This window comes from Chenopodium quinoa, unplaced genomic scaffold (assembly GCF_001683475.1).
Source record: "Chenopodium quinoa cultivar QQ74 unplaced genomic scaffold, ASM168347v1, whole genome shotgun sequence".
In the NCBI taxonomy this organism is placed as follows: Eukaryota; Viridiplantae; Streptophyta; class Magnoliopsida; order Caryophyllales; family Amaranthaceae; genus Chenopodium; species Chenopodium quinoa.
In genome coordinates this window covers 4,139,452-4,211,540 of record NW_018745000.1, presented here as the reverse complement: position 1 = coordinate 4,211,540, position 72,089 = coordinate 4,139,452, and the positions used below count along the sequence as shown (strand labels likewise).

General features: G+C 35.4%; 1 protein-coding gene across 2 annotated transcripts; it reads left to right on the top strand.

The window, feature by feature from the left end:
* Window positions 1-27,144: 27,144 nt before the first annotated feature.
* LOC110707508 (alpha-mannosidase I MNS4-like) lies at window positions 27,145-68,764 on the top strand. 2 transcript variants are annotated; one of them, XM_021885521.1, is made up of 18 exons: window positions 27,148-27,937; window positions 28,397-28,542; window positions 30,766-30,885; window positions 31,003-31,095; window positions 31,859-31,945; window positions 38,831-38,921; window positions 39,740-39,795; window positions 40,031-40,103; window positions 43,180-43,289; window positions 49,823-49,873; window positions 61,289-61,377; window positions 61,458-61,539; window positions 61,698-61,811; window positions 62,355-62,434; window positions 65,361-65,496; window positions 66,949-67,019; window positions 67,203-67,458; window positions 68,237-68,764. In XM_021885521.1, exons 2-18 carry the CDS (start codon window positions 28,417-28,419, stop codon window positions 68,453-68,455), a joined length of 1,854 nt encoding a protein of 617 aa, XP_021741213.1. In that variant the 5' UTR covers window positions 27,148-27,937; window positions 28,397-28,416; the 3' UTR covers window positions 68,456-68,764. The 2 variants fall into 2 exon arrangements, with proteins under 2 accessions (XP_021741215.1, XP_021741213.1); XM_021885523.1 differs by lacking the exon at window positions 61,698-61,811 and having other exon boundaries at window positions 27,145-27,937.
* The last annotated feature ends 3,325 nt before the right edge of the window (window positions 68,765-72,089 follow it).

The window sequence follows — 72,089 nt, the reverse complement described above, 5'->3', positions numbered from 1 at the left end:
TCCTCCATCTAGTCCAGTGTATTTTTGCATACACATTAATGCAAAAAGCCCACAATCCAAATTTTTGTTGCTAGTCTTCCAAGAAAAAGGGTGTTCTTTCTTTCGCAAAAAAAGATGAATAGCTCTAATATGTAAATATAAATATATATATTTATATATATAAGCATCTAAAAGTGTAATTTTTAAGAAACAAAATGAAATAGTTACTAGATGAAAAACTTACCAAATACTTATCTATAAAATCCAAGTAAGTTCGATCAATGTCAGTCTTGTTATTTACCCAATCTATACGTGGAGTAATACCAGGAATAAAATTGAAAACCATCAGAGTATAGTGATTTTTGTACCAAATGGGAAAGATTAACTGCAACAATAAAAGAAAAAAAAAAGTTAAATTATTATATGTTATAAACCAATACCTGAATTAAACTTGCTAATTTCTGAGTTTTATATTATAATGTTCGACTTAACGATAAATGACATGAATAATCTAATACTTGATAATTCCTAACTAATAATATCTAATTACTGATTATAATAATATAATTCCTGACTAAATATTGTAATATTTGATAATACCTGACTAAAGAATGATAATTCCTGACTAATAATATCTAATTAATGACTATAATAATATAATTCCTGACTAAATATTGTAATAATATATTATCTTAAACTTGAAAATGTTAAATCCAAAACTTTAACTCTTAGACTATATAGTTCCTGCATAAAATAGTGTAATGCCTGACTAAAGTAGAATAATACCTGACATAAGTAATCTAATATCTGACTATAAAATATTAATATCTGACTTAGATTGTTAAATTCATGACTAAAACTTGTAAAAACCTGATCAATATAACTTAATTCCTAAATAGAATAATCATATTTCTGACTTAAATTGTTAAGCCTGACAAAATACAACAATACCTGAGATGAATCATCTAATATCTGACTAAGCACAGTAATTCCTGACTAATAAAATTTTATTCCTGATTATAATAATCAAATTCATGATTAAATATTGTAATGTTTAATTCCTATCCTATATTATGTTAAACTTAAAAATGTTAATACAACACTCTAACTCTAAGATTGTCTAATTCCTACATTAAATATCTTTATACATGACAAAATTAGATTAATAACTTATTATAAAAGCTAGTACTTGAATGTAAAAATATATTGGCCCTGTTTGGCAATTAGCTATTGGCTGTTTTACTTGGCTGGTTTCACTAGCTGTTTAGATTGGCTTTTGAGTTGGCTGTTTGACTAGATTTGTAGTGTTTGGTAAGTTGGATGTTGGGTGCTAGCTGTTGTTAAATTATATCAACACTAATGAACTAATATAGTACTTTAATATTAATTAAAATAATAAACTATTGGTAATTATAATTGTAAATTAATTATTAATTATTTACAATAAGTTTACAATAATTTAATAAAAATTAGTTATAATTTAAATTAATTAATTATTGGTTATAAATTACTAATAATTGTATATTACTCCATTTTAATACTAATTATTAAAAATTAATTATTGAATGATAATAATTAATTATAAATTATTAAATACTAATTATTATAAAATAATTATTTAATACTAATAATTTATGTTTCAAAAAAATATATTAATCAAAAGTTAATTATGTTAACAAGCCAAAAGCCATAAGCCAAAAGTTGCTCCAACTAGCTTTTGGCTTTTGGCTTAAAAGCCAACTTTTCAGCCAGTTAAAAAAGCCACTAACCAAACATGTTTTTTGGCTGTTTAACCAACTTGAAGAAGCCAAAAGCCAGCTGAAAAGCTGGTTTCCAAACACCCCCATTACCTAATTAAAAACATAAATTTAAAAACTTACCAACTGTGCTTCAGCAATGTTGAGATTTGGAAAACGTTCAACCCATTTATCAATGGAAAATAAACATCATAAGAGTCATGTTTTCTCAATTCCATTTGCAGCTCCATTTTTTTAACTTCTCCTTAAACTTTGCATATTCTTCTGGATTATTTTCCAAAGAATTCAAAATTTTTTCCTATTCTTTGATCTTCTTGACATCTTTTTTGTAATTTTCTCTCTTTACTAAATATCTCTGTATAGTGTCCTACAAAACAAAAAAATTGAAACATATATTATGTTATATACATAAAAATTCCAAAGATAATAAGTAAAGAAGAAGAAAGAACTTATAGCAACTCCAGTAAAAAAAAAAAAACAAATCTCTTGTACTGAAATATTTCTCTATCAGCTATTGGGCTCTCTTCAAGATTCAACACTGAAGCCCAAGCATCATGAATAGTACTATTAATCCAGTCAGAGGGGCACAACGAACAAAACTCCTCTTTCACCAAAATAATATCGCTTTGGGAAGGATCTTCAGTGTTAAACCGACGGATAACATCACCAGTATCTTCCACATAAAGCGTCCTGTTACGCGCCTTAACTCCCTCATCTTCTTATGTAGGATCTACATACTCCTCATCATATTTTCTAAAAAAGAGGAATTCACACATATATCATTCATGCTCACTTAAATTTTTCAGATACAGAGGCTTATTTTCCTGCGAACTCCTAAAGACAATCATTTCTTGATTTTGAATTGGAATCTTATTAATAGGGGGATCTACCCAATTTGAATCCAAACGAGATGCTTCCAAATTAGCCTGCAATTCCAACTGCTATTTATCTCTTAGATATCGCAATCTCTCAGCCTTTTTATCAACATATGCATCAGCGGCAATAAATGTAATTTCAGGAGGGACATTTTCACCATTAGGAATTTTGTCCTCATCAATTAACTGAATGTGCGTTTTAGGAGGCTGAGGTCCTACTTCCATAAACTCATCTTGAGAAAAATCAGCAACAGTAGGAGTAGGAGTTTTATATATTACAATAAGGGTAGGATTAGGAGCACTAGGAGATTTTAGAACTTCAGTTGGAACAGATTCATTTGCAACCAATTCCTTTTCAAAGTATTTGTTTCTCAATAAATGTAAAACTGCAGTTGTATCTCTAGGCTAAGCTTCCTACAGAAAAAATAAAATGTATTAAAATAAAAAAACAAGTAACTTAAATACAAACAATAATAACCTATACTAATTAATGAATTCAAAATTCTAATTCCTGATAGGAAGATTCTTATTATTGACAAAAGTAATCTAATAGCTGAATGAATAAATCTTTTTCCTGATTAAGAATGTATTATTTTGAAAAAAAAGAAGTTAATTTCTGTTCAAAAATTTATTATTCCTGACTAAAGTATTCTTACTACATATAAAGGTAATCTAATATCTGTCAGAGACAACTTTATTCATTCAGCTATAACAAAATTTTATCATCTTAACAAAATTTTATCATTTCTTGCACAAACTCATCTAATAACTGACTAAAATATTATTATTCCTGATACAGTATATCTAATTACAAACACAACAACTATATTGCTTTCAGATATATTTTAATTCCTAACAAAAATATTGTAATTGCTGACAAAACTTATATAATATATGACAAAATAAATCTAATTCCTGACCATAATACTTTAACTCGTGAAAAAAATAACAAAAAAAATTACCTGATTCACAACATCAATAAGTGATTGATGTTCTTCTGTAACTTTACTCTGAATTACGTCATCAGATTTAGTAAAAACCTGAAAACATATGTATAACAGAAATAAAAAATATATAAATTATTTATATAAAATATCAAATTTAAATACAATAATTATTTTAATATATTATTCAAATAAAATACAAATATTATACCTTAGATGTGCTGTCATCATCTTCGTCATTTTTTCTTTCTTTTTCATCATTTACCGGAACTTCTTCTTTAGTAACTTCTGCATTTTGCTCCTTTGATGGTTGAGGAGAAGGAGGAGTAGGGGTAATTAAATTAAACTTTGGCATAGAATGAGCTCCCATAGAAAAATTTCTACCTTCTTGCACAATACTAGCCTGATTATCATTCAAACCAGCAGAATAAACTTCATTGAGTCCCCTAGATTTCCTTGGTGTCCTAGGAGGTGATGTTGAAGAACCAAGAACACCCTCCACACCAACTGAACTAACCATATTTTCTCCTGGTGTTGTGCCAGGTTCAGAATTTACAGCAGCAGTTTCAACAACATCTGAAACAGCAACATCAGTTCCTTTGTCAACAGCAGCAGCTTCTGCACCAAGTGAAACATCAGCGACAGGTCCTTGGTGAACAGTCAAGACTTTGTCTACATCTGCATTTTTCTCTGGTATCTGTTCAGGCATACCAGTTTCAGGTATATCAGTTTCTTCTTCTTCATTGAATTCTTTTTCTTTATTTGTATCCTCTAATTTATCACTTTTAGGTATATCTTGACTTAAGACTTTCTCCAAATCAAGATCAGCAATAACATTATTCACCTGTATAAAATAAACATCAGTATCAAACATAAATCTTAAGTTAATTTCATATAAAAAATAAAGATAAAGGTAATTAAACTTACAATTTCATCAGACTTAAGCTTAACATCAAAATTATCCAATTTAGTGGCTAACTTTTTGCTCTTCATAGCAGCTAACACTATTTCATCAATTTTAACTAAGAACTGTGGATTGGAATATATATCATCATCTCCTTGAGATTGAGATTCTTGTTAAGTTTTTATTGCTTCATCCTTCAAATCAGTAGCAAAGTGAATTTGGTTCTCTGATACGATCTTCAAGTCACGACCAAATTTCATCAACTTCTTTTTCACAGCCTAATAAAAAAAAGATAATAAAGAATGAATGAGTTAAATATAATAAGATATCCTACATAAAAGAGACTCAACATTCTAATTCCTGATAAAAATTAAATAATTTCTAAATAAAACAATATTATTCTTGAAACCGATACCTTATTTCCTGACTATAACAAATTAATTCCTAACAAAAATAAACACATTCCTGACAAAAATAATGTTATTCCTGTTAAAAGTAATATAATTTCTGATTTAAACAATGTTATTCCTAATTGAGATATAAGTTATTTCCTGACTAAAATAATTCCATTCGTGAACAAAACTCTCATATTCCTGATCAACATTCTCATATTAACAATGATATCAAATTTCTTACTCTTGATAAAACTAAACTAAAATCTGACTACAATTAATACTGATTCATATTATATTAATCACTGAATTATAGACAAAAAAAGTTAGTACATAATAACAGGTTATACATAATGAACTCTTGAATTAAAAGCTTTAATAAATTAATTAAAAAATGAGATTTTAAACTTACATCAATATCCATTTTATCAATCTCATCATCAGTTGGGCACTCTTTAGGAATTTTGTTCATGACATATCTAGCTTGGTCATCTTCAGCTTTCAACTCAATTAGGGCAGATTGTACACCCTGACCTTCCTTATTTCCACCCGAATCAATTGGGGCAGATTGTACACCCTGACCTTCCATATTTCCACCAGAATCTTCATCATCATCAGTATCTTCAAGTTCAAACTCAATGTTATCCAACTGAAAAGATTTAAGAAGCTCTTGCTCACTTTTGCTAGCATACTATAATGGTAATGTCTGAGGAAACAATTTCACAGTACCATAAATCAATATTTTCAGCAACGACTTTAATCCGCTCATTCAGAGATTCACATGACCAATTCATTACAAATGGCTTCCTATCTAAAGTAGTCCCAAACTCAAACTTTTGCAAAAAAGCAATTATAAAGGCAACTAAACAGCCATTTACTTGTTTTGATTTACTTTTCAATTCTTGTCCTTCCTTCTTCTTCAAAACAAAGGACTGAAACTCTGCTATAGATGTACATAACCAATCCATCACATAACCAGCCCAGTTGTAAGTCTTCAAAAGACTTTATGATATTAAAATTGGGGGACTTATCACCAATTAGAGCCAAAAAAATTAGATACGGCAAACATAACAAAGAGTCTCTTGAATTCATAACCTCCACCCCTATATTTCTCAAACAATGCTTGATAAGTAAGAAAATTGACATATGTCTTCTTCTTCTTACTTTGAGCTGCTCTTTCAGATTCCTTCTTCTTGTTTCAATACCTTTTTTAGATTCATCACCAGTTTTCCTCTTCTTTTTTTTGTTAGTTTCAGATTCATTTTCTTTTTCCAAATCTTCTTCTCCATCCAAACCCAAAAATTTCCTCCAAGCCACTCTGATTTCAAATAGTCATCAGGATTAAAGCCTTTCTTGTTTTTGGAAATCTCTTTCACAGGTATATCAGTAAAAGGAATGCCCAAAACATCAGCAATATCAGAACTGTCAATATGAATGGCATGTTCTTTTTTACCAACAATCAGATTTCTTGCCTTAGGATTATAATGAGTTACTATATAACCATACAACTGGTGACTGATAATATCCTTTAATTTCATATTAAGCAACCCACCAAACCCGATTTCTTTTACATCCTTTTTTTGCCGATCACTTAAATCTTCCATGATTTGACAAAGATGATTAATTGATTAGGACCGGATTTATTACCAAGCTCTAAGTCTTCAATATCATCTTCACTAAGAAAACTGAAAGTTTGAAAAGTAAAAAATCACATTAAAATTGAGAGCTTTTTAAAACATTCTTATTCATGATAATAATTATGTTAATGATAATTACTGATTATAATAAACATATCTTTATTATAAAAATCTTTATGCAAATCCCAAAGTACTGAAAACCACTCTGAGTAAAATGAAAGACTAATAACTGATAAAAGTTATCTAATATCTGACTAAAACATGCTAATTGCTGACGTTTAAATTGTTATTCCTGACTAAAATACACCAAGCCTGAGATATATTTTCTAACCATTCTAATTCCTGACTAATAATATTTAATTCCTGATTATTTTAATCTTATTTCTGACTTGAACTTGCTAATTCCTGAAATTTAGAATGTTATGCCAGACTAAAATACACCAAGAACTTAATTAAATTATCTAATATCTGAAGAAAACAAACTGATTCCTTATTATAATAATCTTATTTCTGGCTTAAAATTGTTAAATACAAAACTGTAACTATTGGCATCATCAATTGAGTATTTTATTTTTTTATGACTGATAAACATAGATCAATTCCTGATATAAGTAAGCTAATATCTGACTAAAACTTGATAATTTCTAACTTTTAGAATTATATGTCTGACTTGAATACACCAATTCCTTAAGTAAACTATCTAATGTCTGACTAAACCATCCTAAATCCTGGCTAATAAAATCAAATTCGTGAAAATAATAATCTTATTCCTCACTTAAAAATATTAAATGCAAAAATCCTAAATATTCACATCATAATATAGCATTATGAATAGTGAAACAACCATATCCATAACAAAGGGCAAAACAAGAAAAGATAATCCTGACAAATATAATCTATTACCAAATTACAATATAATTACCAGATATGTATGTTTATTTCCCCAGAAAAATATTCAATATGAAACAACAAATACAAAATGTTATGTCTTTTTGCAAAATAAATAGAATAGAATTTCACACCTAACAGGTCGACTTCGTTTAGACCCAGGTTTAGGACCACACTTCTTCAATTGTGGTTCTAAATCGACCCTACAAAACAAAATAATAACTTATAAAAATGATTTTTTTAAAAAAAACAGTATAACCTAAAAAATAACTAAAGTATAATAAACCTTTCGGCCATTACAACTGTATTCTCCTTTTTTCGAGCTTGTTTTCTTCGTTTAAGATAAACTTTTAAGGGAGAAGAATCTTTAATCGACGAAATGGTAGAAATTAATTGAGTCTAAAATGACGAATGTTAAGAAGAAGTAAAAATTAAATACATGCAAATATAATTAAAGCTAGAAAATGAAGTAGTTATGCGAATCCCTACCTTATAAAAAGTAGAAACATACTCTTATGAATAGTGTAATGCCAATTATACCCTTCAAAATGTGTATTTACATACATACCCTCATTAATATGTAGATGCTATTTTAATGAATAGTGTTTAGACAACTATACCCTCTAAAATATTTATGTACTTTTATGCTTTCATAAATGTTAGTTGTCTTGAACATTTATACCACCTAAATATAGTTGATTACATATTTTCTCTTATTGTTTTTTTTTAGGAAAAATTTCTCTTATTGTTAATTTAACTAATTTTGTGATTTAAAAGCCAAACCAAAAAAACCTTCAAGATATGGCTAGCTATGACGGGCGCATCGCTCGCGTTAGCTGCCCTAGTTATTCGGAAACGTGAAATTAAGTCGATAGTAATGGAGTGTAACTGATAAAAATAGAGTGAAAATGCAGAAAACGTGGGTGAGAAGAAGGAGGAGGAAGGCGGAACGATGGATGTGTTTGAAAAAAAGGCTATTTAAGGTTCGGGCCGCGCGCGGGCTGAACTTTAATAAACGGGCCGAGCGCGGGCCAATTAATAGAACGGACTCACATGAGTCCGTTCTACATAATATTTTTCGATTTTATTATGTTTCATATAATTTTTATTGATACTATAAGCATGAGGAAATAGTTATTTAAGTGTCTAAATACACGAGGATGAAATTATATTTTGGTGCCTTAGTGCACTTAAGGTGTTTGTAACACCGAGAGATAGGAATTTTGGCGCATTAAGCGTTCAAGGTGTCTTTGACACCGAGGTAGATTAAAAGGATCAACATTAAATATAATGTGGTCACTAAATATTCAAGAATTAAATTGGTATGTTAATTATTTGGGAAATTCTCTACGTCAACTATTATTTTTTCTCAGTGGTAAAGACTAAAACTTTTGATTTTCAATAGTAATCACAAACTAATATTACTTAGCAAATGGTAACATTAATGAAAATAAAACATCATTAAACAATTGACCAAGGTTAATCTTGGTTAAGTAACTATGATTTTACATTAGTACCCTTCACATTATTAAAAAAAAAATCCTAAAATCCAGATAATAATGTCGATAATCGAACTACAACATTCTCCTCTTCGTTTTCTCTCTCCTCGCTGTGATCTCCTCCGTATCCGCCTTCAAAAAATGTATCGGTGCTGTCCTCGGGGTTGCGAAACACAATGAACAAACCAATTCTCACCTCGGAAATCGTCAAAATCATCAAAAGTGAGTCGGGGGTTGTCACCGGAACTAATTACCGGTTATTAATTACCGCCGATATCAATAGTATGAGACTGTTGTTTCACTTCTCTCTCCCCCTTATATCTTTCACTCTCCTCCGCGCTGCCCTAACTACCAAGCCACTAGCGTCACTCACCTGAACCGTTGTCGTAGAGACCACCGCCCGAACTACTTCTTATTCTTCTCCCTTTCCCTCCCACCTCCTCCCTTTCCCATCTAGAAAAGGCCCACCTCTTTGAAAACGCCCACATCCGACAATGGATTGGATTCATCTAGAAGTTTCTCGACCTCGGGAATGTCGAATTTCTTCTTGGACTCAAGTTCTGAGATTGAAGCTTCGAGAAATTTCAGGTGGGTAAAATTGAGAATTTGGGGATTTGATTCTAGGGTCGTCAGGATTTAGAATCAATTGATTTGGAAGTTAGAAAGAGAAAGGAAGAAAATTTGGATGTGGTTGTTTTTCTTTTCTAATTGACGTCTGGATTCATTGTTTGGTGCCATTGATGTTTGAAGGAGGAAAGAGAAAGAAAGAGAATTAGGGGGAAGGGTGAGGGCGGTCATTTTTTAGGGTAATTGTGTCTTTTTGCATTTCAATAGCTAAACTATAGTTAAGGAAGTAGCAAGTTGTCTAACTTAGGTTACTATTTGCTAAGTAATATTAGTTCGTGATTACCATTGAAAATAATAAATTTTAGACTTTATCACTGAGAAAAAATAAAAGTTGGTGCTTACCAGTGAGAATTTCCCTAATTATTTTAATAATTATTATGATTGATTGTGTTATGGTTTGAGAGTCATCACCAAGTTTAATAATATGTAAATAACGTAAAGTAAAAGAGATTACGCACCAAAACTCTTGGAACGTATTTACCTTGAGTATGAACATATAGGGGAGTTATGAGGTTTTATATTTAACCATAACTTATACTGGGAGTACAGGGGTCAGGGGACGTTGTATTTTCCTTTTATTATTATTATGCGCAGTTATTCCGCTACTTACGAGTAGTTCTTTTATATTGGCACGATTAGCTCCCGTATTAGTACCCTTTTATTGGGGCGGGTTCGGAGAAACCCGTTCGATGCGTAATCAATGCTAAATGAATGAATTAGATATTTATTTGAGAGTCATGTTGTACGTTGTATGCTTGTAAATAGGTGCAACAAGGTAAGTTGTGTGATGATAGGTGAAAGCATGTTAGTGTGTTTAGTTACGTTTATGTACTCATCATTGTTGATTGTGTGTTTGTATGTTTGTTTGGCCTTGTCTTTACTTTGACCCTACGATGACCATTTCTAATGGAGAGTAGTGGGGACAAGTAGAGAGAAGCTTTTCATGTGATGAAACATATTCATGATGGGCATGAGTGAAGAGAGAATCATGCTTAGTTTCCATAAATTTATGATGTAAATTATTGTTTTGATTATTTTATTATATTATGTTTGTGAGATTAACGCAAAGGTTTTAAGTTGGTATGGTTTTAATAAGGGCCTACAATGGTTCCAAGTTGTAGGTTGACTTCGTTTTACTTTGGTTTGACTTTACTTTCGTTTGGATGACTTTTAAAGTTGAATTGTTTTGAATATTTTTAAAGATATTCTTCCGTTGTGTGTCTTTGATTGTTGCCTTGGCCGTTTTTGCGGTGGCGGTAATGTCTTAGGTTTTCTTATTTTGAGTTTTAAAAAGAGCCAAAAAAGTATTTTAAAGGAAAGGAATTTGTAGGGTGTTACAACAACTGTAATGCCCCGAATTTTTGAAAAATACTTTCTAAATTATTATATAAATTTATTCAATTATTTGAATTGGGTGCCAAAATCAAATTTAAATTTTGGCGCCAAAATTTAAGCATCTAATTGTTTGAATAATTAATTTTTCCGTATTTCTAAATTATTAATATTTATTAAATTTGTTAAATTATCTTTAATTAGACATTCCGTATTTTATTTAATATTTATGTTGTAAATATTATTTTCTAAATTTTTATTAATTATATTTAACAATTTCAATAGTTTTACAACAAATTTGGCTTTGATATTATCTAAGGTATTTTACTTAATTTATTTTGCAAATGATAAACTTGATTTGTTTACCAAAATTAATGTTCTTTATTAAAATATGATTATCGTATGAATTAAAAAAAAACCTTTTATAAAAATTAGTAGCTCGCTGAAAAACTTGGAAAAAAAAATTATTATTGTTGTTTTGTGATTTTATCTTATTTTTAACTTAGACCCTGTTCTTTTCACCTTAAAAAAATAATATTAAGTAAAAATAATTTCAGTTCACGAAAAATAAGTTTAGTTCAGTAAAATTAATTTCAGTTCAGTAAAAATAATTTATGTTCAGTAAAAATAAGTTCAGTTCATTGAAATTCAGTTTTTTTAAAGAAAAATTATAATAGAAAATCAGTAAAGATAATTTCAGTTCAACAAAAATAATTTCAGTTCAGCAAAAATAATTTAAATTCAGTAAAAATAATTTCCGTTCGGCAAATATAATTTTGTTTCAACCAAAATAATTCAGTTCAGCAAAAATAAGGTGAAGAGAACGAGGCCTTAATCGTTAGACCTTTTTCATTATCTTATTAGTATTCCTATATTCTTCCTTTCAATCATCTAATCAAATGAACTTTTTTCTAATTTTTCTACTCATTTTTTATACCCAACTATTAGCCTATACTTAATTTGATTCAAGTACTGTAACAATCTCCAAAGCTTATCATATTTTCTAGTAATCATATCATACCTTAAGCTCTATCCCTTCCATTGGCGGAACCAGGGGACTGGGGTGGGCCGTAGCCTCCCCTTTGGTTTTAGTTATCTAATAAATGTTAAATTAATTTATGTTAGTCGTAATATAAATGAGTTGGTCTTGGGTGAAAATATAAAAATATTTTTCTAGCTCCAAGTTCAACCTTCTCCCTAACATTTTTTTTTTGGTCTCATTATTTTTTTATATTTCAATATACTCCATACTATTTTTATACGAGGCATATTACTACATATATTACGCTCGGCCCCCCCTTATTAAAAAATTTTGGTTCCACCATTCCCTTCCATACTCTAAATTTTATATAAATAGACCCTTAATCCTCCTAAATTACTCACACCAAAAATCAGATTTTTCTCCTCTCTTATTCGCCCAAACACACGCCATTTTTTTTTCCTTCTTTTCTTCCTTCTCCTTTCCTCCTCGTTGCCCACCGAACAACCAACTCTGTCGCCACCTGCAAATACCACTGCTACTGTAATACCCCTAATTTTTAAAAAAATACTTTCTTAACTATTTGAATTTAGAGCCAAAATAAATTTTAAATTTTGGCGCCAAAACTATTGAAATAATGAAATATTTTCATATTTCTAAGTTAAATTAATATTCTTGGTCGGTCCTTATTTTATTAATTAATGTTGTAAGTCGTTTTGAACTACACTATATTATTATCAGTATTTTATCTTAATAATATTTAACAACCTTAGCTTGATTATCTTATGATTTACAACTAATTTTGATTTTGATATTATCTAAAATATTTTATAGTTAAACTAGATTTAATTATCAAATTTAACTATTTTTTTAATTAATTTTATGATCTTTCTAATTAATCTGTAGCTGGCCGAAGAACTTTGAAAAACTTTTAAAAAAATTATTTTTATTTTGTGATTTCTATCTTATTCTTTACTTGTAACTTAATCATTAAACCCTTTTCATCATCTTATTTTTATTCCTATCTTCCTTCTTCCAATCCTCCAATCAAATGAACTTTGATTTGATTTTTACATACTCATCTTTTATACCTAGCTACTAATCTAGGCTTAATTTGGTTCAAGTACTTTAACAAACACCAAAACTTATCATGTTATCTAGTAATCATATCATACATTAATTTTTTCTTTCTTTCAAAAAAAATATCATACATTAATTTTTATCCCATCCACACTCTAAACACTATAAATAGACCCTTAATCCTCCTCAATTAATCACACAAAAAAATATAGAAATTGCTTCTCTTATTCACCCAAAGATACACACTCTTTTCTTTTCCCCTTCCTTCACTTCTTGCTCTTTCTTTCCTCCTTGCTGCCGCTGAACACTGCCTCTGTCGCCACCTACAAACACCACCGTTGCCACTTTGTTTAACCACCAATTTCCACCCAATTATTGTCGTGGCTTGTTGCCGTAACTTGCTGCCCAGAAGGTGCAGTATCACTTCTTTCTTTCACCCCCTTTTCCTTGCCACAAGCTTACAAAATATAATGATTACCATGAATATTATTACTTATACTATTATATAATGTCATTCTATAAAGGAAGGCTCATGTATTACTTTGAGACTAACGTTGCAACCATAATACTAGTAGCACTATTTTAATATTAACATAATTTGTGGTTTGAAAGTAAACAAGATTAATATTTAGGTAGTTCATGCACAAGTAGATTGGTGTTTATAGTTTTGTGTTAATTTTGTTAACCTTATATTAATTAAGGTTATTTTGATTGTGTAGGAGGAGTCCATCGATCGTGGTCAAGTTTAGTGGTCATACCTTAATTGTTCTCGTGATCAAGGTACGTATAGGTGGCTAGGTCCTTGACACAATTTTTTAATGCATGTGTTTGGTAAATTTTTATATTAATAATTGTTTGAATAAATGTTGCATATGAAAGGTTTAAGTTAATGACTTCCATGATGAGTAAATTTAAAATTTGTAGCTCGTTATGAGCCCGAGTACTTACTATTTTAAGTGTCCCTCTACCCGGGAGTGGTTAAGTAAGATCATGAGCTTTTGTATAATCTGGTCTTTCCTCAAGTATTAACTTGCTTGGGGGGTGTGCACACTTAGGCGAAGAAAAAAAATTAGTTTTGGAAATATATCTTTAAATTGGAATGTTTAAATTGGGAAGTTTCTATTAATGGACATTACTACTTTTGGAAGGTTAAATTTTGAAAATTCTAAAATTGGAAAGTCTAATTTTGGAAAGTGACATTTTAATTGGATTAATTATTTTGAAAGCATGTTTGCCTAATAAAAGTATTTACATACCTTGCACTTATATGTACTTAGCGTTTTTGCTAATTTGTTTTCCTTTTTGTTTTGGTTCGCTTTGTTTATCATTACTAGTAAGCAATCTTGATTTCAGGTATGGATTTGTTCGTAAGCATACTAGAGTTGGGATGAGATCACATAATTAGGAGTTAAATTTTATTTATGACTGGACAAGTTTTTATTAGAGTATTTTGAGACAGTTATTATGGTTATTCATATTACTATTAATAAAAGTTAGTTATTTTCCGCTGCAATTTGAGTAATTAAATAAGCCTTACGTTTTTCACGTGGCGGTAATACGCTCAAGTCTATCTCTACGGTATTTGAGTAATACTCGAATATTTTATGATTTCATATAATATATTTTTTAGAAAAAAAAATGTAGTTTATTTTTATTTATTAAATAACTTCCCTAATCTCATATTTTTATCTAGAGTTCGGAATGTTTTAAAACTCAATTTGTTTGAATAAGACTCTTTTATTAACACATATTAATTAATTAATATTCTTAAACCCTAACCATAATAAATATTTTGTTGCTTCATTATTGTTGTTTTCTGGCTTTTCCCTCTTCTCTTTTGCTTTAATTTGGAACAAGCAATTGGTTAAGCTCCACTAGCAATTGAGCAATGTAATTCTCTTCTTATAACTTCAGGCCTTTGATTATTATCTTAATTCTCCACCAAACCTTTTGTCATGAGAATTAAGTACTGTATGTAAGTCCACGTATCCCATTTAACATGTCGTTTCGCAAGGAGTGCAATTCGTGAGTCGAGAGACATGCAATGTTGTCAAAGTAATTAGGGCTCAAAGCTTGAGTCCTTCTTGTTGATCTCAAATCATATATATAGAGTACATTTCTTCCTAAGATCATATCACAAGATATTCTACATAATTATCTTGAGTTAATTAAGCCTATAATTAAGGAAACAATAATATATGATAAGTATTAAGGATATTCTCCTATTCTTTCCTAATACCCCTCCTCAAGTTGGAGCGGGTGGACTGAAGACGCCCAACTTGGGAATGAGATATTCAAATTGCGATTTGCCCAATGCTTTGGTGAAGATATCAGCCAATTGGACATGAGTAGGAACATAGGAGGGATCAATGAGATCATCTATGATAGCATCCCGAACAAAGTGACAGTTAACTTCAATATGATTTGTTCGTTCGTGAAACACCGGGTTTTTTGCAATGTGCAATGAAGACTGACTATCGCATAATAATTTAATAGCTTTGGGATGATGTACACCTAAGCTCGAAAGAAGACCCTTCAACCACTTTAATTCACAAGTAATGGCATACATGGAATGATACTCTGCATCTGCTGAACTAGTAGCAACAGTTGGTTGCTTTTTGGTCTTCCAAGAAATAGGCGAGTAGCCTAGAAAAACCATCCATCCTGTCAAAGATCTACGTGTTAAGGGGCGTGCAGCCCAGTCTGAATCACACCAACCCTGCAAAGTGAGTTCACTATCAGATCGTAACAAAATCCCTTGACCTGGAGTAACTTTAAGATACCTAACAACTCGCAGAGCTGCTTCCCAATGTTCTTTTCTCGGTTCCTACATGAACAGAGATAAAATATGGACCAAATAGGCTAAGTTCGGCCTAGTGATTGCAAGGTAGATCAACCTGCCGACAATTCTGGGATAAGGTTCAGGATCAGAAAGTACGGGACACTTTCTAAACCAAGCTTGTGGTTTTGTACCATAAGAAAATCGGTGGGCTCGGAACCTAATAATCCTGCCTCTGAAATAATGTCAAGAGTATATTTTCTCTAACACAAATCCAGAAGAACTACGGGCAACTTCTATGCCCAAAAAATATTTCAAAGTGCCAAGATCTTTCACATGAAAACAATCACTGAGATATGCCTTGAATGCCCTTAGAGCAGCGGAATTATTCCCAGAGATAATTAGATCATCAATAGACACAAGCACATTAATTTGTGTGCCAAAATTAGTGTAAGTAAACAAAGAATAATTTGAGTACGACTGGAAGAAACCATATGCCTTCAAAGCAGAAGTAAGTTTGGCAAACCATCATCGAGGAGCCTGTTTTAGACCATATAGGGATTTTCTAAGGCGACATACCTTATTATGGTGCGATGACTCAAAACCCGGAAGGAGTTTCATGTAGACGTCCTCTTCAAGATCACCATGGAGGAAAGCATTGTGGACGTCCATCTGATGAAGCTCCCAGTTTTTAGAAGCTGCAATAGAAAGAAAAGCACGAATAGTGACCATTTTAGCTACAGGAGCAAACGTTTCGGTGTAGTCAATGCCCTCCTTTTGATGATTGCCAAAGACAACCAATCTGGATTCAAACGTTCAATACTTTATATTTGATCTTGTACACCCATTGACTCCCCAAAGGACGCTTGCCAGGTGGAAGATCTTCCATTGTCCATGTGCCATTTTTTTCAAGAGCCTAAATTTCGCTTTCATTGATTTTCTCCAACCTGCATCCTTCATAGCCTCCTTAAAAGACCTTGGCTCTTTGCCAGAAGTAATAGCTGCAATAAAATTTCGGTATTATGGAGAAAAACTGTCACAATTAATATAATGCGCTATAGGATAGGGAGTACCTGAGGGATGATTTGGAGATGGAGTGTTAGGAGATGGAGATGATGGATTGTTAATGAGGACCGTATGAGTCACAAAATCCCGATGTAGAACATTGGGGAATTTTTCACGCCTACCCCTACCCAATTGTTCTTCTTGAGTTGTTTGGGGATGATGTAATGGGGTGGCGCTGCTTGTGTTGTGGTCTGAAGAAGCTAGAGAAGTAGCAGGGGCTGCCGTGGTTGAGCAGGGACAACAGGCTCACGTAGCTGCTGATTCGTGAGCTGCTGCGTGGGAGGAGCGGTAAGCTCCGCGGCCTCTCTGCGATGAGCACTAGTATATCGCGGGGAGCCTGCGAAGTAGTCTGATTCCTTCTGTTCTTTTGGTGAAAGCACTTCAAACTCTTCCCCGTTAATTAATGTAGCCTTATTTTCAGCTTGCACCTCATTACTCAAATTAATGAATTATATTCAGCTTGATTGTCCAAAGTAACATCAACAAAATCAAAATCTACAGGAATATTCATGGGCACAATTTTTTCTGGTACAATGTTGGATGAGGTCGGATCAAGAAATGGAAAAACATACTCGAAAAATTTAACATCTCGCGACACAAAAAATTCTTTCGATTCAAGATCAAATAAATTCCAACCTTTCTTCCCAAAGGGATAACCCACAAACACACACTTACGACTCCGATTGGCAAATTTGTCTCCCTTAGTTTTCTGATCATGGGCAAAACAAAGATACCCAAAGGTATGAATAGTAGTGTAAGATGGAGGAGTGCCAAATAAAATTTCGTAGGGGGTTTTATTTTGCAAAAGAGGAGATGGAGTACGATTAATTAAATGGGCAGCAGCAAAAACACTCTCCCCCCAAAAATAAATCGGCAAATTAGCCTGAAAACGCAAAGCCCTCCCTACATTGAGAATGTGTTTATGTTTCCTCTCTACCCTACCATTTTGTTGCGGAGTTCCTACACACGAGGTTTGAAATAATATGCCAGTTGCAGTGAAAAACTCACGCAAACAATTAAATTCCATGTCATTATCATTTTGAACAACTTTAATTGTTTGAGAGAACTGTCAATCAACCATTGCCACAAAAGACATAAACATACGAAACACATCAGTTTTATCAATAAGCAAATATATCCAAACAGCACGTGAAAAATCATCCACTATTGTCAAGAAATAACGAGCACCACAAGACGATGTATGCCTATAAGAACCCCACAAATCACAATGTATCTTTTCAAAAATTCTAGTAGTTTTATTCTCACTAATAGAAAAACTATCTCTAGGGTGTTTAGCACAAACACAAACTTCACATGCTTTATTTAAACGGCCCTTACAATTTTCAAAGGGAGAGAGATCAGAAGCTTAACAACTTTTTCCGAAGGATGACCCAAACGCTTGTGCCACAGTTCTAACAATTCAGATGACTCAGAAGTAGCCACATGTTGCACGGAAGCCCTTCCTTCGAAGTAAAACAATCCACCTCGCCTAACACTCGTTCCAATCAGCTCCCTCGACTGGTCCTATATAGCACACATATTTGAGTTAAATTGGACAGTATAATTTGTATCATCAATTAATTGTGATACCGAAATTAAATTGCAACGTAAATCAGGAACAAATAGCACATGAGTAAGGACAATTTTCGAAGATAATCGAACCAAGCCTTCCTTTGTGGCATATACAGTTTTACCATTCGGAAGACAGACCGAACAATTAGACATAAAATGAGTATCAAATAGCCACTTGTCACAACACGTAACATGTCTAGATGCACCTGTGTCCACAATCCACAATTCATTGTCGAACTCACCATTCAAGCGGTCATCGGGAACCTTTGCATTACCAATAAATCCTGCAATCGATTTTCATTGGTCTGCTGTGAACGTGTGTGAAGCATTGCCAATACCCTCGACACTAGTTGATGTAGACCCGGCAGTGGTAGCATTTGCTCTAGCCTGCCCACGCCCCTAGCACCTGCCTTGCCACGCTTGGAGGGGTTAGGCCACCACTCTGGGAATCCCTTCAATTCGAAACAACCTGAGACAAGATGACTTGTTTTCTTGCAATGGGAGCAAATCAATCCAGACTTATATGGTTTATCCTCGGAGGCTGCCTGCTTCGGTTTTCCATGGCTTGTTCGGAGAGTGAACCCCACCGCATCAGGTGGCTACTCCTCTAGAACGTGAGTAGAGAGACGAATCCGTTCGTCTTGCGTGACTAATTGATATGCCCTATCAAGAGAAGGCAACGGATCCTAAAAGAGTATATTCGTGCGAGTCTGAGCATAAAAATTAGTACACATCCCCATTAAGAACTCATGTAGACGAGCCGTATCTCGACGCTTCTCATGTTTGGTACCTGTTGTGGCTTTATCAATAAGAGCAGGCAATAATAGGTTCATGGTTGTTCAATTCTTCCCATAGGCTTGTTAATTTGCCAAAGTACGAAGCAACAGACATAGTCTTGGATTGCTCACAACGAGCAATTGAGGATTTTAATTGCTGAATTCGTGGACCGTTAACAACAGCAAAACGCATCTTTAGTGTATCCCATAAACGTTTTGCATCTTTGTATTTCGAAAGAGTGGTCTTCACATTCGGGTCAATGGTGTTCATGAGCAATGAGATTAACATGGCGTGAATGGGTAGTAATGGTTCCATCAAGAAAAACAAATTTTCTATGTGCCTCCAACGCGGTTTGCATATCACCAGCCCATTCATCATAGTTTTCGCCACGAAGTCAGGTTGGAGAATGAAGTCACCAGGTCGTTCATGCGGACCTAGATAATACGGGGAAGTAATGTCAATTAAACTGCCTTAGCGACTGATACCATGTCAAAGTAATTAAGGCTCAAAGCTTGAGTCCTTCTCATTGATCTCAAATCATATATATAGAGTACATTGCTTCCTAAGATCATATCACAAGATATTCCACATAATTATCTTGAGTCAATTAAGCTTATAATTAAGGAAACAATAATATATGATAAGTATTAAAGATATTCTCCTATTCTTTCCTAACAAATGCATAACCCTGCTCTTATATTTCCTTAATTGTTTCCGAAAGGTAATCACACGAAACTTATTTTGGAGTTGTCTGTATTATATTTCTTATTATCTATACTAATCTATACTAATATATTAAAAGGTGTTCCTAAAAACGTCGATGTGCCACGTAATTTCTATTTTCTTGTGCCACGTCATCTTCCCACCATCTCACGATGCCACATCATCACTCACAAGAAACTAACATTAGTCCATATAAAAACATAAGGATAAGGAGGTTCGAACCCTCACCCTCTAATAATAACACATATGACTATTTAACCATCTAAGCTAATATCAACTATGTTGTTTGTATGGAAAAAAATTCATATAACTACAAACCACAAGGTTTAATTAAAAAATAAAAAAAAACTACATTCAAAGAATAACTCAATTATGGTTAATTGCAGTTTTAAAAAGCCTTTTAAAACAATTTTCGACTGTACGTCTACAACAATAGCAACTCGGGGCAACGCCCGGGGTCACTCACTAGTTATGTATGAATTGTATGATTATTATTTGTAATCTTCTACATGTGTTTAATCGATTATTATATGGTATTATATGATTTGATTGATATTGAATATTGTATTATTTTTGTTGTATTTATTGATCTTGTTATTATAATTTCTAGGTGTAGGGAATATTTCAAGCGTTATCCCTAGCTTGAACCCCACTGTAATCATACACTGAAGTACGGTGGCGTCCAAAGGGAAAGAAGATAGAGAAAAAGAGTCGCCAACAAGTTTTAGGAACTTGTAAACCATTCACGAGGTGAAGGTTACACCCCTTAACGATCCAGGAGATCGTCAACTCCAATAGGTCTGGAACCATGAATGGTAGTTCGGGGATGAAGGTACAAATCCAACCTAAAAGAGATTGAACCTGCCCTAATAATAGGCCTCTACTTTATTCTAATCGTATTCATGTGCGCTTTCTGACTAACATGCAATCAATAGGTTTACCCTAAACCTGTTTATCTATGTTGGTTGAATATTAATGCACAAATAAAACTATTATTGGTGATCACTTGAATTATAATCGTATTAACCCTATACAAGATTATTAATTATCTTATTAAGCGTGATTACAAGTACAAATTCCCTTTAAACATGCATAAAAGGTGTGATCAAGCAATAACAATAAATAAATCAAGCAACATAACAATAATAATAATCAAAATAATAATAATTATAAAAATTATAAAAATAATCATGTTAAAGCATAATAATAGCAAGATCCTAGGCATGATACTAACAAGATTAATAACAAACCCTAGCATGTCACTAAACAATAAAGATCAAAGCCTTAGCCCTAACATGATACTAACATGAATATTAGGAAAGAAAATAGGAAGCATCATTGGAATCATAATTGATATAAGCAAATCACCCTAAATATCATACTAAAGAAAGCATCCTAACATGATACTAGGAAGCAATAAAACAAGCAAAGCATGATTTCTATATCATAATATCAATAAAATAATTAAAGCACTTACTTGTATGCCTCATATCTCTTTCTAATAACAAAATACACGCGTTAGTAACTTCAAGGAAAATATAAAATAAAAACAATTAAATTAAGTAATTGAAATAAGGAATTAAAGAAAGTTTAGACTAGATTTGGGACCAAATCCCCAGAAATCAAACATTTCACGTCTAGGACAAAGGCAACTTCGAATTATGCTAGGTGTGTCTAGTGATAATGTATGAGGAATTTTGTTTGTAAAAGGGTTGGCTTAGAATGAGGGAGAGAGAATCAAGAAATTCTTGATGAGAGTTGGTGAGAAGAAAGAATTAGAAAGAACAAGAATTGATGAGAATTTATGGTGGAAATTGATGAGAATTGATGATGGAAATTGATGAGAATTGATGATGGAAATTGATGAGAATTGTTGATTGAAAACAGAATTTTAAGCTATTTATAGAGAAAATCAGTCGGATGGATAAAAAAATGAATCAGAGTTTCAACGAGAATAAAACTCGATTAGCGCCAGGCGCTAATGCTTGTCGTCAGGCACTAATAATCAGTTTCACGCGTTTTTGTTTTTATCATATCTTTTGATCTGGAAGTCCAAATAAGTTATATAATATGTCGTTGAAAAGCTCTTGAAGTCTAATTTACAACCAAATTAGAATCAGATTAAAATCTTTTATAGATAAAAAGATATGGCCGAAATAGTGGAAGGGTGTCAGTTTTGGATAGAGTTTTGTATCCCATTCATATATTTTTCGTGATAGCTCGGATTTAATATTATAATATATCATTGGAAATATAATTTCAAGATCTATCTAACCATATAAAATTTGGATAAATATTATGAGGCACGAAAATAAAATATGAATATATTCCACTTCGTACAAAACAAGGATTCTAAAAATGAGTAGTTTTATTCAATTTCAAACTCTTTGAAACATAATTATCAATCCTAACTCCATTAGTATTTAAGTGAACCTTCTAGAGTACTCTAGAAAACTATAATCAATCCTAATAGCTTTAGGAATGATAATTAATATTAGGCCCTTCTCTAGATCATTGGGCCGCATATAAAAACCAAATCGGGCCCAACAATTTAGTATTTTGGCCATAACTTCCTCATTATTCATTGGAATTGGGCTTATAATATATCGTTGGAAAGGTCTTTTCAATCCCTATTCAACTACACTAATATTGGACCCATATCATAGACCAAACTAAACTAGAATGCACGTTTTTTATAAACAAGGTAAGAAAAGAAATATTTTCAAAAACAGAAAGAAGAGATATTTTAATAAAAACACCCTCATCACCAGACTTTTCACACTTTCTCTTTGTTCGATAATCAAATGACATGAAAGGTATTCATCACTGAGTTTGGTTTTGGGGAGACACATTTGGGTGTCTACACTAGGATTTTTAATGTTGTTGCTTTAGTAAGTATTGTTTTATTGAGGTTTTAGGGTTATTAGTGCAGAGTATTATTTTGGGTTGAGAATTGATTTCATTTGGGTTACTAGTATGATTGCCCTATAAGAGTTGAGATATACTATGATTGAATCAAGTTCGAATTATTATATTATTTGAGAATCCGTGCCGTTGTTGAGATATCATTTATTATCACGTGAATGATTATTTGATCAGACTATGAGATCAAAAGGTTGAGAATTATTATTTTATTCTTTGTTTGAGGATCGACGTTATAGATTTTAGTCCTAGGCATGTTGGTAAGGAGATGATAATCATGAGTTAAGAAAGAGGTGCAATCTTTTATTTATTTAGTTTTCTATGGTCCCCTATTGTGGGAATTGGCCCGTATGTGGTCTGGTTCAAGGTGTTTTCTAGTTATTGAGAGTATTCAAATTTTTATACTTATTGGTTTGTTATTTGAATTACTCATGTCTAAGGCTAGGTATAGAACAAAGAGCATGACAGTACACTTATGGGAGATATGAATTAATTGAGTAAGGGATCGTATTATTATTCGAGGTTGGATGTGACAAAGGATATTTTTCACATTATGGAGTTCTTTATTCTTGAGTAGGGCTGGAAATCCCTGACCCGACCCGAAGTTACTGATGTGTCTATTTTATATAGTATTTTACCCCCGTCCCTTGGTCGTAATTAGTAGTGTTTTTGGCTCTTTAGAGCCACTTTTATTACTAATTGGTGTTTTCTAGTGTTTTCGTAGATTTGGTTGACTTTTGAAGGGATTTATGCTTTTGGAGTATTTTCCCGAGATATTTTGGAGCAATCACGAACATTGGAGAAGCACGACCAGATTCTATAGCCCAAGGCCGGTTAGAGCCATCGAACCAGTGATTAAGGGTTCGGTATAGGTGATACCGGGGCATTTGGATAGAGTATTCAAGACCGGAAGAGGAAACCCATATTGGCCCGAAGAATTGGAGCCCAATTGTAGTCCAAATAGTGGCCCAAGTGAGCCGCCCGGCCAAAGAGGCTGGCGCCCGGAGGCGCGCCCGGCCGGGCGGGAGAAGCTAAGGTTGGCACCCGGCGACGCGCCTGGCCGGGCGCGAGATTGGTATTGAGGAAGCAAAAAGGCGCGCCCGATCGGGCGGTGCCTCGCCCGATCGGGCGCGTGTATTTATTAGGAGACGATTAGCGTCGTTTTAGTTTGTTTTCATTTAGGATTTGTACGGAGTATAAATACTCCTCCGTAATACGATTTTAGGATCACTCTCTCTCTTCCTCTCTTTCCTTTTTACTCTTTCTTTACTCTCTTAATTGTTCTCTTAGATTTTCTTTCTCTTAAACCTTTGTTCTTAATCTACTCTTAATTCCAGATTTATTTTGGTAACGATTTCTCTTCTCTTAATCTTAGTTGTTTATTTTATTCCTTTTAATCATGTCTTGCTTTATTGCTTTGATTAGTTTAGTTTCTACTATGTGTGAGTAGTTTTATTTCTAGGGTTTATGGGGATCCATAAATAATATGAAGGGGTAATTTATTGTTGTTAATTGTCAATGCTAGATTAATTTCCTATTGATTGATTTAATGCTCTGTGACTAGATTAGGCCTGATCTTTTATGCATGAGTTTGAAAATATTGATTCGAGATTCGACAGATGAGAATTGATGTTTATGTCTAGTTTCAATAGGCAGATTAATTTATAAATGGTTAAGTCGAGATTCGAGAGATGAGATTTAATACCGGTAGATTAATTCTGTGATTGTAATACGTAGCGAAAGCCCTTTACGATATGGTTAATTGATGCATTGATGATTGACTATTATTGATTTTTGATATTGCATGATAATTTCTTATTGAATTGTTTTAACGCTTTACAATTATGGCTTGTAAAAGTATAGCAATATTGAATTGATGAATCGAGAAGATGTTAATTTGATATTAAAGGCTATTTTTAATAAGAACTTAGATCTAGTAAATTGCGAGAGCCTGTTAGATCTATGTTGATTAATTAATTGCGAAAGCCTGTTAATGATGTTATTTATGCAATGTCAATGATTGATTATTATGTTTTACCCTGGAGTATTATTTATTGGTGAACCTATGCCCTAGATCCTTATATATATTGTTTTCTCCCTATTCTCAATCTTCGTAGTTTAGTTTATTATTCAAATATAAATATTGGTTACTTCATAATCTAGATTATATTAGTTAATTAGGAATAGAAAGACTTGTTTCCCTGTGGAGTTCGACCCTACTTCCCTATCTAATTTAGTTAGAGGACTTAGGTATTTACTTTTGATTAGGGGATACGACTTTACCCTGTCAGTTAATGAGAGAAACCCGAACCCGACCCGACTCGAACAACCCAAATTCGACCCAATTTGACCAAAGTGTCATATATCGTTATAATATTAAGTTTTAAACTATTTTTGATAGCTTTTAAGCATAACCCGAAATTGACCCGAAATCTTACCCGAACCCGACCCGCTGACCTGAATTGCCACCCCTACTCTTGAGGTGTATATGTGTAATGTAGTTTCGAACTACATTGTTTAAGTGAGTTAATTATATTAATTATTCTATTGTTCTTTGTATTTTGATATGTGATGATTACTCAGTTTTTTTGCTGATGTATGTGTGTGTTGTTTCGTTGTTCTACTTATGTTTGCGGCCATGTCTTTTTCTTATGGTGGCCCTACAACAATCTATTTTGGAATTTGACCTTAATGGTGAGCAGTCAAGATTGTAACAAGTTGATCCAGTGATGATCGTAGCTAAAGGAGCTCAAGTGTTTCGATTAGTTTATTATAACAAGTTTAATTTATAAAGTTGTATAAATAGCTCACCTAGATTTATTGAGTTGTACAGTTGACATTTTGTAAGCCTTAACACTTGACAAGTTGTCGAGTGTGGCGGTAATACCTCTGATTTAGGTGTATGCTTCTGATATTTTTATTTAAATATTGTTTATTTTTCCTTTAATTCTTGTTTATCAATAATTAGTAAATCGGGGGTTACAATTTGTATACGTATAAACATAATATTTACGTAGAGGGAGATTTGGGGGTGTTACAGCTACCACCATCTCTGCCACTACCACTCAACTATTGTCGTGGCCCGCTGCCATGACTCGTTGCCGTAACCTGCTTCCAACACCTTCTTTCTTTCACCCTCCTTAGCTTTTTGCCGCACGTTTATAAAATATGATGATTACCGTGAATATTATTACTCATATTATTATACTAATGCCATTCTTTTAATGAGCTAATGTATTATGTTTGATACTAACGTAATAACACTATTTTGATACTAATATAATTTGTTGTTTTAAAATAAATAATGATAAAGGTTAATATTTACGATTTTTTCACCAAATACCCTGAGTTTTAACTTAATTCACCAAATACCACCAACATTTTCAAATTCACCACATACCATTCAGTTTTATGAAAATGTCATAATATGTCATTAATGACTAATGGATTAAGACTAATCATGCCACGTGACATTATATGATTGGTTCTCTCTTAATTTATTTTAATTTTAAAATAGTTATTTAATTAATTATAAAAAAAAAATCAAATCCCACCAATCACCACATCTTAGCCAGCAAACCACCCCTTGCCACCTCGCCAACGGCTGTACTAAAACCCCAGGCCAACGCCGACCCGATCCTAAACCCTTCAGGCGACCCTTTCCCTTCCCCTAAACCACCTTTCCCCCACCTTAAAACCCACCCCCGCACTCCTCAAAAGACAACCCTCACTCCCCCACTCGTCGGCGCCCAAAACCCCCATCGCCGAACCTAATTTCCCTGCCTGAACCATCGATAAGAATCGCCGAAGTCCTCCCCTAAACCCATGTCGTCGAACCTATTTCCCCGCCTAAACCACCACCAATAAGAGCTGTCGAATTCCTTTCCTAAACCCCTCTCCTTAATTTTTACGGCTATTTCACCAAATGCCACTAAGCACTTTAAAAATTCACCAAATGCCATCGGACTTTTCAGAATTCACCAAATGTCACCCAATTTTTTTAAAAATTCACCGAGTGCCATTAATGTCCAATGACCGTTAACTCTATTAGTCATTAGGGGTTAATCATGACACATGCCATGATATAATTGGTCAATTTATCTTAATTCATAAAAATTAAAAAAAAAAAACAAAAAAAAAACCCCCCAAAAGTTTTCCAAGCCATCCCCACCACCGCCAAACCCTAGCCTCGCCCCTTACCTCGCAGTAAAAGGCCGACCACCACCTTAACCACCAAAAATCGGCCGATCGGCCCTTTAGCGCCCCACCTGACCCACTGCCGACCCCCAAAACCACCCACGCTGCCCACCCCGACCCCAAAAACCACCCACACGTACAGTCGCCCCGACCCCAAAAACCACCGATAAAACACCCCTCCTCCCTTCTCCCACCGTCGAAACGACCGATTTGAGGGTGGGGAAAGGGAGGAGGGGCGATTTTGGCAACAGAGGTAATTAAGGAGAGGGTGCTTGATTTTGGCGATTTTGGTGACGCAAGTAAGGCGACCGATTTTGATGTTGGTGGTTTATGGGGTCGGGGCAGTTTGTGTGGGAGGTTTTGGGGGTCGGCGGTGGGTCAGGTGGGTAGCTAAAGGGCCGATCGGCCGATTTTTGGTGGTTAAGGTGGTGACTAGACGTTTTTCGGTGAGATAGGGGGGGCTAAGTTACGGTTTGGCGGTGGTGGGGGTGGCTGGGAAAAATTTGGGTTTTTTTTTCAATTTTTTTTTGTTTTTAAAATTTTATTTAATTTTTTTTTTTTAATTTTTATGAATTATGATAAATGGTCTAATCATATCATGACATGTGTCATGATTAAACCCTAATGACTAACGTAGTTAACGGCTGTTGGTCATTAATGTCACTCGGTGAGTTTTTAAAAAACTGGGTGGCATTTGGTGAATTCTGAAAAGTCCGATGACATTTGGTGAATTTTTAAATTCCCAGTGGCATTTAGTGAAATAGCCGTAATTTTTATTTAGTAAAAATAATTTAAATTTAATAAGGTGATAAGAAGCCCTAATTGTAGTGTGAGTTTTTTTTTTTTTTTTTTTTTTTTAAAATAAAAATAACCGGATGAATGTAGCTACTACCTGACTACCAACTCCTCATACTCCTCTCTCTCTCAGCGTTCTCCATTGAAGCGCACTCAACGTTTCTCCATTGAAGCACTTTCTGATAGTTGTACCCTCACTGAAGCAGCTTCTAAGGTAATTTCTTGTTCTTTTTCTAATCATCATGTCAATTTCACAATCTAGGATTTGTAGTTGATCTAATTTAATTTAAATGTCATTGTAGTAAATTTAGGGTTCGAAATATGAACTATTGGTTCTAATTACTATGATTATATAAAAGATCATAACCAGCGATTATGTTGCTAGAAAAGAAAATTATGAGCATGATTTGATAAATAAATCAAATAATGCCTTTCCAGCTTTCCTCCCTATAATTATTTATATGCTTCTTCGAGCCGTATTTGATAATTGAATCGAATTTGTTTGCTAATGTGTTGTAGAACCCTTTAATGTTAGAATTGAAGTATGAATTTAGACCTCTTATTCCTGGCCCAGGGCGGCCGTGCCACCTGCCCAACCAGGGACATGCTTGATTGTTTATAAAAGGGAGTATTTTATGTAATGTGGCGCGTGGTTGTGCAACTTTTTCTTCAGGGTAGAGAGACCCGAAAGTCATGCGAGGATCAGCTACGTGGTTAACGCTAAACTTGTGTATTCTTATATCAGTATGTGGCATTTTCATTGGGAAAACTCTTGCAGAAAGCGTTACTCCAAATGAAGCTAGGCAGCTCAGAGATGAGGTATTCTTTATAGTTCATCTGGAATATGTCTGATGAGCCATTTGTTTCGTTGCTTTCTGACTTTTGAGTAATGGAGTATTGGTTTTCTTCTTAAATGTGCCCCAGATTAAATGTATTACTGCGTTGTTTGGGATTGTGGTTCATCAATGCTGTAGGATATCAATGTACTTTGGAGGAATTTAATTATTTATTTTTTGCTTGATGCCACCTACAATTAATTTTCACTCAATTTTGGAAGCACCATGTCTTCCAAATCTTTGATGTAACTTAGTAGTAATTAGTCTAAAATTTTGAATGTCACTTACGGATCAGATATTTTATTGGAAGAAAATTTGACAAATTATAGTCTAGGTGTGATTTTGAAACAAGGACGGTGGTGTATGCCTTATATTGGCAACAATTATAATTCTGGATGATTTCAATTAAGTCATCTCTTAGAAGAAAATTGAATCATCTTAGTTTTGGGACTTGTAAGAGCTAAGGTTGATAGCATATAAGGCCTTTAATGTGCAGGCTAGCATATATAGATACTTAGAGAAGGTTACAAATTTAAAATCGAAAACTTTTGTTGTTGCTGTTTGCTTACTCTTTATCTTCAATGATGCGCCATTATTGAATTCGGCAAGCAAGAGCTTCTGAATTTTTACCTAGGCTACTTTTATTGTGGTATAGACTATCAATGGAATTGAACCATAGAATAAACGGAAATGTTGGTTTTATTAAACCTTATTAATATTAACCAACTAACTTTTGGATCCTCTTGTTAGAGTTGACAAATTATGCCTCACCTAGTCGTGGTAGCATAGCAAATCACACTTCACAATCCTTTTAAAAATTAATACAAGGTAATTTATTAATTACTCCCTCTTTGTTTAAATAAATGAAACGTTTTTGAGTTTTTGCACTATTCATCCAATTCACCTTTGACTAATATTTGTGATTTATACATAAGAATAAATATAGTCTGGTGGGTAGTTGCTGGAATCGTCTCAATAAACAGTTTATTAATATTCAATTTTTTTAACTTTTACTTATTGATAACTAAAAATATTTTCAATCAAAATTTTGTATTGACATACGTGCACAAGGATGACGTTTCACTTATTTAAACATGGAGAGAATAATATACTTCCTATGTTTTCTGTTACTTGTAATCTACCCTTAAGATACACACTTTTAGGAGGCTTGGTTTTAAAAAGCGCGCCTCTATGAGGCTCTGGGAAATGGGCTTTAGCTAGGCGAGGCTCAGTCACCTACGGAAGGCGCGCGCCTCGTGCGCCTTAAAGCGCCTTTGGTAAGGTGCGCCTTTGCGCCTCAAGGAAAATAACTAAGATTTAAGTTATAAATTGAAGAATGATGGACATTTTTTCAAATTCAGACAACCTTAGCTTTACATATATCATTATTTAATTTATTATGAATCTTTTTAATTGGTATTAAGTACAATCAAAGTAAAAAATAATTTGAAATAAACATATAAATACACGCGCCTTGCATACAAAAGGCGCGCGCCTTCGCCTTGCACCTCACGCCTAGGTTGCAAGGACCATTTGCGCCTTGGTGCGCCTTTTAAAACTAAGTTAGGAGGTGATTAGAGAAGGTAAGCAGACAAATTTTGTCAAAATAGTTTGAACACCGGGAATAAGGAAGGGTTATGTACTATATGTGCACATTATATTGTTTATTTCGTATGTTTACATTATCTATCTTTTTCTTAAAATGCGTGCTATAGGCTATGTTGAAAGTAAAAGAAATCGCAGGAAGTATTAGATAACAAATCCATGGCTTTAAAAACATCTTTCTAACTTGTCCATGTGAGGTTTTTGTTGTACTATTTCGATTGGTTTTCTATCTCTTCTTTTTATACTTACTCCCTTGACCTTAAAAGAACGACCTTTTTGGGGAGTTTTCACGGGTATTAAGAAACTTAAATGAAAAATACAAGTGTAAGGGAAAGCTAATAAAACTACATTGAAAAGGTAAATTTACATGGGATTTGCAAAAAAATAGAGAGAGAAAGTAAAAAAAGTATATGGGAAAAACAAAATTTACTTGAGGAAGCTAATTTTGCACAAATATTACTGTAAATTGATGGTTTTATTAGTGTAAATGGGATGAGCATTTTAGGACTAAAATTTGGCCAAAATGGTCGTTCTCTAAGGGACGGAGGGAGTTTTTTTGTTTGTGTTGAAGTTACTATATGGTCAAAATGTTTTATTTCAGGTTGAAGAGATGTTCTTCCATGCATTTAATGGATATATGAAGCATGCTTTTCCACGAGATGAGTTAAAACCCATGTCTTGTGGCGGGGAAGATACTTTTGGTGGTTATGCCCTAACATTGGTAAGAAGAAACCTTCAGGTTCCATATTTTTAAATTTGATTTCTACTTAGTGGAGAGGTCGATAGTATTCCTACTCTTTAATAGTTTTGCCGCACATTGAATTCCTCTTTGTTGTAGGTTGACTCCCTTGACACATTGGCTTTGCTTGGTGATAAAGAGCGTTTTGCTTTTTCTGTTGAATGGCTTGGGAATAACCTTCGATTTGACATTGTGAGTTGGTAATCATTTGTGCTATCATCATTACTGTTGTATTGAGAGTATTCTTTCCTAGAAACCTAGCACTAAATGACAAATGGTATCAGTATTTCTCTTTGATACATTAATTACTTTTTGTCGGTTAGGTCTAAAATATAGAGACAAATAAAGGGTACAAGGAATCAAGTATAGAGGTAGGGATTAATTATTATTTTTGAGTTGCATTGGCAAATACGAAAAAAGAATTTAACAAATAGAAGGTAGTGAAAAGCAACTGATGAAGCAAGTGCTCCTTATTTGAAATATTCTATGACTTGACTATTGTGAATAATGTCAAATTGTGATTTGTGAACAATATTACCATTCACCCTTATGAACAGTGTCATATATTCTGTCTTTTTGGAGTCCTATCATTGTTATGCCACCTAATAAGATATATCTTGGATTATTTTTGTCTCTTATTTAGTGGACTAACAATGTAAAACTTTACATTGGCTGTGATATTAGTATGTGTCTTATCTTGTCGACTTTAGGGGTTACCAGCTTCATGGTCTTGCAATATTCTGCTTTTGTCCTGGTTACTGTTTGTGTGGTGGCAATCTAGAGTTTTTAACTTTTGTAGTTGCACGTGATCACTCGTAGTCCATATCTAACCAATCACTTCCAATGGGTTCATTTTATGAATTTTTTCTCTTTTGTGTTTTGATCAATTTTGCTTTAAGTATAGGAGTTCTGTTAAGAGACTTATAAGTTTGATCTTCTGTGGTAACATATGCAGAATAAAACAGTATCAGTTTTTGAAACAACTATACGAGTTCTTGGAGGTTTGTTATCTGCCCACCTTATTGCAAGTGATTATGCTACGGTATTGTTTGCTCTCTTCTCGTAGTGGTTGTATGGTTGGCGCTAACGCTATCTATTTATCTGGAATAATTTGCTCATTTTCTTTCATTTCTGCTAGAATATATCTCTTGAATTTATTTACTTGAACTTTTGTTGCTACTCCGTGTAAGATAGTGGTCAATTCATCTAATTGATCCAATTGGTTTGTTAAGTTGTAGTTGTCATGTCTGTCACATACATGTGTGCCTTGATGGCATCATGTTGGGGAAAAATCAGCTTGTGATGCAATGAGCTGTTTGCTACCTTTGGTTGACAACCTGACACCATCTCGGAATAAAATTGGATGACCTGTTCCCTCCTCTCTTTGTGGGAGAGTTGAGGACATAGAATAAAACTATAGGCACAGTCTGAGAAGCATAGAAACCTTTTCCAGTCGGCTTGGTTATATCTGAAATGTTTTAAATTGCCCTAAGCTGGTTACGAAAGGTCCCAAAAAGCACATATCATGGTATTCAAAATGTCAAAAGCCGTGGTTGACACCTTGACCGCGCGTTTTGCAATATTTGTACACTTTTTCAGCCCATAGATTTTCCAAACTTTCTTTTGACAAACTCCCTTTACTATCTTGCCCCTTTTACCCTACAAAACTTACACCTTTCCACTCTCTCTTATGTTACCCTTTATTATTTATTTATTTATTTATTTATTTTTTATTTTTTACATCCAACCACCTTTTTACTTTATGAAAGGGCTCAAGGTGCATCGTGGAAGAAAAAAAGGTTGTGCTCTTAATTCAATGTCTTCCCTGGACAAAAAAGGCGCTTGACCCGTGTTACCTCAGCACCTAGTCACGTCTTTGTAAGCACTAGACACCACGAAACGGACAAGTGTTGTATGTGGATCATTGTTCTTATTGAGTTAGGAAAGCAAGTTGGGGGTCTTTGAGCCTAGGGACTTCTATCCCTTTAAGGAGGGGTCAAAGTGGATTAAAGGGGATTGGATTGCCTCATTATATTGGTCAATTGACTGATTGTATACCAATGATGGATAAGAAAGATAATCAATAAGTGTCCAATTGGCTTAGCTTCTCAGGCTAAAGATCTGAAACTTGGGCAAAAAGGGTTATGTTTTGAAATTAACTTTAGCTTCTTTCGAAGCACATAACTGTTTTAAGTAGCATGAACAAAGGAGCTTACCTGTACTGCTCACAACATTTACTGAGTTTTTTCAAATGGACTGGTATACCCTTTCTGGAATGTATTAATGACCTTTTTATAGAAAAGTTAAAACACTTTTCCAGCCCTCATCATCTTGGCTCCTCATTGTTATCTCAATGAAGTAGCAAAGCATTCTCAAATTCCCATCCCTAATTCATAAACAAAAAAAAGTAGTAAAACATCTTGCTGTAAAGTATGAGACATAAAAGAAAGTGACAGGAGCAGAGGAGAAATAAAATGGAGGTTTGGTGCTGATTTCTTGGAATGCGTTTGGTGACAACATTGAGGTCAATTGAAAAGCCTTTGGGTCCTTGTTTTGTGGCAGTTTAAGGTGTTTGGGGGTATGCTTCTGGGCTAGTTCAAGTGAATAAGGTGGTCATGGTTAGTGGTTAGAGTTGGGGGTGATAAAGGAGCTTGAGCTGCATTTGGATGTTACAGATTCTACATTATGTTGATTTATGACGATTTGTAGACATTGTAGTTGCTAGGATTTAGTATTAAAACAGAGAATTCTAAGTAAAAGTAGAGAGAAACAGCCCCAATTTATAGTACGTTGTATTGCACATCAGTGTAACCAACAATACAACTCTCCTTTCTAGAGGAAGGAAATCTCTCCCAAAAGGTTCTACTGCAAATTTCTGGATATCTTCCCCCCATTACATCTTCATTATTTATAACAAGATTCCCTCATTGTGGCAACTGATTACTCTCTATTGCCCTTCCCTTAACAGAATCTGGCAACTGATTTCCACCCCAGCTTCAAGCTGTTGCAGCTTCTATTTTGGGCTTTCTCCGGGCATATGTGAAGGGCCTGGACTGATTCCTCGCAGTAGTGTCTTCTATTTGTGGGGGTGAAAGGTGTTAACTGTGGGACAAGTAGTAAAAACATTATTTTTATATTTCAGAAGCTCTTTTTAAAATGGTTAGCCAAAGTGCAGTCGAAGTTTTTGAGAATCTTGGTGGCTTGGTCAAAAGAGCCTAAGTTCTGCTCAATACAGAATTCAAGTTCAAGCCATCAGCCACTGTTTATTCTAAAAAAAATTAAAAAATTAGAGTAAGGAAGGATCATTGTCGATTGCTAGGTTGCACTGATACGGATACGGGGACAAAAACGGGTACGGATACGCGGACGGGATACGGAATTTTTTTTTTTTCCAAAATACGGGTATGGCCAAAAAAAAAATCAGCAAAATATAAATCCATTAAAAAAAAAAAAATCCATACAACACAACTTAGAAGAAATACTACGGAATTTAATGTCTTAAAGTGCTAATATTCTTACAAACATAAATAAAAGCGGTAAATTTAATCTTCAGCGATCAAATTTCTTTCCAGATCGGCTCATCAAGAGAGGGGTTCGCAAACTCTAGAAATCCTATGCCCGTCATGGAATCAAATTTATCTCCACCAACATCCCACATCTTTGTATTCTCTTCCTCATATTGTGCACTATTCCTTGATATAAGACGAAGATTGTAGTGAATGTATACCAAATCTCGTGCACGACTAGGATTTAATTTGTTCCTTCTAAGTGAGTGAATGAAGTTGTATGTACTCCAATTCCGCTCACAACAAGAAGAGGAAGTGGGCTGCCAAGTAACTTAAAAGCTAAAGTTTGAAGGAGAGGAGTTTCTGCACCAGAATTTGCCCACCAACTCTTAGGTTCCATAGTGGCCATCTTTGACATGATGGTTAGATCCTCAAAAGGCCCACCTTTCATAGAAAATAGTGCGTATTCATCCATTGCTTTGCTAAGATCATCAGCGAGAGGAAATAACCTACGAAAGCACCTCATTCTTTCACGAGATATTTCACCATCCCTATGAGGAGCAACTCTAGAAGAGTCCTTAACTAGCCATTCATCGCTGTAAAATATTCAAACAAAAAAAAAAGGAAGTTATAGGAAATGTTTACATCACAAAATTTAGTAGTTACTTAAATAATTAAGTGTAAGAACATATACCTTGGATTCAAAGAGTGGGCTAGACAGTGAAGAGGAGTGTTGCTTTTTGTCCACCGAGCAATTAAGATTTCATATACCACATCAAAAAACTTACTAGTGCCCGTAAGTGGTAATTCCTCATACTTGAAAATTGTAATCTTCACCTTCTTAATCATAGAATCCCACATCTCATATACTAAGTGGAGACATGGTTTATCGGTGTCACAATATCTAATCATGTCATAGATAGGATTTGTGAAATCAATGACATAATCTATCGTATCCCACCACATATCCAACAAAATTACTTCCTTCAACTTCCCCGCCTTCCCCGGTTCATCTTCTTTGTAAGAAGACCAATCATCACTTATAACCATTGCTTGAAGACCTCGTCTGAGGAGTTTTAATCTTTTAAACATCACAATCCAAGAGGCAAAATGAGTTTCTGAAAGCAAGCAATCGAAGAGGAGAGAACTTCTGGAAGATGTATAATCTCATGTTGTGATTCATAATAAAGTTCTTTATTAGAACAACATCCTCATACAGATTAGCAAGCCAAGAACAAGCATCATATGCTACTTCATTGCCACTCACATTTTTTGCAGCAAAAATATTTTTCAATGCAAGGTTAAGAGTATGCACAACACATGGTGTCCAATAGATGTGAGGAAACTCCATCTCAATAAGCTCTCCCGCCCCTTTACAATTTGCTGCATTATCAGTTATCACTTGTACAACATTTTGGCGACCCACTTCGTGAATGACTTCTTTCATCAGATTAGCAATGAAATATTTATCCTTCACTTCACCAAAGCAATTCACAGCTTTTAGAAACATAGGGTCACTTCCGGAAGTAGCCATTAAGTTAATGAGAGGCTTTCTTGTTGGATCACTCCACCCATCACACACAATTGTCACGCCTTTTTCTTTCCAAGTTGCTTTAAGTGGCAAAAGTTGCCTTTCAACATTATGTAACTCATTCACAAGGTAAGTTGTTCTCAATTGTTCATCTTTTGGGGGTTTAAAACCAGGGTAGCAGCAAAAGTGTAGGACCGAATATAGTGTGGATTTCGAGCAAGATTAAATGGTAAGCATCTTGTGTAAAACATTCTTGCAATTTCTTGACTTAATTGGTCCCTAGCTTCAACACCAAATGCTCTAGCAATAGGTGATGCTGCTGGCTTTCTTTTCTTAGAGGCTAAACCATCATCAGATGTAGTCCATGTAGATTCACAGGGAAGTGGAACTTCTCTAGGGCTTGAATCATTTTTTCTAGCTTCAAACTCATCATCTATTCTTTGCATTTCAATTTTATCAGCTTGTATTACTTTCTTACAAATTGCAATGCCTTGATTTTTAATCTGAAGTAAATGAGCTCGAACTCTAGAATAGTCAGTACAAAAATTACATTGAAATCTCCATGTTCCACCCAAAGCCCCCTTTTTGTCTAATTTTGTAACATAATTCCACAATGGAGCTGCATTATCAGTTGATTTCGTATTAACAGACCCACTACCCGTACTACTACCAACATTTTGAGACTCCATTCAACTGCACAATGTAAAAAAAAAAAAAAGTTCGCCTACTGGATGCTTCATATCACTGACATTCTCATTTAATGTCACTACAAATCAACAACACATAAAACAATTAAAAAAGAAAACAAAAGACTTACAGAAAGAAAGAAAGAAGAGAGTCAGAAAGAAATAAAGAACTCAAGAAGAGCCGTTCAAAAAAAAAAAAAAGGAAAGAAAGTCAGAAAAACTTACTGAAGCAGTGAAGCCTCGCAAGTGTGGGTCTCCGGCGAAGAAGGTGGGTCTCCGGCGCCGCCTTGAACCAGGCTTCGGTTGTCGTAGCCTCCAGGTGAGTCTCCGGTCGCGCTGCCGACAATGAAATCGCACAGGGAAAGAGAAGATGAAGGATTTATAAGTTTTAGGGTTTGTGAGAATTGGGGGAAATCAAGTATGAGGTAAGTTTTGTTCTGATTTGGGTTTTTTTTTTTAAAAAATTGGGCTGGGCTTCTTGGGTACGGCTGATTTTTGGATTTCCCGTACCCGAAACGTATCCGATCAACACCCTAGTGTAGACATCTAAAAATGTCTCCCCAAAACCAAACCCGATGATGAACAACCTTTCACCGCCATTATTGGTCGGGTTGAGTATTTAATCTTGGAGTGCTTAAATCCATATTTCCATTTCATAAACCAACCTAACTTCTACCCCATTTCCCCAAACCATAACTTATTTTCCTCTTTTCGTGCCTTTAAACCCAAAATAATTCATTTCGTGTCCTTTAAAATCATTCATTTCGTGTCCTTTTTATTAAAACGTTTAATCCAGTTTATTTTGGTCCATAATATGGATTCAACGATTAAATAGTTGGATGAGGCTTGAAAAGAGCTTTCCAACGATATATTATAATCCCAAATCCGAGTTATAACGAATAAGTTATGGCCAAAATATTAAACTGGCCCAAACCGAACCTAAGCCCACCTTACCTACGACCCAATGATCATGTGGAGGGTCCAAATTATTTAATCCCATTCCTAAACCAATTAGGATTAATTGGAAGCTTCTTTAAGTTTCTAAAAGATCCTAATTATCCGTTTTGAAAAGATAAGATTAAAGAGTTTGAAATTGAATAAAACTCCTTTTTTTGAAAGTCCTAATTCTATCCGAATTGAAAGATGTTGAAAGATAGTCAGATATGATTTTCGTGCCTCATATTTTTTATCAAAATTTTATATGGTTGGATAGCCCTTGAAATTATCTTTCCAATGATATATTATAATATCAATTCCGAGCTATAACGGAAAAGATATGAATAAAATGTCAAACTCTATCCAAAAGAGACACCGTCTCACAATTTCGGCCATATCTTCTATTCTATAAAATATTTTAATCTGATTCCAATTGGGTTAGAAAGTAGACTTCAAGGGCTTTCCAACGATATCTTATTTTATCTTATTCCGATTTCTGGATCGAAAGATATGATAAAAACAAAAACCGCAAAAACTGCTGTCGATCGCAAGAGTTTTATCCGATTCGAATTCTTATCTTTTCTTGATTCTTCGACCCTCTTTTTTCTCTATAAATAGGGGTCAGATTACCCCTTTTTCAATCATCAAACAAGCTTGATCACAAATTTATTCTCTTCTCCCTATTTAGCCTAAACACTAGCCTCCCCATTCTTTCATTCCTTCCCCTAAGCATTCCAAGGAGTCCATACAATGCCTGAAGTTCTATACTTTAACCAAGGCGTGATAGGTAGAATTAATTGTTGGTTTGGTTTTGGGGAGACATTTTTAGGTGTCTACACCTAGCCGTCCCCAAAATGATGTGCCGTACCACTTTTGATGGGGACGGATTTGGGATGTATCCTAGCCGTCCCCGTCGCGTATCCGTCTCCGAGACGTTTCGGGTACGGGAGATGGCAGCCCAGAGCCGTCCCCGTGCATCATTGCTTGATTGTATCCAACTTTCTTCGGAATTAAAAATTCATACTTCTAGTTTCTACCTCTGCCCCCCTCTCAAAAAAGTGTTAGAAAGAGAAACTTTTAGGCCTGATGATCAAGTAGCATACCTGAGTAGCTGCCTAGCTGTGTAATCTATTAATATCCTCTTTCTTCCTTTCTGTGCCCCACTTCACCTTCCACTAACATTGGAAACCGATTCGAGTGTAATTGACTAAAATGAGTATATTCTCTATTGCGATTATATTATTGGTGATTTGGATGTCTACTTGCAGGGCATGAGAATCCCATCATATGAAAATCAATTACTTCATTTAGCCGAGGATCTTGCTTACAGATTGCTGCCTGCCTTTGACACGCCTACAGGTATTGATAGCTCAACTTTGTACTTCTTTTTCCCTGTTCTGAATTATAAATGCCTAGGCTCCATCTAGTACCTTTTAAATTTTAGTTTTTTTTTCCAATTACCCAACTTTTTTAAGATATAAAGTACACCAATGGTGAGCTGTTCCTACTTCCTACTGTATTATCTCTCGCTGAAATCTACCCTTAGTGTAGTCTTGAAAAGCTATTGTCGTATAAAAATTAGAGATTGAGGCCTTTGTGTTTTTGAAAGATTTGCCTAAGCACACACTATAAAAATTGTTGTTAAAGAACTAGACAAAACATATTACTTTTGTTAAGGCACTGAAGGTTGGCACATCTTTGACTCAATTCTGGTATTTTTATGGGGTTTTAAATTGTCTGCAATGGATAAAAAGTGGAGTGTTGTGGATATATATTTTCAGATATATGTTGACTAGGATATTAGTGAGATAATTAAATACTTGGGCGAATGGCTTAGCTCGAGTTTAAACATATCAATAAATTATAGTGAGATAAGTAAATAAATTATAGATCTTGCTGTCTTTCTTTATAATGCATTTCCTTTTCACCTACTTGGGCAAAATCTCTTCCCCGGAAAAAATTCCCAATGAATCGGAATTGTAAAAGGAGGCCTCCATCTATCTTGATGCATATCTCTCAGCAACCTTGTGCTAAAGCCTGGCTGTACATCTTTTAGTATGGATGTTAAATCTGAAAAGATTTGAGTTGTTTATGATTAATTACTATCTTTGGCACTTTGCTAAGAAAACTGAGAAAATGTGTAATTCATGTCATGACTGTTGTACGCAATATTCCAGGGATTCCATTTGGTTCTGTGAATTTATTGGATGGAGTAGATGAGAATGAAAGTAAGGTAAAGCCATCACTTTCTTTCCTTTTTTCATGTTACAAGATTGTGTATTGTATACCTCTTGCGAAGATTGCAGAAATCATCGTTTGGAATGATCTTGTCTTCAATTTGATAGTCTGTTGGCAGATTACTAGCTTTCAAAATCTTTCTTTATTGTCTTGCGACTTCCGCCTGTCATGGCTGTATATTCATCGTTTAGATTTCATAAACTATTATCATGACTCATGGGCTGCTTCAGATAACGTCAACAGCTGGTGGTGGGACTTTGACCTTGGAATTTGGTATTTTAAGCCGCCTAACAAATAATCCTGGTAAGGAAATTATTAGTACTTTATGCTTGCAAACTTCTAGTTACTTATTGTATTTTTATAAAGCCAATTTAGTCTTTCTGAAAGGGGAGAACATAGGCACCGAAAGATTTAACTTGACTCCTTAAAAAAAAAATGTGCCCTAGGCGTACCTGGGTGCTAGGCAAACCAAGGTGATATTGCCATAGTCCTGTCAGGCACGTCTTAAAATTTTAAGTAAGCTTCTAAGTTATAGTGTTGGGCAAAACCCCCCTATTAATCACAAGTAGTCCTGTCAGGCGCAACTGAAAATGTTAAGTAAGCTTCTAAAATATATTGTTGGGCAAAACCCCCCAATTAATTACAGGTACTTTAATTAAGTACCACATTTTTTCTCCTTTTCAAAAGTGCGCCTAATATAGAAAAGGCGCATGCCTTCGCCTTACGCCTTGGCTGCAAGGACTTCCTGGACTTGAGTGCGCCTTGCACCTTTTCAAACTATGATTTGACCTAAGTGAGATTTTGCTGCATATTATATATACTTGTGTAAGAGTTGAATGGCTTCACAGGTGGCTTTGACTTATATTATAGGTGTCATTATGACTGCTTCTTGTTATGTTTCTGCAATAAACTAGGATACTAGGACTAAGAAACAGTAAGATCGAAATTAGAGGAAAGCTTGAAGGATTTGGTTGATATTGTAATGTAACGGCTACAATGAGGAATAGAAGAACTACTACTCTTGAGGGCTATTCTACTTCTACTGCTACTGCTAAGCTAATACTGATTTCTCCAAAAACATGAATTTTACTGTTACATTGCCTATCCTTATATATCAAGCTTTCTCTTACAAAAGTACTCTCTCATTAAACATATTTGTCATGTACTGGTACTGGCAGGATGCCCTTTGCTACCAAGCTTAGTGGAGCATTAATATTCCTTGTCTTCTTGCTGATACATTTGCTGCAGCCCTTCCCCTTGTCCCTTGCCCTTCTGTTTGTGTCTCCTTTCATAGACCTTAATTGGTTGTTGGTGTGCTCAGACTTGCTGCTCCATTGCAGTTTCTATGCTGTAGAAATTTTTATTAATATGAGCTGCCTTCTTTGTCAATTTGTTGTCCTAGAATCCTCAAAGATTTCAGTCATATTGTCATTGAACAAGTAGCATCTTTGCACAGCCTATTCTAGAAATGCAAAATATTTGAAGATGGTAGGGTAATAATGTAGAAAGCTGTAATGGGCTAACTCCAACAGATTATAATAACAGTAAAATAAGCAATAGTATAAGTGGAAAGCCTGATTGATTGATAATGGCAAACTGATTAGGATATCAATCTCACAAGTAGCTTTAGGTTACTACTCTCTCAATATTGACTTTGTGGCACAACTCTCAAAATGGTTCATTCTAATTTCTGACTACCGTTTTCTTTCCCCTCCCTCTCTATTTATACTAAGGACTTTTATCCTAGTAAAGTAAAATTACTAGAATACACATATCGTTCCTCCTTAGGATAGTCTATTACAATACCGGCCCTATTGTAGATGATGATCACTGCAGTTGCAGTCTGTATCTTTGTTTTTTAAATTACGTCTTAAAAGAGGATGTTTAATTAATGAAACAATGGATCCATTAGAGGGAATGATACTTTTTGTCATTAACCTTCCTTTTGCATGTGGGAGACACCTTGATACTCTTCTAATAATGTATTTTTTTCCAATTAGTAAGGATTTTCTTAAGAGAAGGAATCGGGAATATTTCATGCCATCAAACTAATGGATCCATTTTTTCATCAATAAAACATCCTCTTAAGACCGTGTTTAGAGAAATGGAGCCCTTATTTAAATATGGAGGGAGTATTACTTTATCTAGAGGAGGAAGTTGCTCGGGCACTATCTTGGTACTATCAAGAAATTTACAAATTTATGCAAGGGGTCAGCCTAGGCCCACATTGTATGGGAGGGATCCTCCACATTTAGTGCGCTTCACCCCTGGTAGCACTTCTGTCTCATCCATTGAAGACCAGCTGTTGGAAAGAGATGCCATCTTGGATGAACTGAAATTTCACTTGGTTCAAGCTCAATGTTATATGAAGCTGTATGAGGATAAGAGTAGAAGAGAGGGTGATTTTCAGGTGGGAGATATGGTGTATTTGAAATTACAGCCATATAGACAACAATCTTTGGCAAAGAGGAAGAATGAAAAGCTTTCCCCTAGGTTCTATGGTCCTTACACTGTGCTGCAAAGGGTAAGGGAAAGTGGCTTACAGGCTACAACTACCTGATTCTGCCAGAATCCACCCTGTCTTTCACATATCCCAGCTGAAAAGAGCCATTGGAACAGGACACTTACCCTCACAGCTCCCTTCTCAGCTTACTTTAGACTTGGTTCTTGATGTGGAGCCAGAGGCAGTGCTTGGAGTGAGAACTTCGTAGCAAGCTACAGAGGTTTTAATCAAGTGGAAAGGGTTGCAAGAGTTTGAGTCGATGACAGATTTCCCTCTTTCCACCTTGAGGACAAGGTGCAGGTTTGGGAAGGGGGTATTGCAAGGGGTCAGCGTAGGCCCTTGATCACATATGCTCGAAGGAAGCCCAAGAAGAATTCTCCAGCAACTTGATGCCGAGTTGGAATTCTGTTATGAGTTTGTTATGGGGTTTAGGGTAATGTGGTAATTTTGGGAAATAAGTTTGTTATTCCTCTTAGCTGTAGAAGATGCTAGAACTGATTACATATATATATATAGCAGTTTTGTAATAGAGAAAGGAGGCTGAATATTGAATAGAGTGGAATTTGATCTGATTCCTAGCAAATTAATCTTCTTACAGAGTAACTATCGAGATCTTAGCCGTTCTAGGTGTAAAGTAGTCTAAACTTCCTATGAAATAATTTATTTTTGTTTCCATTATTCCTCATCCAACACACGATTAAAGGTAGAAAGGTCTAAAAAAGTTTTGCAATGGGGTTTCTGTTCACTCTTTATTTTATTTTTAATCCTATGAATGGTTGGTAGGTTAAACTTTGAATCTTGAATACAGACCTTTTGTTCTTTTAATGGAGCACATCTTTATCCCCATTGTAGCTAACGCCATTTTGTTAAATGCAGTTTTTGAGCAAGTCACAAAAAATGCTGTCCGTGGATTATGGGCTTGTCGTTCGAAGCTTAATTTAGTAGGTGCACACATAAATGTCTTTACAGGTGAATGGACACAAAAGGTATTAATACATACTCCCTTCATTTTTTAATATTTGCATAATTTTGACCGGCTTATTTGGTCAGATGTAACTTTGACCATTAATATCTTCAATTGTCTACTCCCTTCGTATTTTATAACGTGCTCACTTGTTTTGCGGCCATATTTTTTTACATGCTCCATGTCCTTATTTGGAAACTTTTAACAATAATTTACTTATTTCCTCCACTAATGGTCCTCTCATATCATATATTTATTACTTCTCATATTCTCTCTCCTTCCCCACTTATACTCACTTTTACTTTAATTTTTTTTTTTATTCTTCATATAACACCACTTCCACGTTCCATCATATTTTATTACTTTTCACTATTTCTCCTAAAACTCCGCGCATGGAGAAATGGAGCAAATACGGAGGGAGTATTAGTAAAAATTGTATAAATTAAATTATTGATATATTAAATGAAAATAGACATTGTAAGTAATCCAAAGATATATTGCATAATAAAATTTATTCATTTTATAAAGTAAAAAATTTAGTTGAAAGAGAGTATGTGAATACTGCATAGGTCAAACTGATGCAAATATTAAAAAATGGAGGGACTGTAGAAGACAGAATCTTAAATGTTTAGCATCAATTTTTCCATTGTGGAAGATGCTTCAATTTACATTTTGTAATTTTGGTAGCTGCGTGTGTTAAGATATATTCAAAATATATCTTTAGTCAATGTGAATATTTTAGTTACCTTGTTTATAGCTTAAGTATATTTTGTGATTAGCTATTTCCTTAATTGTAGCTTAATTGGTGCCTTGTGATAAGGCTAGACAATTGTATATATTGACTGACAAATTAATGGAAAGGTCACGGAATCAGTTTCCTTCATGGTATCAGTAGACTAGGGCAAATTTCCGCTGCACCCTAGCTTTGTTTCCGCCAGTCTTCTTCTACCTTTCTTCTATTCTTCTACCTTTCTTTTTCTCTTGCACTGTAACAATGTCGGACTCCAAAAATTCTTTTCATCCGGCTTTTACCATGTCTAATATCAAACACAATGTTCCAATCACTCTTGAAATGGAAAACGTTGGATACTCCACTTGGGCAGAACTGTTTAAGATCAATGCTCGATCTCACAAGGTTCTCCATCATATCATAGCTCCGAAAAAGAAGGCTGCTGCACCTTCAACCGAGGAGGAAAAGGAGCTATGGACGATTTTGGATGCTCTGGTTCTTGGGTGGATTTATTCCACGATCTCTAAAGACCTTATGCACACAATTATGGAACCTGACTCTACGACAATGGAGGCTTGGAATAGACTTCGTGATATTTTCCAAGACAATCAAAACTCCCGTGCCGTCAGTTTGGAACGTGAGTTCTCAAACACCGATATGGAGGATTTCCCAAACATCTAGGCATACTGTCAACGGCTCAAGAGCCTCTCCGATCAGTCAAAGAATGTAGGGGCACCAGTGGATAACAACCGCCTTGTCCTTCAATTGGTTTCCGGTCTCACGGAACCATACAACGGCGTTGCAACTTTAATTAGGCAGAGCAACCCTCTTCCTCAATTTTACCAAGCTCGGTTCATGCTAACTTTGGAGGAGGCGGGCTTGGCAAAAAGGGCTGCTACAACGGCTTCGACAATGGTGGCGAGTGTACCTCGAGAATCTGCCAATTCCGGGGGTGAAACATGGGCGTCTCGTGGCAAATAAAAAAATCTGAAAAAAATGGGGCTAGAAAATCCGGCGGCAAGCAGGGTGGCAGTCGCGGCAGTCAGCAGCAACAGCAGCAGGGGTGGCCTGCTCCACCACCATGGCAGCACAGGTATGCTCCGTTTTAGCCATGGGGTTGGGCTCCACAATGGGCTCCTCCTTGCCCATATCCCACCAACGGCTAGGCTCGTCCTCACGCAGCAGCAAGGTGTATTGGGGCCACGCCCACAACAAGCATACTTGGTCTCACAGCAGCAACCCACTTCATATGTTCTAACCGATATTGAATCGGCTATGCACACCATGACGTTGAGCCAACCCAATCCTTCGTGGTACATGGACACCGGTGCAACCTCGCACATGACTTCCTCCAAGGGTAATCTATCGTCTTATTTTAATTTGAGCAATCATCCTAATGGTATTGTTGTTGGTAGTGGTCATACGATTCCAATTCATGGTTGTGGTCATACTACGTTGCCTTCCCCTAACCTTCCTTTGTCTCTCACTAATGTCCTTCATGCTCCTAAAATTATTAAAGATTTGATTTCTGTTAGGAAGTTTGCAACTGATAATTGTGTGACCGTTGAGTTTGACCCCTATGGTTTTTCAGTGAAGGATTATCGGACGGGGATGCTAATAATGAGATGTGATAGCCAAGGAGACCTTTATCCTCTTACTACCACTTTCAAAAACTCAACTCCATCAAATTTTACAGCTTTAGCTTCCTCTTTATGGCATGATCGATTGGGACACCCGGGATCGTCCATTTTAAGGACTCTTCGTAGTAATAAAAGCATTGAATGTACTCATAATTCTAGTGCTAATGTTTGCAATTCTTGTGTACTTGGAAAACACGTAAAATTGCCTTTTATGTCATCGAATTCTAGTACTTCTATGCCTTTTGATATTGTTCATAGTGATTTATGGACCTTTCCTATTTTGAGTTCATTAGGTCATCGTTATTATATGTTTGTGTTGGATGATTATTCTAAATTTTTGTGGACTTTTTCCTTAGCAAAAAAATCGGATGTGTTTGACAAAATATCAGCCTTCCAAGCATTTATTCGTACTCAATTTGAACGACCAATTAAAACTTTTCAATGTGATAATGGGAGGGAATATGATAACGGTCCTTTTTGGACTTTATGTGAATCTAATGGCATGTCGTTTCGTCTTTCATGTCCCCATACTTCATCACAAAATGGAAAGGCCGAGAGAAAATAAGATCTTTGAATAATATCATACGAACTCTTCTTTCTCATGCTTCTCTACCTCCGTCTTTTTGGCACCATGTTTTGCAAATGACAACATATTTTCATAATATTCTACCAAGTAAATTGCTAGAAAATAAGTCACCTCTCCAAGTATTATACCAAAAGGACCCCTCTTACTCTCACTTACGTGTTTTTGGGTGTTTGTGTTATCCTTTGATTCCATCTACTACCATTACTAAACTTCAACCTCGCTCCACACCATGTGTTTTTTTGGGGTATTCACCGAATCATAGGGGTTACAAATGATTTGATTCATCGTCTAATAAAATTATTATTAGTCGCCATGTTGTGTTTGATGAGAGTATTTTTCCTTTTGCGAACTTGCATAAACCCTCTTCCCATACTTATGATTTTTTGGATGATGGATTGAATCCCTTTGTTATTCAACATTTGCAAAGCACGGCCCAAACTCCAACCCAGTTCGCGTTTCTCCGTCTCCCTCACCTAGCTCTCACCGAGCTGGGCCTCATGCTGCTCCCCCGTTCGCACCAGCCTAGGCTCAACTCTAACTCCTGGCATACGGGTTGTTGATGTTGGGCAGAATGGGGCCTCGCTGGACCGTGGGCCTGTTCAATCAGCCACGGCCCAGCAGGGTCCTACCCACTCAACTGACCCAACTGCCTCGGCTCCATCTTCTCATTCTTCAACTCCACAGCTCTCTCCTCCTAGTGTTGTCACCCGAAGTCGAAATGGTATAGTCAAGCCCAATCCGAAATATAAAAATTTCAGTGCTATGACGACTAGTGTTACGAAATCCCCTTTGCCCCGTAACCCCATTTCTGCCCTTCGTGACCCGAATTGGAAAATGGCCATGGATGATGAATATAATGCTCTTATTAATAATAAGATGTGGGAGTTGATGCCCCGTCCACCTGATGTTAATGTTATTCGTTTTATGTGGATTTTTACTCACAAGGTGAAATCTGACGGTTCTTTTGAGAGGCATAAAGCCCGTCTTGTAGTGGCAAAACACAACAGGTTGGCATTGATTGTGGGGAGACTTTTAGTCCGGTTGTGAAGCCGGCTACTAACCGTACTGTTCTTTGCCTTGCTTTGTCTAAAGCTTGGTCGATCCATCAACTTGATGTTAAGAACGCTTTTCTACAAGGTAAGCTTCAGGGGACATCAACCCCTTGGGTACCGTGATAAAACTCACCCTGATTATGTGTGTTTATTGCGGGGCTCTTTATATGGTCTTAAGCAGGCACCCCGGGTATGGTATAAGACGTTTGCAGATTTTATTTCTTATATTGTTTTCACTAATAGTAAGAGTGACAATTCCCTATTTATTTATCGTCAAGGGAAGAATGTGGCTTATTTACATTTATATGTTGATGACATTATTATTACTGCCTCTTTTGATACTCTGCGGTGTTCTATTATGTCTCTTCTTAGCTCTGAATTTGCTATGGACTTGGGTCATCTTAATTATTTTCTTGGCATAGCAGTGACAAGACATAAGGGTGGATTATTTTTGTCACAACGCAAATATGCAGAGGAAATTATTGAACGAGCAGGGATGTCTTCATGCAAACCTCAGGCAACACGTGTTGAGGTAAAACCGAAGGTCAGCTCCTACATTGTATCGGAGTCTTGCAGGGGCCTTGAAATACCTTACTTTTACTAGACCAGATATATCATATGCGGTCCAACAGGTTTGCTTACATATGCATGACCCAAAAGAGTCATATGGCTGCTCTCAAACGGGTAGTTCGTTACGTACAAGGCACTATCGATCATGGTTTGCATTTGTACCCATCATCTATTTCGTCACTTGTCTCATATACAGATGCAAATTGGGCTGGGTGTCCAGATACGAGACGGTCCACATCCGGATATTGTGTGTATTTGGGTGATAATTTGATCTCATGGTCCTCTAAACGACAGCCTACTTTATCTAAGTCTAGTGCCGAGGCAGAATACAAGGGCGTTGCTAATGTAGTTTCTGAGTCATGTTGGCTTCGAAACCTACTTTTGGAGTTACATTGTCCGATTAAAAAGGCGACTTTGGTTTATTGTGACAATGTGAGTGCTATCTATCTTTCCGGCAATCCTGTGCAACATCAACGAACAAAGCACATAGAGATGGATATTTTGTTTGTTCGAGAAAAGGTAGCCCGCGGTGAAGTTCGGGTTCATCATGTTCCTTCTAGGCACCAAATTGCGGATATCTTTACAAAGGGGCTCCCTCGTGTTCTTTTTGAAGATTTTAAAGATAGTCTAAGTGTCCGTCCTCCTCCCGCTTAGACTATGGGGGTTTGTTAAGATATATTCAAAATATATCTTTAGTCAATGTGAATATTTTAGTTACCTTGTTTATAGCTTAAGCATATTTTGTAATTAGCTATTTCCTTAATTGTAGCTTAATTGGTGCCTTGTGATAAAGCTAGACAATTGTATATATTGACTGACAAATTAATGGAAAGGTCACGGAATCAGTTTCCTTCAGCGTGGTATTCTTCAGCACAAAGCTTATGTTGCTATCAATATCCTTTACCCTCAATATATGATGATGATATTGAACGTTTTGTGCTCATTGTTATTTATCACCGTAAATGTTTTTTGGTTGGGAATGCATGCTCCATGTGATGCATGCAGGTAGAGAAACATGCTCCAAGAAACTTTGATGATCATGAATGCATTGACGCAAACTTGCTCACATGCATCTGTTGAAGGAGTGAGTGGGTCACTGGTCTCCGTATCACTTAATAGTTATTGGACTGCCATATTTTCTTCCTGGTGGAGATTAGAGGAGGGGAAAAGCATCTATAGAGGCCAAGAGGGGAAAAATTAAAGCAAACCAAAAAAAAAAGAGAAGAAAAATCCTGAGAGAACTGAGAAAGAGTTGATACATTCAGAGTGGGGGATTTTATCAATGGGGGATTAGTCTGATTAAACTGATTTGTCATAGTAGGATTAATGCTTCCCTCTCTAGCTAAACTAATTAATTTTCTTTTTGGAGTTGGAAAGAAGAAATGAGAACTTTCGAAATGATCCTGTTTAGAACTGCTATGGAGAAACTTGTTTCTATGCAATGTTGTCATGTTGATATGTAGGGCATAATCTGCTGGTTGACATCTTGCCTGAGAGGTGTGCTGTGTTGGGACAGGCACTCTCCTTTTTCCTAGATTTTAGCATGAAATAAAATATTTATCCTCTGTATTCAATGAGCCCTGATGAAGTGTATAATTGCCTTTGTAACTAACTCTGGATAATGTCCTCCACTTCCCTTTTCCTTCTTGCATAATTATTAAGAATGGAAGGCTTATCTTGATTCCTCACACAATCTCTTGACCTGTGTGACTCACTTGGTAAAAACTGGTCTATGACTGTTCTGTCATTTACTAGACCAGGATTGAGGCTCCTTGTTAGCAATGTGGCCAGTCTTTGCAACAGATATATATATATATATATATATATATATACACACACACACACATCTCATGTTAATATTTACTTCTTTCCATTTTTGCATACAGTAATGAGTAATGTTACTTTTTTGATATCTATTGGAAGGTCACTGCAGTGGCTACAGCATGTCAGCATGTTAATTACATTCTTCCTTTGCAGGATGCTGGAATTGGAACAAGTATTGACTCATATTATGAATATCTTCTAAAGGTTGGTATCAAATTTGAATTATCTGATTTTCCCCCCCTCCCCTACGTCTTTCTTTTAAATGTTTGTTTTGATTATGAACTTCTTTAGTGAAAATTTTGTCTCTGCTTTAATCATGTTAACCAGTGTGTAACGTCCCAATAATTCCCTCTTCCTAAAACCAGTTAATTAATAAAACCTTGGAGAATTACCAAATTGTCTCCGCCACATGTGACACATTAGGGTTACTTAGAATAATGTAATGGAAATCAATGAAACAAAATACTTGAAACCTAAAATCAAAAGTAATTAGTAAATAGTTAATACAACTAGGAACCATTAAAGGTCCTCAAAACCATTATTCAAACCAAACAAAAGAAAAAGCAAAGTCTAATCCATTTCGCAAATTCAAACTGAACAAAATATTCATGAAAGAGAGAACAAGTGTGAAATATTCATGAATATTTCACACTTGTTCTCTCTTCATTCCCATGGTAATATTAAACCACCACCTGTATAGGGAAACTAATAGACCTTTGATGTGTGCCTCTTTGTAGCATATATGATTAGAGACTTTAGGTAATTAATCATATTTGTAATCATAACCCTTCACATTTGTAATCGATCATATTTGTAATCATTCATATGAATCGTTCACAGTGGTTCTCTCTTCATTCCCATGGTAACATTCAACCACCACCTGTATAGGGAAATTAATTGACCTTTGTTGTGTGCCTCTTTGTAGCATATATGATTAAAGACTTTAGGTACTTAATCATATTTGTAACCATAATCTTTCCAATTGTAAACAAATGCAGGATCTAATCGCAAGAAGAAGCTTAGCTTATATCAATACATTACATGATCATTATTCACAATTTGTTGCACATAAAATATATCATGATACATTATGATCACATATCACTTCACTTCATTAATTAACATACTTAACTTTATTCAAAATATTTATACAATGCATTTTATTTCTTATTCACAAGTATCATAATTTCCTATCGTGCAATTTAGTTTCTTACAACAAACTTTTCCATTCTAGGAAATACATGACAAGCACAGTAATCACACACTTAATTTGCATATGTTCACACAATTACAATAAATTCTACCGAAATTAATCAATAGTTATTAGAATATAAAATATCTTTTTTATTTTACTAAATTAAAAAATTCCACCCCAAAACGCAAAACCGATTGGTATTACCACCCCCTCCTCGGTTTAGGTTGTTTTCTATTAGAGGAGGGGGTGGTGAGTTGGTGACACCTACTGGTTTTGTATTTTGGGGTGGAATTTTTAATTTCGTATAAAATGGATGGTAAATTCAACATGTGTATTTAGGTTCCTAGAATGGTTACCCTAGAAGTTATATTATTTTGAGATAAAAGAAAGGTCGAAGTTATTTATAACGGACCTCATTTTGACAAATAATGAAAAAATAAAAATAAAATCAAGTTATACAACATAAACTACAATGTTGTTAGACGATGGAGGATGATGTGACAACAAAGCAAAGCAACGAAACTATGCACTTACATAGGTGGTTTGCCTGTGTGTGCGTTGATGCTTGCTCTTGCCAAATCTTGTGGGCTATCGCTTGGTATATGCTTCATTAATGCCTATACAGGTGTGGCCTACGAGTGCGGGATCTAGCATGGAGACTGGAGAGTATTGTTGGGCGTCATGGGCTTGCAAAACAAACGATGCTAATGCTTTGATACTTTGATTCAAATAAAGCCTTGCTATTAACACTAACAACAATGCATGGAACTAAGCAATTGCAATTGACGAACATATAACCAAGTCCCACAATCCTCAAATCGACGCATTCCACTTTTGAACATAAAACATATTCAACTACTTTGTCTTCAATAGGAATCACTCTAATGCTCTAAAAGCAACTAATAAATGACCATACATAAAATTACCTAAAATTTTAGCAAAACCACAAAACAACCTAAAAGAAACTAAATGAAAATAGGTGATCCTCAAATGCAACCTAAACGTGCTTTAAACCCTGTAAACTATTTATCAACCACTTGTCACCTAAATATTGATCTTAAAGGTAAAACTAAGAGTTGTGTAAGATTAATTATTAAGATAAAATATTTGGCCTTGTTTGAAGTTAGATTTAGTATATTATAACTCCTGCAATAAGATAGTAACACGTTATTGTCTTTTCTATCATATGTTTTATTATTTAGTGTTTTAATCCATGGTATATGTCGTTCTATCATTATAATTATACAATAATGACTCCTTAGGAATGATTATTTCTTGTTGAAAGTACATTGATAACATGTAGGTTGAATCACATGTGCTCCTATACACCATTTAAATGATTAAAGTTTCTCTTTTCTTTTCTTTAATACTTCGTGTGTGTGTGTGTCTATATATATATATATATATATATATATATATATATATATATATATATATATATATATATATATATATATATATTGTTACACTCAACAACTATGGGTATTGTTACACTCAACAACTCACATTTTCACTCTTTAACCTCTTTTACTCTCATTTTATCCCTCTAATTATTATTTTTAAATAAACATCAAACAAAATAAAACAACCACGATCAACAACCACCTACAACCACCAACTGAAGGAGATGACAAAGGGATGGTTGATCCGCGGCGCATAAGGATGACGTACGGCGGAAGGAGCTTGGGCAGCGACAGTGTTGGTGGCGGCGGCAAGCAGGTAAAGTTAAAAAAAAACCACAATCGGAACCTAGAACTTCCGCCCAGAAAATCAGGAAAACCCAAGGAGGATCAACCTGCAATTTCTAGATCCTCATTGGTTTTTCTAGAAATTTCAGGTGGATTGGATCCTCGGGAAATTCCAGGCGGATGTTCTAGAATTCTGTATTTTTTATTTTTTTTTTATCTTCGTGAATAATTTAGTTTTAAAAACTATTTGTGATTATGATTATTGTTAAAATACATGATTTATAATTATTAGTAATGTTATTAGTAGTATGGTTATTGTTATTTTGATTATTGTTATTATAATGATTAATGTTATTATTAGTAATTTTATTATCATTTTTATTTTTGTTATTATTATGATTTTGTTATTATTATTGTTATTGTTATTGTTATCGTTATCGTTATTATGTTATTGTGTGTAGGATTATTGTTATTGTTATTGTTGTTGGTGTTATGATTATTGTTATTGTTATTAGTAGTAATATTATTATTATTATTATTTTTTTTTAAACCTTAATATTATTATTATTAGTAATTTTTTTTTTTTTTTTGAAACATTATTATTATTATTATTATGTTGTTTTTATTGTTAATGTGTTTTTTTGTTATTGTGATTGTTGTTGTTGTTATTGTGATTGTTGTTGTTGTTGTTGTTATTATGATTAGTGTTAGTGTGTATTATGTTATTATTTTTTGTAATCATTGCTAATATTTGATTTTGTACTTATTTAATGTAGATTGAGAGTTCTACTGCTCGTCATGCAATATCACGATGTTTGAATGCGGGGATGAGACAGACAGACGTTTTGTTCAGTAATGACCGGGTTAGCGCTTTAGCTCGAGCAGCAATATGGGTCTCGAAGTAGTCGGCCCATGTATTCGCAAGGTGGACTACTACTACTACTACTTACATCTGACGAGGAGGACAAAGACTCGGCTAGTGATGCCGGTGATTGGGATGAAGAATCGGACCCTCGGGATTATCAAATGGTATATAGGGTCAGGTTGTAGTCAATCGAGTCAGCCTACTACCAGTTCGGTATAGACATGGATGGTTAGTGCAGATGCCATGTGGTCCCGAGGATGGGATTGTTATCCCAAGTTTTGGTGGTCACGTGGTGTCATATATATGTGTCAAGCAGAAGCGTAGTGTTTTGCGGTGTTTGAGTAAGTCAAAGTAATGTCTGAATTGGTTCAGTGGAGAGGCCGTTAATTAGTGGAGAACTTCAAATTGATTGATGGCAGTCGGTTATCTCACTTACCCGGGCTTATGTTTAAAAAACTTGATTGGCCGTGGATTTCTTACTTTTGTTGAGAGATGAAACACATTTCATATGCCATCTGGGGAATCAAGATCATGTTGCACGATGTGTACAACATTCTTGGGCTACGTGTCGATGGTAAAATGGTTACTACTATACCTAGCGTGCTTGGTTACTAGGGATATGACTCTGGATGAGTTGACTGGATTTACTCAACACTAGCTTCGTGGTGCTCAGTCCACCACTAGCGATTGACAGATGAGGTGAATCAGGTGCAAGGTCAAGGTCAAGACAGATGAAATGTGACCCACCAACTGTAGCAATCATGAAATCTTGACTCGGTGTTCGGACCCCGTTCTGTGCCCTCAGCGGTAACACTATGATGCATGAGTAGTAGCAAGTTCGTACTAGGCCTAAACCTAGAAAAATCACCCTTGTGTTGAACCAAGTAGCAATAGGAAACAAATTTTGAATTGTTACCATCCAATGCCGCTCCCCAACGGCCCCACCATCCCATCGAATACGCTCCATGTCATTCGAAGTCGTCGAATCCCGTAAATCCGTTCGTACAACCGAGGATGACCGGCGATCTCCTTTGCTATTGCTTCTTGACCGTCAAACCATTGTGCCCGATCACCAAATAAGAAGGCGGCCACACAATGAAAGCCACAGTTCCCATCACCAATGACATCTTTCCACGACGTGATATAAGGTAACATCGGACCCGAATGCTGGTCTAAATGCCTGCATTGACTAATGTCACACGGATCTGTTTCACAAAATTAAAAGTCAATTATTAGTAAAGCTACCGGAAGAAATACATTTAATTTATAAAAACAATAGTTGTTAATAGTACCTGTTTCTTGGTCACCACCATGTTGAGTGTTTGGACGGTTGACATGCTCGAAATAGCTTCGATCACACATGATATCATTGTTACTTCGTCTACCACGAACGTTGTGGTTCACAATTTGGTTCTTCAAGGTTTGTATGATCCGGAAGCAGTTCTTGTTTCAATGATGCGAGATACATTTTGACGTACGGCAGGATTACTTTCCATGACCTCATCAATGAGGGAACAAAAATGTGAACACTATCACCGGTAACCAAGTCTTTCTGAAAGAATGAATTTGAGTGGTATACAAGCCTGTTTGTGTAACTAGCGAATCATATATTTGGCAAGCAAATGGTACACGATGGGTCTTACGCGTTGCACATCCAAACGTTCATAGACCTGGTAACTCAAATCCCGTATCCTTTTCGTCTCGTCATAATGACACTTTGCCATTTACACAAGACAGTGGCAATTGTCTGTACATCTCACCAATCTTAGATCTTGATGCCTCCAAACCACTAGAAATTGCAATGATTTTATTACCAATATGACAATGAACTCGGGCTCATACGGTGTCCAAAGAAAACATTATAATTTTTTATTAAAATTACAACGACGAAATAAAGACAATAATTAACATAGTAAAACAACGAATCTGTGGATGATTCAAACCACGTTTTCACTTTCTCAACTCTACAGCTGCTCGTATTACCAAAGTGAAGAACTTGGTTTGTCCAATATGTCACAAATTTGGTTTTATGACAAAGTCATGCTCTCTCAACATAAAGAATCACTATCACTACCAGAAAGCTTGCCAACCTTGCTTTCATTGTGGCTAGAGCATCATCGTACTTCGCCTTAATTATTGCATCCATGATAAGATTTCACCGTTTTTAAAACTCTTACCAATCTTCTTGTTTTTGAACATATCAGTCACCCTAACCTCCACATCTTTGTTAATGTGCTATCGACAAAGTAAATGCGACGTTCTCGGAAACGCTTCTCTCAAAGCCGCACAGAGTCCAAGTTCACGGTCTAACAAAAATACCGATGGCTCTTTATCAAACCCAATCAACTCCCTTAATCTCTACAACAGCCACCGATAGCTTGTCGTGCACTCGTTGCACACGAAAACATAACCAACTAAGAAAATTATGTCGGTGTCACACCTACTATCTCAAAGAACGACATCCCATATCGGTTGGTCTTGTAAGTCGAATCCATACCTATTATAAGGGGTATATGTGGAGTATGTTGACCGTGTTTGGGTGGACCATAAATGCATTTTGCAGGACACCGAGATCATCGACCATGACCCAGTAAATGTACTTACTCTCGCCAAATGAAGAAATTGCTGAACAACTCCTCTTCCTTCAGACATCTCCATCCTCATGTCATTCCGCCAATTTGTAAGTGCGCCTGATGATGATCATCAGGAAATTGCTTTGCAATAACTGCCATGATGTTACGCGGCGCAACCTTGGACTTTGTCATGTCACGCACAACCTGTTTTGCACTCGGGTTCAATCCACTAACTTTACGATGACTCTCTTGATACACAATCATTGGGTGGTTATGGGTTCCGGTGTGATCATTTTTCGCACGGATCTTCCAAATGTCAGTGGTGATTTCATAATTTATCTTGATGTAGAAAGGACAACCATTAGCTTTGGTTTTTGTGTCCTTCCGTATCATGTTCTCCAAATCTCTCTGCTTGCTTGCTCCTCTGTGCCCGATCACATTTTAAATATCGATTCGGCTGACCATCTCTGGTTTTAATATAAGACGATTTCACTAAAATAAATCCCAGATTTATGGAAACAGTATCCGCCCATTTAACTGCATCCTCAAACGTTGGAAATAACGTGTCCGTGACGAAATGTGTGATATCATGTGTGATCAAAGCGATTTCGAGCAGGTAAACCGTCGAAACATTCAACGTGGTGGTGACCAAGAAACAGGTATTATTAAACAACTATTGTTTTTATAAATTAAATGTATTTCATCTAGTAGCTTTACTAATAATTGACTTTTAATTTTGTGCAACAATCAATGCAGACATTTGCACCAGCTTTCAGGTCCGATGTTACCTTACATCACGTCATGGAAAGATGTCATTGGTGATGGGAACTGTGACTTTCGTGGTGTGGCCGCCTTCTTTTTCGGTGATTGGGCACAATGGTTTGACGCTCAGGAAGCAATAGCAAAGGAGATCGCCGGTCATTCTCGGTTGTACGAACGGATTTACGGGATTCGACGACTTTGAATGACATGGAGCGTATTCGATGGGATGGTGGGGCTGTTGGGGAGCGGCATTGGATGGTAATAATTCAAGATTTATTTCATATTGCTATTTGGTTCAACACAAGGGTGATTTGTCTAGGTGTAGGCCTAGTCTAACCTTGCTACTACTCATGCATCACAGTGTTACCACTGGGGGCACGGAACGAGGTCCGAACACCGAGTCGAGAGTTTGTGATTGCTACAGTTGGTGGGTTACATTTCATTCGTCTTGACCTTAACCTTGCATCTGATTCACCTTTTCCGCCCCGGTTGGTGGACTGAGCACCACGAAGCTAGTGTTGAGCAAATTTCAATCAACTCATCCGGAGTCATATCCATGGTAACCAAGCACGCTAGGTGTAGTAGTAACCATTTTACCATCGACACGTAGCCCAAGAATGTAGTACACATCGTGCAACATGATCGTGATCTCCCCAAATGGCATATGAAATGTGTTTGTATCTGGTTGCCATCTCTCAACAAAAGCAAAAAATCAACCGCCAATGAAGTTTTTTAAACATAAGCCTGGGTAAGTGAGACAACCAACTGCCATCAATCAATTCGAAGTTCTCCACTGATTAACGACCTCGTCACCGAACTAATTCGGACATAACTTTAACCTACTCAAATACCGCAAAACACTTCGCTTCTGCTCGAGCCATATATATGACGCCACGTGACCACCAAAACTAGGGATAACAATCCCATCCTCGGGACCACATGGCATCAGCTGCTGGACTAACCATGTCTCTTGTAGTAGGCTAACTCAATTGATTACAACCAAATCTCCCATGCCGACCCTGTATATACCATATGATAATCCCGAGGGTCCGATTCTTCATCTCGATCACCAGCATCACTAGCCGAGTCTTCGTCCTCATACATGGGCCGACTACTTCATGGCTGATGGTCTCCCAACCAACCACTAGGAGACCCATATTGCTGCTGGAGCTGAAGCGGTGACCCAATCATTATTGAACAAGATGTCTGTCTGTCTCGTCCCTGCATTCAAACGTCGTGATATTGCATGACGAGCACCAAAACCCTCGATTTACATTAAATAAGTACAAAATCAAATATTAGCAATAATTACAAAAAATAATAACATAATACATACTTACAACACTAATCATAATAACAACAATCACAATAACAACAACAATAATCATAATAACAAAAAAAAAACATTAACAACATAATAACAATAACAATAACAAGGTTTCAAAAAAAAAAAATTACTAATATTAATAATATTACTACTAATAACAATAACAATAATAACAAAAATAGTCATAACACCACCAACAACAATACCAATAAGTCAATAATCACAATAACAACAACAATAATCATAAACACAATAATAATAATAATAATAATAATAACAATAATAATAATAATAATAATAATAATAATAATAATTATTATTATTATTATTATTATTATTATTATTATTGTTATTATTATTATTATTATTATTATTATTATTAGTTTTTAAAAGTAAATTATAAATCATGTTTTTTTAACAATAATCATAATAACAATAATCATACTAACAATAACATTACTAATAATTATAAATCATGTTTTTTTAACATTAATCAAAATAACAATAATCATACTAACAGTAACATTACTAATAATTATAAATCATGTTTTTTTAACAATAATCATAATCACAAATAGTTTTTAAAAGTAAATTATTCACGAAAATAAAAAAATAAAAAAAACAGAATTCCTAGGAGAATCTGCCTGAAAATTCCGGAATGAGGATTCGGAAATTTCAAGCGGATCCCCCTTGGGTTTTCTGGAATTTCTGGCAGAAGTTCTGGTTCCATTTTTTTTTAATTTTATTTTTATTTTATGCTTTACGTGCTCACCGTCGCCGCCCAAGCTCCTTCCACCATACGTCACCCTTATTCGCCGCGGATCAACCATCCCTTTGTCACCTCCTTCAATTGGTGGTTGTTGATGGTGGTTGTTTTGTTTTGTTTGATGTTTATTATTTATTTATTTTATTATTATTAGGGGCCGTTTGGTTGGGGTTAATCATCAAAGGGAAAGGGAATCAAATGTACTGATTCCCTTTGTTGTTGTTTGTTAGGCATATTTTCTTATTCCCTTTTAAGGGTGTTCGCAGTGCGGTTTGGGTCATAAACCGCACCAAACCGCAAAAGTGCGGTTTATAATTTTTTTCAAACCGCACCAAACCGCACTTTTAAAAAAACCGCACCAAACAGCACCGCAAAATGCAGTTTGGTGCGGTGCGGTTTGCGGTTTACCGTATTTTATTAAAATTGTAATTATTTTTTTAAAAACAAAACTTTTATTTCATTTTATAATTATTAGTTTATAATTCAAATATTAAACTCTTTTAATTAATTAATAGTTAAAGATTAGCTCATATAACTTAGTTCTTTTATATAATTTTAATGAAAACATAATATAAAAATCGTAAACCGCATTAAAGTGCGGTTTGGTCTCAATATTTTTTGAAACCGCACCAAACCGCAAACCGCGGTTTGGTCATTTTTAAAAACCGCACCGCAATTTTCAAACCGCAAAATTGCGGTTTGGTGCGGTCTAAACCGCACTCTATACAACCTTATTCCCTTTACCCTCCCCATTCCCCTAAATCTTTCTAAGTTGATTCCCCACCCCCTTTAGGTATTCCCATTCCCATTCTTTAGCCACCACATCACCACCATACAACCACCCTGATCTACCCACACCACCGGTAACCCAAGCGGGCACACTTCCCCCACCACTCGGCGTGCTTCGCGCCTCTCCCCCGCCGCTCGTCGCCCCTCCTTTCCCCCGGAAAAACTTTACCAGCCTTGAAATCCCCTTCTCTCTCCCCGTTAAACCCCCTTCTCTCTCCCTGTAAACCCCCTTTTTTCTCCTCGTAAAACCGTCGCCTGACCCTCCCCCACCCTCGAATCCCTAGCCGCTAAGGTTTACACGGTGGAGGGAGGGTCGCATGATGGTTATATGGGGAAGGAGAAGGGGTTTCTAGGGTTTTTGGGTGAAGTTTTCCGAGGGAGGCAAGGTGTTTGCGGGGGGAGAGGAGGGCGGCGAATCGCGCGAACTGATGGGGGAAGCGCAGCGAACGGTGGTGGGGTGGTGGCTGGAAAATGTGGGAAGTGAAGGAAATAGGTTGTGTGTGGTGGTGATGTGGTGGTTTAATGGGTGGTTTGATTCTCTTTGTTTTTTTAAAACAAACAATATACTAAATTTGAGGTATTTCCATTCCATTCTCTTTCTTTCCCTTTGTTCATTCCATTCCGTTTACCCCGTGCGAACCAAATGGCCCCTTATTTTTTTTTTTTTGTAAAATTTTCAGATTTTAATTTTTAAAATTTTTAGAGAGTTAAAGAGATAAAATGCGTGTGAAAGATGTTAGAGAGTGAAAATGTGAGTTGTTGAGTGGAAATTCCGTATTTATATGTTAAGGGTAAAAATGGAAATTCCTTAAAAAAATGCGAGCGTTCCCTTGTAAAATGGAAGCGACATATATATATATAGAGGGAGGCTCTCGTGAGAATTTTTCTTATGTGAGAACACTCTTTATGTTCCAAATTTCTACTTGTATGTTCTAAATTTTAAATCTGATGTTCTAAACTTTTCCTTAGGTGTTCTAAATTAAATCAAATGTTCTAATTTAGTATTCACATGTTCTAAACCATAAATTAGTTAAGTTTAATATCATAAATTTTAAATAACTTGTTCCAAAATTTTAACTTATATGTTCTAAATTTTAAAATGTGTGTTCTAAGATTTTTAATTATATGTTCCAGATTTTAAAGCGTATGTTCTATATTTTTACTCGTATGCTCTAAATTTTTTACTCACACTTTCTATATTCTATATTTGTTTGTTCTAAAATTTTATTCACATGTTCATAATCTTAAATCAAATGTTCTAAATTTTACTCATATGTTTAAAATTTCATAAAGCAGATTTTATAAATTTTTAATCACTTGTTCTAATTCTTAAATCAAATGTTCTAAACATATTACTCACTTAGATGTTCTAAATTATTACTCAGATGTTCTAAATTTTAATTTCAGACGCATGTTCTAAATTTTTACTCGTATGTTCTAAACTTTTACTCACATGTTCTAAATTTAAAATCAGTTTCATATAAGTATGAATTCTCACATATGAACTTATTCTCACCGGATCCCTCCCCTATATATATATATATATATATATATATATATATAATACTTGTTGGATACACAATTATACTAATCTATCCTCTAAACTAAAAAGAAATGGCTAAGTACATAATCAATGGTCAACCATAATTGCCAGGCTTTTTTACTGTTTGGGGATGAAGAATATCTTTACATGTTTCAAGAGGCTTATGGAGCTGTAATGCACTATCTCTTCACTGATCCCTGGTAAGTATTTACATGTTTTGATCTCATTATTGTTGATTTGGTTTACCAGCATTACTGATGTGATGGGGAAATCCATTTAGGTATGTAGAAGTAAATATGGATTCTGCAGCTATTGTATGGCCATTATTCAACAGTTTACAAGCATTCTGGCCTGGCTTGCAGGTAATACATACTTCTAACACAATTATAATGGTTTCCTTAAATAAAAAAACACACAATTACAATGGAATTACTTATAAATAGAAGTGATATAAGCCATCTTCAACTTGAAGTTGTATTGATGACATGCAAGAAGAATTTATACCCTTTGTATTTATAAGGTTTTAGCTGGAGATGTTGATCCTGCTATTCGTACACATGCTGCCTTCTACAGTGTTTGGAAAAGATATGGATTCACCCCTGAGGGCTTTAATCTGGCTACTCTAAATGTTCAGGTAAATTCTCAAAAGTTTCCTCATAGCTATTATTAGTAGGACAGTTATGTGAGTTTAGGAAATTGGTTTTGTTCATTATTAAAAGCCATTTTAAATTGATGTTTTCCTTGAATTAGTATTCAGCTAATGCTTCTTACTGGCACCTTTGGTTGAATTATAAAAATTTATCATTTTATTATTCATTGTACTATATGTAATGCACTGTAGCTCTTGTTGTATGATTGGTGTCAGTTCTTTCATCTTGTAAACTTCAATACCTACATACTATATATGATTTTCTTTACTAAGCCACAAGAAATTCCTTTTATGCAAGTATCAGAGTACTACCTTCATCTCAAATTGGAATTCTTATTACTGAATTGGGATGTCCTCAAAAGAAGTTCCTGTCTTTTTCCTTTTCTATGTGATAAAGGTGTTGACTAAAAAAATTATGTATAGTGTATTAGTCACGTGACAATCCTCAATAAGCAAGCCAAAATATTTGAACAATATTTGTAAAAGAGAGGCTATGATGCAGTACCTGATTTAAAAATTTAATTTCAGCAAGGTCAGAAAAGCTATCCACTGCGTCCAGAATTAGCCGAGAGTACTTATTGGCTCTACAAAGCTACCAGAGATACCAGGTTTGTATTTTGAGGGAATATTTTTTTTTTTTTTTTTTTACTTTATTTTTTTTTCTTGGAGTACCATTATTGTTTACATATCACTGATAAGGGAAATTTTGCGTGGTCTAAACAAAACTCATAGATCTAACAAAACCAAGTTCGAACCCTAATACATGTACAATGTTAAGCAAGGGTAGAGAATCCATAAGGACGACACTAACAAACATGATACATAATCCAAAACCAAGCCAATTCAAAGAAAGTAAGCGAGATATTAATAACCTAACAAAATCACAAAAGTTAGAATGAAATTCAATCTAGGTAAACACCACATTGGGGTGGTTGGGGTCATGTAATCAAGGATAAATGGGGTAGGGGATAAATTGAATCTTAAACTAAGCCAAGTCGGAATTGTTGAATTTAAGTAAACTCTCTTCACCTTTCAATGGCGAGTAGTTTGTTAAGCATGGACTTTCTTTCCATACTTACATATCCAATTAAGATGAATTAACTAATAGACTTTCCTAGGCCACATTATCAAAGAATTATAGGTAAATCGTGCAACACTCAATCAATCAAAGAAAAGCAACAAGATCGACTTAAATCAATAAGGCAAAAGGTTTTAATTAAGAATTCTAAATCCCAACCCCTTAAGTCCAAGAATTACAAAATCCACCCACCTACCTATCCCTAGCAAAAAAATCTACTCAATATTCATGTTCAATCTCAATATTAAAAATTCTTCTATGGTATAGCTCAAAAATCCTTAGAAGTAATCATGAATTTGCTAGAACCACAGTTTCAAATAGAAACAAAAATGAAATACAGTATGCTCAAATGCAAATTTATTTATTTTAACTAAGTGTTAATTGAACAAGGAGAAATCATGAGCTAAACAAACCAAATTATCATCCATGAAATAATTTAACGCTAATCAAGATAAGATAAGAGTAAAGAAATATTAATAGGAAACTAAGATTATGAAAACTAAATATTTTATAATTTGGATTAGAACATCAAGTAAGAAGACTAAGCGAGACTAAAAGCAAGATTAATGTTAAGATAAAGGTCTAAATCGATATCATATGGTGTGCATATATACCATAGGGACTTGTAAAAGTTATCTTTTCTTAATCTTTAGTATAAATTGTGATAAAAAGAATCCCAAATGGCATTGGGTAGTTATAAGGAATCTATAATGGTGGTAATTATTTGACTTGTACAACGTATTGTGAAAGAAGTTTGGCCATTTGAAAAAAAGAAAAATCACATTGCGAAAATTATCTTAGTGATGGGTTAATGTCGTATCACCTAATCAAAAGTATTACGTAAATCCTCTAGCTAATGTATATAGGGAAGTAGGGTTGAATCCACATGGAAACGTTCCTAATTAATTAAAATAATCCAAACTATCAACTAACCAATTTATTGTTTAAGGGAATTATACTAAGGAGATTAAGAATAGGGAGAAATCAATAAATAAAAAGCCTAGGGTTACAGGTTCACCAATAATTAATATTTTGGGATAAAACATAACAATCAACAATTAATATTGCAAACATAACATGATTAACAGGTTCTTGCAATTTATTAATCAACATAGATCTAACACGCTCTCGCAATCTACAAGATCTAAGTTCCTATTGAATATAGCCTTTAATATCAAATTAACATCTGCTCAATTCATCAATTCAATATTGCTATACTTTTACAATCATACCACATCTGCTCGATTCATAATCCAATTGTAAAGAATTAAAACAATTCAATAAGAAATCACCATGCAATATCAATAATCAACAATAACAAATTATCCCTTCATATTAATTATGGATCCCCCAAGAACTCTAGAATTAAACTACTCACACGTAATTAAATTTAAACTAATCAAGTCATATGAAAAAGACATGTTTAAGAACAAAGTAAGAAAATAAGCAATAAAGGAGAGAAGAAATTATACCGAAAGAAGGAAAATATGAAATTGCACTAAAAGGGGAAAACTTTAGTTTAACAATAATCAACAACTAAAAATCTCTCTAAAGTTTTTAGTTTGAAAAGAGAATAATGAAAAGCGTACTAAAACAAGATTACAAGAAGAGACTTATAACTAAACTCGAAGATTAGCCAAAACAGAAAATCCTAAGCCGCCTAAAAATACATGCGCCCTAGCGGGCGAAGGGCCACCCGATCGGGCCCGCCTTTTATCTCTGTTTCTTGTTCTGGGCAACTGCCTGATCGAGCCATAGGCTGCCGATCAGGCTCGGTTTTCTTTTGGTCGTGGCTTCTCTTCTATGTTTCCTTGGGCTTCAAATATCAAGAGCCACTCTTTCTTGGTCCATTGCTCGGACCAATTCCACGAACCAAGCCCTTAGTCACCGATATGATCGGTCTTGGGCTACAATCAACGGTCATGAATGTGCTACAAGCTTCAATATCTCGTAGTGGCCAAAAAACCATAGGAATTACCGACAAATTCGGGAAATTCCTACAAAACAAATGCCAACTCTACGAAACACTTGAAACCACACATTAGTGCTAAAAGTAGCTCCGAAGAGCTCAAATATGTATATAAATGACTGTGGGACGGGGGATAAAATAGCATATGAAACACATATATCACTTAGCTTCTTTTGTTCTATACAAAAGATGGTTTAATCAAACTTTCCAACCTCTAAGTTTCCCTAGCTTACTATTTATTGATGGTTTAAGACACGGTGTTTGTCTACAGACTATCTGAGGTAATGCAGTCTGTTGAAACTATTTACTAAATCGTACTTTAGTGTCACCATCTCAAATACCTTCAAGTCGTTGATCTCTTTTAGTACCTCTCTCTGTCTCTCTCCTCTCTATGAGGGCAGCTTAGCACAATATTCAGAACCATTGCTGTGCCTTTAGTTTTTGTTGCTAGGTGTATATCTTATTCCAAATCATTTTGTACTTGAAGGTATCTGGATGTAGGACGTGACATTGTTTCCAGCTTGCAATATGGGGCCCGATGTCCTTGTGGATATTGTCATATAACAGATGTTGAGAATCACAAGCAAGAAGATCACATGGAGAGCTTTTTCCTAGCTGAAACTGTGAGTCTTATATCTAAATGACGAATCAATCTTTTCTAATAATTTATTCTCCCTGTTTTGTATATTTGAACTGCAAGTTTGTGCTCCTGTGCATAAAGATTTTGGTTTCGATATCATATCAGGAAAATAATTTTTTTCTTAATTATGGTATTTATGTTTGAACAAAATAATAGTTGGTACCTATAGGTTTCCCAAAAGAGCTATTAGGTTATCTTGGTTGAAGTTCTATTGTATTGGTAAACGGCCCAACACAGATTCGGGGTATAAGGACCAAACACGCCCTGTTGTCATCAGGTGTGGCAAGGTTGCTGAAGTTGCTATTTGCTGCAGCAGAACTTTGGAAGTAGAAAATGTATATTCGATTTATTTTTTTGTTATGTTATATATTCAGTTTGTCTTAAGTATAACAATACAGTCTTTTTGATGGACACTTATAAACTTATTATTTTTTGAAATAATTATATCCCCGTACCTGTCCAAAGTTAAGATGGTGTCATCGTGTCTAAATTTTTTGGAAATGACATGCTAAACACTCTGATCTATAATATTTGGATACTCATACCTGTGTCCATGTTACATAGATTGCTATACACAGGTAATGTATATGATGAGAATTTCTCAAGAATCTTTTGTGAAAAGTGTTTTGTAAGCTCATTTGGTTCAACGTGTGTGTGTGTGTGTGCGCGCGCGCTCGTACGTGTGCATGTGTGTGTGTGCGCGTGTGTGTTTGTTTGTTTGTGCGTGTGTTTGTGTGTGGTGTGTGTGCTCGCATGACTGCGTCCTCATTGGTACTCACAATTTTTGGTTACCTTAGAACTTTTGTGTGTGCGCTTGTGTTGGGTCCAATGTTGATGTGCTTGGCTGTGCTTTTCGAACATTCAAGAGTGGGTGCAGATTCGATTTTGAGTTTTGATAGGGCAAAGGAGAAGTTTCTTTGGCGAAATAGCATGATGGCAATCTTGTAGTGTGTTTGGCTGGAAAGAAATGGTCGAATTATAAGGGTATTACTATCCCATATGATTTGATATGGAATAAAGTAATTTGCCTTCTTCTTTATGGGCAAAGGCTTTCTCAAATTATTCTCTAGAGAGATACAAGTGTAAAGAAATTTGGCTGACATGTAGTATTTGGAATTTCTTTTTGAGGACACCTTGTCCTCTTTTGGTATTACCCTTTATGTGATGTAATAGAATAGTTTTCATAAACTAAAGTATTTCTTTGCAGAGTTGATTGGCATTGATTTACCTAAAATGTTCCAAATTTGTGTCAGTGGTGTCGATTTGTTTATCTGGTGTTTTGCTTGGGTAAAATTCTGAGATAATCAATACAACCCAAATGCACTTTTGTGCCGTGTTAGACGTCTAGAATTGCAGCATGTATGATAAACTTTGCTTCAGGTTTTGGTGCTGTAAAACTTTGTTTTTTTTTAATGCAAGTTACATTCGTGCTCAGGTTAAATATCTGTGGCTGCTATTTGATTTGGCAGTGGGTGCTGATAATCTTGTTGAAAGCGGACCTTACAAGTAAGTTCCAATATGCCATGCATATAGGTTTGTGTACTTAAATCAATTGAGAAAGGATTGGTGTGTGTGTGTGTGTGTGTGTGTGTGTGTGTGTGTGTTTGGGGGGGGGGGGGGGGAATAAGTTCTACAGAATGGCTTTTGCAGTTCCAATTATCCAGTGTTTTGTTATTTGTTCCTTTGCAGTTATATATTCAGTACTGAAGGCCACCTGCTACCTGCAACCCCTCAAATATCCCTAGTACGTGAACATTGTTCATATTATGGTGCCTACTGTAGGAGCCATAATAGCAGCTTGAGGCAAGAACTACACTCTTCTGATATCTCCAGGAAATCCCAAGAAGCAAATGGTAGTGGAGTTCACCATAGAGGTTGGGGGCCCAATGAATTGTTATCTGCCTTACCTGTTAGGACGACAAGTTCCAGCTCAGGGTTGGTGAAGGTCAGTGTGTTTTATGTTGAACGTTCTGTTTGTATGCAGCCTCATATGCACATGCTTTTTAGCTTGGGTGCCTGTTTGAAGCTTCAATTAAGTTTGTACTTCATGCTCTTGCTTCTCTTTTCTGCCAATCAGGAGAAACATATAAAAACAATGGGGATACAACTGTTGCATACTATCTCTGTTTCACAACAGTGTTAACATTTGCCATATTGGTCCATTTAAAAATGTTTATAACAAGATGTTTTACTCTGTACTTTGTATTTGACACATCCTTTTTGAATTCTTGCCCCTCTTACTGCACAACATTTACCTATTTTGGATCATTCTCTTCCATTAACCACCTTTTTCATACACCCACCCAGCTTTTAACACTTTATCCATTTACTTTCTCTCTTGCTACTCTAATATTTGTGCAAATAATAAATATTTAGATGATTGTGAAACGGAGTGAGTATAAATTTGTGATTTGCAGGTTTTAATCATGTGACAGCAAACAAGAGAAAAATCACTCTCTTTGCCTCTAGGAAAGGGTGGATTGGGTGTGTGTATAGGATTATTTTGTTATTAATTTATTATAATGGATAGACCTAATGAGTAGAATTTGTTAAACCCTTCCTCTGCCAACTTAATCAAATGTGGTTATTGCCTAAATATCAAGGCATTGAATCTGAAGTTGGTTTTTGCTACAGTAAGATTTATTTATTGCATGGCAAGTAGTTTTGAACCCCATTTCCCCGATTTATAAATTGTTCTACAAAATTTTCTTTATGCTTTATAGGGGTTTTGTCGAGGACTGAATCATGGACAAAAGATCGGGGTATCATTTGTTAAGCCTCAATTTAAGGCTCAGGAAGTTTTCTCTGTAGATAATAGGGTAGCTAACACAGCTTCTTCTAAGAGCAACATAGTGGTTTCAAGCCCTGCATACACCGAAAATAATGGGTCTCTTGAAGAATCAAGCAAATCTGAGATGGGAAATCAGAGTCCCCAACAATAACAGCTGGTGGGACAGTATACCATTGCATTAAGTTATATAGAGGTCTGAGCATCGTGACGTTGAGCAGCTTTCATTACTAGTGATTATTTGTAATGTAAATTATTCTCCGCGTTTTATTTTTGCAAAGTGTTCAATTGTATATACCAGAAAGGAAATTTTGATACTTAGAGTAAATTGAATTCTATGTATAGTCGAAGATTTGCATCAATTCAGACAGTCTCCATCTTATAGAATTGACATTTTGGTGAAGTGATTGTTGGTTAAAAGATCCCTATGTGCAGAAAGTTATGAATGGCAAGGCTGTAGAGATGTACTTGCGCTACAAGTAGATTGTTTAGCATCGGATTTTGGCATATCCAGATTTAAATAGTAAAAAAAATTTGGAAAAATTGTCAAAAATAATACAAATTATGAGCGGTCTGCCAAAAACAAGTTAAACTTTTGATTATTTCTAAATAATATAAACTTTGTAAAGTGTCCGCTTTAAACAAGTTAGGATCGGTTAGTGACTTGTTTGATACGTACATGAGACACGTGTCATTGTTTTTATTGGTTTGATAATTTAATTTGAATTTTTATTTATCTATTTAATATTTTTATTTTTTAAAAGATTTATTATTATTATTATTATTATTATTATTATTATTATTATTAAAAAACCTACCCACCAGCCACCCCTTTCTCTTCCTGTTCATCCTCTTTCCCCGGTTCTCGGCCCTTCGGCACACCCTGTCGGCGCCTCAACCCTTCCCCCGTTTCTGGCACCCCCACCCCTCCCAGGCTCCCACTCCCTTCCCCGACTTTCACCCACCATAAAAACCCACAAAATCCCCCTCCACGAAACCCCAATTGCGCTGCCCCTTGCCCCACCCATGAAATCCAATGACAGACGACCAGTAAACAATGGGCTACAAAAAAAAATCATTTTTTTTCAATCTACCAACCCAAATTTCCTTCAAACCATAATGATATTCAGGAAGCTTAATTGAAATGTTCCATTGATTTGGAAGCCACTTTGCAAGCCCAAAATTGGACATCTGCATTGGAGTATTAATAAAGAAGTCCATAATTTATCCACATAATTCATTTAAGATATTCTCCGAGATTAATATTCCAAGTTAATCTCATCTCACAACTTTATGCATATGTTTTTGTGCCACTTTACTATTTCACTTTTATTATTTAAAAAGTAAAAGTAATGTGAGAGGAGATTAACTTTTTGTGTCAATCTCAGAGATTAACTTGAATTCTGCCGAATCTATATATGTTGCAGTAACCAAGAAAATAAATTTACATATCATTGAATAAAATAACAATTCAGGCCTCAAGATAAATTATTGAAGCAAAGAAGGATCACAACAAATTTCTCAAAAACCAATAATTACAAAAGAGAGACCGTGGGGAAGGAGAGGGATTTTAGGGGAAGGGAGTTCGGTAGTGGGATAGTGGCGGTTTGGGGAGGGGGAAGATGACAGTAGGGCGGGAAGGCTTGCTGGCGCCACCGAGGGTGGAAGTGGGGGAGGAGATCTGCTGGTGGTGGGGAGTAGTGGTTTTTCCTAATTAATTTTTTTTTTGAGGGGTTCCTAATTATTAATTAACTATAGCTTAAATGTTAATTATGTGTTAATTAAATTGTTTAATGGATTTATAAAAATAATAATAAAAAAAATTACTTGTCATTTAGGTTGTAGGTAAATTTCTCGCTTAAAGCAGATTCCCCTTAAAGTTTGTATTATTTAGAAATAATCAAACTTTGACTTGTTTTTTGCCGACCACTCAAAATTTGTATTATTTTTGACAATTTTTCCAAAAAATTTCTTTATAAGATTTTTTTTTAAAAAAAAAAACTCAAAATAAAATGGCACAAATTTGCGTTTTTGATTAGTTCTAGAGGTGATCAACAAAGGTTTGGTCTCATGGCCTATTTCAACCCGAGCCAACCCAAAAAAGTGCGGATTTGGAAGATTAAGATATCTTGTAACAGTGCAACCAACAAATGTTTTGGGTTCATGGTATCGCATAGCCCATGTATTGTTTGTGTGACAGGTATCACCGCTATCGTTGTGGATTCAGTCTACTAATCACTACCGGATGTCTTACACCGTTACTATTTCCGTTAGTGGCGCCTAACCACTCCTTCCCTAGCCACCTTCAGCCACCACCCCTCCCCACCTCAGCAGCAACCCCCTCCCTCGTCCCACCCTCAGCCAGCGCCTTAGACACCCTTAGTCGCACCAGGTGACCCACCTCATCCCACTCCCGCCACCCCTATTCTCTCCCTTCCCCCAAACCGACACCAATCAGCCGCAAATTAGCCACCAGCCCTCATGCCTACCAATAAACCACAAATCGACGCGAACAAGTTCTCCAGGCACCCAACACCACCAATTAAATCGCAATCCTTGGAAACCCGATCCCAGCCCTGCTCCGACCGGTCTAGGTTTGGCGATTTCGGTGGGTGGTGGTGGTGGTCTGGGTTTGTGGGTTTAGTGGTTTTGTGGGTGGTGGTGTTCTGGGTATAGGGCTTTCGCTGGTGGTGGTCTGGGTTTGGGGGTTAGGGTGGTGTAGTGGTGGTGGTATGGGGCGTCGCCGGGTTTTGGGGTTACGGTGGTGTCGGTGGTGGTGGTCTAGGGGTTCGCCGACGTCAGGGGAACGTTTGGGCGCCGGCAAGGGGAGGGGGGTAGGTGACTGTTTGGTGGTTTCGGTAGCTGTTTGGGGATTTTTGTTTTTTTAAGTTTTTTTTTAAAAAATAAATTAAATTATTTTTAATGAAATATTGGGCCCCATTTAACGGAACCTTAACGGATTTCGTTAAGTGGTTGTGATTTTTAACAAACTCTAATTTAGATAGTAGCAAAGTAAAATAAAAAATTGGAAAATTTGAATTTTAGTACCTCGAATATGGGGGTAATTGAATTTTAGTACCCATCTAAAATTTTATTTTAAATTAGTACCTCCAAAAACACAAAACTGTAGATTTCAGTACCTCCGTCCATGTTCCGTTAAGTTTTTCGTTAGTGGGGCCCATTTCTAATTATTTAATAATTTAATTTATTAAAAAAAAAGAAAAAACATTTTATAAAAAAAAAAACTTAAAAAAATAATTAATTTGGTTGTTTCCATTGACTCTCTCATTAATAAACAATACGGGCATGGAATATCGGGTCGAATTTCATCTTCCATCTCAAAATCATCCATATTCAACCGATCTAAAACATACCCATTTCATCAAATCATTAATCAACAAAAACCCAGAAACCATCAACCAAATTAACAACAACAAAAACATTTTTTCAGATCTAAAAAACAGGAAACAACAAAAACTATTAATGAGAGAGTCAATGGAAGGCAGAAAAAATCCATTGATGAAAAGCTTTGATTTTGAAGAGAGAGAAAGAGAGAGTCAATGGAAGGCCACCACCGACGCCGCTAACCCCCATCGCCGTCACCCATCCCAATTGACCACCCTCGACCCACGAAGTCAGCCGGCCGACCTTCCTCGAACCACGAAACCAGCCGTCCGACCACCCTCAGCTCGATCGACCTTCGAAACGAGCCCAACTGTACCCTGGTTTGACGACGTTTTTGGGTAAGGGAGAGGAAAACTGGGGCGGTGGTGGGTTGATTTGTTGCA

Coding starts and splice junctions, on each gene's coding strand:
- LOC110707508 (XM_021885521.1), top strand. CDS start 28,417: ATGCGAGGATCAGCTACGTGGTTAACGCTAAACTTGTGTATTCTTATA. Junction 38,922..39,739: donor TGCCTTTGACACGCCTACAG/GTATTGATAGCT, acceptor GCAATATTCCAG/GGATTCCATTTGGTTCTGTG. Junction 61,378..61,457: donor TATCTCTTCACTGATCCCTG/GTAAGTATTTAC, acceptor AAATCCATTTAG/GTATGTAGAAGTAAATATGG.